The sequence below is a fragment of the Bidens hawaiensis genome, unplaced genomic scaffold, assembly GCF_021521415.1.
Source record: "Bidens hawaiensis isolate Kalapana, Puna unplaced genomic scaffold, B.hawaiensis_p1.1 tig00002343_1, whole genome shotgun sequence".
Lineage (NCBI taxonomy): Eukaryota > Viridiplantae > Streptophyta > Magnoliopsida > Asterales > Asteraceae > Bidens > Bidens hawaiensis.
The window spans coordinates 3,012,952-3,085,040 of record NW_027491127.1 but is presented as its reverse complement, the minus strand read 5'-3'; the positions used below and the strand labels follow the sequence as shown (position 1 = coordinate 3,085,040).

General features: G+C 42.0%; 3 protein-coding genes and 1 pseudogene across 3 annotated transcripts; 1 reads left to right on the top strand and 3 right to left on the bottom strand.

The window, feature by feature from the left end:
- The first annotated feature begins 736 nt into the window (after positions 1-736).
- On the top strand, positions 737-5,219 carry LOC143618837 (uncharacterized). Its single transcript, XM_077090918.1, has 10 exons — positions 737-901; positions 2,556-2,861; positions 3,580-3,688; positions 3,772-3,953; positions 4,037-4,120; positions 4,228-4,321; positions 4,400-4,487; positions 4,577-4,682; positions 4,749-4,841; positions 4,911-5,219. The coding sequence occupies exons 1-10, from the start codon at positions 737-739 to the stop codon at positions 5,217-5,219; spliced, it is 1,536 nt and encodes a 511-aa protein (XP_076947033.1).
- Positions 5,220-5,860: 641 nt separating this feature from the next.
- Positions 5,861-9,602, bottom strand: LOC143618968 (putative E3 ubiquitin-protein ligase LOG2). Its single transcript, XM_077091022.1, has 3 exons — positions 9,116-9,602; positions 7,322-7,817; positions 5,861-6,280 (listed from the first exon to the last, which is right to left on the bottom strand). Exons 1-3 carry the CDS (start codon positions 9,556-9,558, stop codon positions 6,164-6,166), a joined length of 1,056 nt encoding a protein of 351 aa, XP_076947137.1. The 5' UTR covers positions 9,559-9,602; the 3' UTR covers positions 5,861-6,163.
- An 18,158-nt stretch (positions 9,603-27,760) lies between these two features.
- Positions 27,761-30,655, bottom strand: LOC143618967 (serine/threonine-protein kinase-like protein CCR1 pseudogene; annotated as a pseudogene).
- A 3,215-nt stretch (positions 30,656-33,870) lies between these two features.
- Positions 33,871-35,272, bottom strand: LOC143618836 (uncharacterized). Its single transcript, XM_077090917.1, has 2 exons — positions 33,961-35,272; positions 33,871-33,896 (listed from the first exon to the last, which is right to left on the bottom strand). The coding sequence occupies exons 1-2, from the start codon at positions 35,270-35,272 to the stop codon at positions 33,871-33,873; spliced, it is 1,338 nt and encodes a 445-aa protein (XP_076947032.1).
- Positions 35,273-72,089: the final 36,817 nt, after the last annotated feature.

The following is a 72,089-nucleotide window of genomic DNA, read 5'->3' as shown; positions in this document are numbered from 1 at the left end:
ACGAACTTATCAAACAAACGAACACACGATATTGGGGTGACAACCCACGACTCTTTTCATATATCAAACGAACTTAACAAACGAACTTCACGAACTTGTCAAACGTACATGGAGATGAGACTCCTTGACTCTCTCTTAACTCTCTCTCAACTCACTCTTAAAACTAATAATCTATACCCTATTTATAGACTGATTAAACTTGCTCACCAAGACATACATTTCCTAAACCTACTACAATTCAAATAAGTAAAATAACATAATAAACCCTCAACTTTATTAATATTCAAGATTAATTCATCACATTTTAGGTTTTTGAAATGCAACCCTATTGGTAAACACATAGCTAAAACACAATTTTAGGGTCTCGTTCTTTCACTCGTCTTATGCCTCAAAATTTTAAGAGATTCTCAAAGACGTATCTGGTTATAAAATATAAGCAACACACAGATTCGAACTTGAATAAGACGAGTCGTATGCGATGATGAAAACTGAAGCCTGTATTAAGATATTTTATGAAATGATATACATCGTGGTCTAAAAAAATTCTATAACACCGCCCAACACAATGACATGACGAGTTATCGACTGTTATCATTTCTATATAATAATATTATTTCAAACCCATCCATCATTTTCAATTCCACTTTCTATTCTATGTCAACGCCTTCTTTGAACACTTCCACACAAAAACACCCATTCATTTCAATGCTGCTGATTCACAACTAATTCAACAATAATGACGTCATCAACCACCACCACCATTGGACAACAACCACCACCACCACCACCACCGGGTCTGAAAACACATTTCAAAACACCAGAAGGAGGTTATAAACTTAAGTGCGAGAAGACTCATCCTCCAGGTTTCCTTCATTACGCTCACGCCAAATCCACCACTCAGGTCATTACTACTTTCGTGTTTCCATTAACCTCTTTTATGATAGTTTATAAAGTTATATTGATCATGTTTTGTTTAAATTAGCTGTCCAGATTAGATGAATTCGTTTTTTTGATGCATTATTTTATCATACATTGCTTTTACTTTAGCCTGGATGTAAATGAGCTCGTTTATGATTGAGCTCGGCTCATTTAACTTACACATTACTCGAGCTTGGCTCGTTTACTAATTTTTTAATTATTTATAAGTATTTATGTATATATTTTTTCAATTGCAGTTTTATACATAACATAATATATTTTAGGGGTGGAATTTAGTACAAATAAAATTAACATACTAAAAAATACAAATAAATAGAGCAATTATAGTTTTGATCTAAAGTAATTATGTTATAAAATATAATATAGTGTAATAATAATTAATTACTCTAGTTTAAAAGTTATAGTGTAATAATAATTACTCTATTTATTTGTGCACTTCTCAATTTCTCATAAGAATAGTCATTTGTATTTGAACCAAACCCTATATATTATTTAGTTATTTTTCATACCATTATATCATTTTATATGTTAATTCATAATAATTATATATTAAAAAATTATATAAATGACAGGCGACTCATCTAGGCTCACGAGCCGGATCGAGCTCGATAAGTGAAGCTTAGACTTCGGCTTGTTTATTAAACGAGCTTACTTTTAGGCTCGAGCTGGGGCTCGTTTAAACTCAGCTCGATCGAGCTTTTCACGAACCGATGTTGAGTAGCTCGTGAACGGCTCGGCTCGTTTGCACCCCTAGAGGTGTATTTCTAAAGCTCAGCTCATGAGTAGTTTGTCATCCTCGAGCTCGGCTTCGGCTCGACTTGTTTATTATTTATTAATAATAATTTACATATGTATTTATAGTTATAATGTTTATATGTATATAACTAGCTTGAGGCCCTTGTACTAAACATGTACTTGATAAAAAATAAGAATAAATAACTAAGCGAAATACTACAATAGTAAACTCATTAACATTGTTAAGTGACAGGTACACACAGTAGTGTTTAAAACAATTTAAGTATTTATTTAGTTGTTTTCATCTTTCAAATTAGTATTTAATAGTTATCAGTTAACAAAGTTAACAAATAAATGGTAATGAATGATTTCTGGATTTAGTTGATTATAAATTGTGAGGATTAATTTGGGAGTGACAAGCGGCAAAACGTTGTACGTTTTGTTGAGACTGTTGAGTGAGTATAAATAATATATATTATTTAATTATTTATCATGTGTATATGTATAATAATAATAGTTGTTATACAAATATATTAAATAGAAGTTATATACATAAAAAGCTCGTTAATGCTTGCTAACCAGCTCGAGCTTGATATGTGAAGCTCGGGCTCAAGCTCATTTATTAATTGAGTCTTAATAAAATCTCGAGCTCGTTCAAGCTTGGCTAGATTAGAGTTTTTAACGAGCCAAATTCTAGTAGCTCACAAGCGGCTTGGCTTGTATAAGTTCAGCTCGATTCGAGTTTTTAACCTGCCGATCTTGAGTAGCTCACGAGCAGCTTGGCTCGTTTTTAGGACACACATCATATATTATCGCTAATTGAAACTTTTGATAAGTTAACACATAATATACATAACTGTTTTGCATTTGGAAAACATCAGGTGACTCTGGCTCATCTCAAGGATAAGCCTGCATCATCTGAACCATCATCAGTAACAAGTGTAGGGGTTGGCAGTGGGGTGAGATCAGCAGCTGCAAAGTTTTTAGGTGGAAATGGTGGTAAAACACTCGGTTTTGTTGGCGGTAATGGCGGAAGCAAGTCGAGTGGGACAACTAAACTCGGATTATCAAGTACTTCAAATTCTTATAATTATAAGAACAATTTAAACTTTGATGCAAAGGGCACTTATTTAGTATTCAATGTTGGTGATGCTATTTTTATCAGTAATTTGAGTTCACAAGATAAGGTACTTTTATCAGTAGGGGTGTGCATAAAACCGAATCGAAACCGATAAAACCAAAAAAACCAAACCGATTTAGAAACCGACGGTTCGGTTTTGAACTTTAGCAAAAACCGAAATATTGGTTTTGGTTCGGTTTTGTATTTTGTTAAGAACCGAAAAAACCGAGCCGAAATAACCAAAAATTGTAATAACCATAATATCTTAACCGTAACCATTAAAACAAAATCTACCGACGACCATTTGTTTAGTTTTAACTTATGGTAGTTTTAACTTATGGTTAATAACAAATATATTTGGTTACTACATATGGTTAATAACTAATAATACTAGTACTTTTAGTTTTGATTTTAAATGTATCTTTTATTAGCTTTTAATATTTGAAACCCAAATATTCAATATTCTATTAATCATTAGTTTAAAGAAAAAAAAATATCATGCCCAATTTCAATATCTTGGGTCAAGTGTTTTTTTTTTGCCCAAAATGTTTTGGCTCGATTAGCAAAACCGAAAAAACCGCATCCAAAACCGAACCGAACCCGAAAACCAAAAACCGAAAAAACCGAGACCGAACGATTTTAAAAATCTTAAAACCGAAAGTTTGGGTTTTGGTTCGGTTTTAGTTAATAACCGCACCATGCACACCCCTATTTATCAGTTTATTGTCAATCTGGTTGCATATATTTTTGTGTTTGAAATTGTAATAATTAGATATCCTATACAGGATCCTATAAAATTTATGCACTTTAGTACCTCCAATCCTGTTTCTCATGCATTTGATCCGGATGCTAAAGATGGACATGATTTACTCATTGGGTTGAATTGTGGTGACGGTATGTTTCTTCCTCTGGTAATAATATTTTATATGTTTCCTTAAGAAACGCGTTAATGGTTATGTACATTTTGAAATTTGTAGTTTATTCCGCCTCATTAAGACTGCAATTACAAGATCCTGGAAAAAAGCATGTTGGAGCCCATCATTATAACAAAGATGGATGTGTAAATAATAGTCGGTGTACTAGTATTGCATGGGTTCCTAATGGTTACGGCACTTTCGTGGTTGCACATGCGGATGGAAATATGTATGTTTATGAAAAGGCAAGTAATTTAATAAAATGATAAATTGTACTTTTCTTGTTTATAAATGTATACACGTATAATCATATCCGTTCCGTTTTTAGAACAAAGATGGTTCAAGCGATCATGCGTTCTCTGTCATCAAGGATCCAACTCAATTTTCTGTTTCACATACACGCCATAGTAAGGTACTGATTTATATATCTATATACTCATACACACATTACACAAGCTAACTTATAATATGTAATTGTATTTGTAAATATATAATAAAGTTGTAATTTTTATCATGCAGAATCCGATTGCTCGATGGCATATATGTGAAGGCTCAATAAACAACATTGCATTTTCGAGTGACGGGACGTATTTGGCAACTGTTGGAAGAGATGGTATTTTTATATAAGATTTTTAAAATTAATATATCTTGTTATATTTTATCAGGTTTTTATCATTTTTATGTGTTGCAGGTTATCTTCGAGTATTCAACTTCAAAACCGAACAACTTGTGTGTGGAGGAAAAAGCTATTATGGTGCATTATTATGTTGCTCTTGGAGGTTAACATTTTTTCAGAAAGAATAAATATTGCTTTAATTTTCTTTTGATGATTACATTCTGATGTTTTAAATAAATATATCATTGACAGTATGGATGGAAAACACATATTAACCGGAGGCGAGGATGACCTGGTTCAGATTTGGAGTATGGAAGAACGCAAGATTGTTGCGTGGGGCGAAGGTCATAGCTCATGGGTAAGTGTTTTGATAACTTACCTTTTTCGGGTCAGTTTTTTATCATGATATGTTGATATTTTTCAGGTCAGTGGGGTTGCGTTTGACCCATATTGGTCAACCCCGAATAATGGCGACACTAGTGAACATGTGGTCTATCGATTTGGTTCGGTGGGTCAGGTAAGCTATGATTAAAATCTTTAGTGAAATATTGGTTGCAACATTTACGAACAAACGCATTATGTGCAGGACACACAGTTGCTATTATGGGATTTGGAAATGGACGAGCTGGTTGTGCCATTGCGTCGAGCCGCAGCGTTCAGTAGTGGGACCCAGTCGGCTCATTGGGATAGCACCGGTTGTCTGGTTGGTGAGTTGCAACCTGCACCAAGCATGAAGGATGTCCCAGTGATATCTCCATTGGTGGTTCATCGTGTGGATACCGAGCCTCTTTCTGGTTTGATATTTACTCCTGAGTCGATACTGGCTGTGTGTAAAGAAGGGCGTATTAAGGTCTGGACGAGACCGACCTTGTCCGAAACTGAATCTGCCATCTGAGATTCGGTTGGGCACGGTTTTGGCAATTTTGGATGGAAATAAATAGGTGTTTTGTGCAGTGATGCTGATGCTATTGGCAATAGAGGGATTAATTAGTAAATGAAGAGTGGTTATTTTTTCCTTGTAAGCAGTGTTGTAATAATCGCTAATCGCTAGTCGGGCGGTGGGGTGGGGACTAGCGATTAATCGGATCGAACTTTATTGATATATTTTTGTTATACACACACACACACGCGCGTTTTTATTTGTAATTTTTAGTTGTGTACATACACAAACACATTTTGGCCGGAAATTGGTTGGAATCTCGCTGGAAACCGCTGATTTTTGCTGGAATCTCGCCGGAAACCGTCAGATTTTGGCCATAAACTTGTCAGAAAAGGCAACTATGTCCGATTAATCATGATTTTGGCCGGATTTGACCATTGACCGGCCGGTGCAAAATTAATCAGTGAAGTGGGAACGATTAATCGGGGATTAATCAGCGCCTAGTCGGGATTTTTTGCAACACTGCAGTTATTAACCAGTAGCTTTATTATGAATAGAATGTTAGTGTATGCAATGCTGAACGATAACAAGTTCTATGATCGGTCTACTTCGGTTGATACCGAATAAGAAAATTCTTAATTTTGCATATACTTTAATTAATAAAAATACATCTCTATTACAAATGACATGTTCAACCATCCAAGTAAACATCCTTGTTTTACTTAACCAAGGATTAATGGGAACATCATTCGCCAAGATATCAAACCAAACACTCTAAAAATCATTGTACCATTAAACACCAAACACAATCATATAAAACCTGTCGGATTCCGATTCCGCTTAACCAACGAATCTCGACGATCATCACACTCACATTATTCCAAACCCAACATTCCGTGGGTGCCCCGATTCACTCATTTCGGTGTGCTTTCACAAACACCAACGTTGCTGTCACAACCTCATTCTTCGGCCCGGTTGTTAACCTTAATCTCCAAAAGCCTCTCAACCGCCTGCCTGCATATCGGGCACCGGTTCGTTTGAAACCTCATAACTTTAGCACACCCGCTACACATACACTGAAACCAAACCCGAATAACCGTCATATCGTTTATAGGGGTGCAAACGAGCCGAGCTACTCGAAATCGGCTCGTTAAAAAGCTCGAACGAGCCGAGCTTAATCGAGCCCGATCTCGAGCCTAAAAGTAAGCTCGTTTAATAAACGAGCCCGAGCTTCACTTATCGAGCTCGAGCTGGTTTGCGAACCTAAACGAGCCTGCCATTTGTATAATTTTTTAAAATATATATTTAATAATTACTAATATATATATATACTAGTTTTTATCCCCCGTATTACGGGGACTGTTTTATATTATTTGTTTATAATATTTTTTTATTTTTTGAATTTTTATTTTTTTTTGTTGTATGAAAGTTAATAATATATTTATGATTAGATGATAAATTGTTTCATAAATAAATGAGATGTTATAATCCGCTTTAAAAGCTATATGGTTTTGATGAGATCCAAAACCTATTTATTTTTTTACTATTAAATTGGTTTTTTAATTATAAATAATACATAACTTTTTTTAAATAAATTAGATATTATTTTTGAGTATATTCCTACTTTATATGATTTTTTTAAATCCAATATTTGGTGAGATTATTTTATAATTTAATGAGATGTTATAACTCGTTTAATAAATATTTGGGTTTGATAAGACCCATACCCATTAATTTGGGTCAATTGCATGAGAAGCCTCCATTTAAAAATCAAACAAATATAGTGACTCCATAAAAGGGGGAAGCGGCCACATCGCGACACCTATGATTTTTAGGTTTGCGTTTATATATATTTATGATATATATCATGTTATAAAAAATAAATAAAAATAACTAAATAATATATATTTTTTAATACAGAAAATTATAATAGAAAAAATATATAAAAATAATTATATTATTTAAAAAATAACTTATAAATGGTAATCGAGCCGAGCTCGAGTTTGAAAAATCTACTCACGAGCCGAGCTCGAGGTCGTTTGCACCCCTAATCGTTTATTGATTAATATAAAAATCAAATCTTTTTTAAAAATGTAAAGATATTAACAAATTCATACCATATGTCGACATGGAAGAACCGTGGTGTCACAAGGCTCCGATAAACAAATAACACACTCTTTACTCGAATCATTCCCGTCAAAATCCTTACCACCGTCAACCGTATTCCCGATCCCATAAATCTCCTGCAACTCGTATCGAACCCCGTTCACCCACAAGATTTGTTTCACTACTCTAACCTTAAACTCACCCTTAACTTTCTCAAAAACCGCATCGGTTATTTGAGAATTTGTAACACTCGGGTATTGTTTCCCGTCTTCGGGTGAAGTTTGAATTGCTTCGGCTTTCACTGCTAGCGGGTACACACTCGTTTCGTCCCCTTTTGATAACTCGGATTCGTCATACGCTGAAAGATCGATTCCTGTCCCGGGTGTTTGTTTGAACTTCTGACCCAAACCTTGTTGGAAGGTTAGCGTTATTGGCGGGATCGGGTTTTCTTTAACTGTGGTTAGGTTGCAGTTGTCACCTTCTTTTGCAAAGAAATAGAGGGTTATGCTGCATGGTGAACAAACATATTATTATTATTATTATTATTATTATTATTATTATTATTATTATTATTATTATGTGTTAGTGGGTGTGTTTTGTATTTGCATTTAGAAACTAATTATCTAAAAGAACGTGACTTTTAGAACTTTTTTTTTTCGTAATCATGAGACCCCGTTACCAGAAAACTCACTGGTCCCCACTAACGGGATCACGCAAAATGCAACTAGGGGTGTAAACGAGCTGAGATGTCCACGAGCTGCTTGAGCTCGAAACAAGTCAAGCTTTTATAGAGCTCAAGCCGAGCCCGAGCCTTAAAATAAAGTTTGTTTGGTTACCGAGCTTGAGCCTTGTATGGAAGCTCGTTTAGGCTCGTTGAGCTTGAAAAGGTCTATGTATTTTTAAGTTTTACCTCTTTTGAACTTATATGTATTAATTTCACACTGCACAATCAAGCTCGAGCCGACCTTTGGCTCGTTTAAGGTAATACGTGTCTACGTGAACTCGAGTCAAGCTTAGGTTTGTATAAGGTTTTCCTCAAAATATATTAAAAATAATTAAAAACGCATATATAATAACTAATATATAATAAACAAGTTGAGCCCGAGCTTTAAAAAACAACTCACGGGCAGAAAAAGAGCTTGAAATGAGCTCGAGCTCGAGCTCTCGTAAGTCAAAACGAGTCAAGCTAAAATCAGTACTCGTTTAAGGTTTTCCTCAAAATATATAAAAATAATTAAAATTGTACATATATTAATTAAAATTGTACATAAACCAGCTAAGCCCGAACTTAAAAAAAAAAAAAACTCACGAGCTGAGGTTAAACACTAGAAAAAGAGCTTGAACGAGCGCAAAATCGAGCTCTCGTAAGTCAAAACGAGCCGAGCTCGGATCATTTACACCCCTACTCATTTAAGGTTTTCCTCAAAATATATAAAAATAATTAAAATTGTACATATATTAATTAATATATAATAAACAAGCTAAGCCCGAACTTAAAAAAAAAAAGAAAACAAACTCACGAGCCAAGCTCAAGCATTAGAAAAAGAGCTCGAAACGAGCGCAAGCTCGAGCTCTCGTAAGTCAAAACGAGTTGAACTCGGATCATTTACACCCCTAAACGCAGCTTGCGCTGGCCGTCCACGTGGCTAAAGACAGAAACCAAACCGACGTCCCACCCGAACCAATTCAAACCTAATAACATCTTTTCAGTAAAGAACATTAAACCAACATGACAAACACTAAAAGATTATAAATTGTTCAATGGGTATGAATCTTTAAGCACATACAAAAAACAAAAACTTTACCTGCAAGCAACCGTGGCATCAAACGTAAACGAAACAACAAATTTCCCGGGGTTTTCATCATCAGTTTCAATCATTAAACTCTCTTTCTTAATATTAACATCATTCCTAATAGTCACAGCCTTTTGATGATCAACATAAGGTGCAGGTATATGCATAACCGGAGCACACGGGTACCTCCCACCACCCACCCACGGGACACGTTGATCGTGCAATGGGACTGCGGGAAGTGGCGGTGGTGGGTAGTATGCACCTGTGGGGTACTGGTAATATGGTGCAGGGTTGGGGTTAGTGTATTGTGATGGGTATGGTGTGGCCGCAGCGAATATTATATCCGGCTGCGGCGGTGGCAGTGGTGGTTGTGGGTGGTGGGTATGGTGGTTGCTCCGCCGCCCGCCGCGGTGACGCCGCCGGCCGGTGGAATTGTTGCTTCCAACATTACCCATGATTCAAAATCAAGAAAATCAAGAAAATTGAAACCCTAATTTCACAAATTTTAATTATTATTATATATATATATATATATTTTTTTTGCAAATTTGGGATAATTATGGGAAATTGAAGATCAAAAAAACCCAATTTTTGAATTGGTGAAATTTGGCGCAAAAATATTATTTCTTGAATTTTTGAAATAATCAAGAAAATCAAACCCTAATTTCAAAAATTTTCATAAAAAATCACAAAATTGGGGATAAATTTGTGAAATTAAAGATGAAGAAAACTCAATTTCAAATGGGTATTTAGAATTTAGCTCAAAAAGTTTATTTCTTGAATTTTTGGAATAATCAAGAAAATCAAGAAAATGAAACCCTAATTTCAAGAAAATTGGGGCTAATTTTGGGTAATTAAAGATGAAGAAAACCCAATTTCAAATGGGTATTTACTATTTAGAATTCGGTGCAAAAAAGTTTATTGCTTTGTAGTGTTTGGAATAATAATCAAGAAAACTTGTGATTATAAATAAGATTTTTAAGGGTTTGATAAAATATTTAATATATGATCAAACTGAGGAATGTGTGTGTGTGTGTGTGTGTGTGTGTGTGTGTGTGAAAGAGCGTCTGTGGGAGATGAATAATATGATCATTGGTGGCGTAAAGAAACCACCTCCACTCCCAAAAGAAACAACAAACAACAACCCATGATTTGATTAAGATTGTTTTTTAACTATTTTATTGATTTTTAATATTAAAGTGAACTGTGAATTTCGTCCCTGTTTTTTGTTTGAATATACGATTTAGTTCAATAGTTTTAAATTTCTGATTTTAGTTCCTGTGGTTTCGTTTCACTTGCAATTAAACCCGATCTCACTAACTTCGTTAAGTCTGGTCGTTAACTTCATCAGTGTGCCCTCTCGTGAGGGACAATTTTGTTCTTTTTCTTCCCAAATAAGCCCACAACCCTAATTTGCATGCCCGTTTCACGTGAGGGGCTGGGGTGTATTTGGGGAACAAGGAGAAAACGACACCTCACGTGAGAGGCACACTGATGAGTTTAACGACCAGACTTAACGATGTTAGTGGTATCGGCTTTAATTGCAAGTGAAATGAAACATAGTGGTAAAAATCATAAATTTAAAACTATTGGACTAAAACCATATATTTAAATAAACTACATGGACAAAACCCATAATTTACTCTTTATATTCAGTGAGTTTGGGCCTACCATTTAAACTACTTTAGGTGAGATAAGAATTAGAATATTATTTGTGTCCAAAAAAGCATGAGAAATAAAGGCTCTTAACTTGAACAAAAAGACATGGACTTGGGAGGACATGGGGCTGAAAGAGAGGCATAAAGTGTGAATTGACACTAGAAGTCATTAAAAATATGTCACTATCTCGATTCGTGTCGTGTTTGGATTCATATGTTTGATATAATTTTCGGGTTTGTGTAACGTTCGGGTTCGATCTGTGAACATGACTCGTTACCACTATTCCGATTATAATAATATAAAAGTTTATTAATTAATTTGAAAGTGATGATTAAAAAGTAACTGGCTTTGGATTAGTCACTTATTAATCCAACTGTCTCCCTATTTGATTGACTTCACTTTTCACCTAAAGTGAGCACCCATGGTTTATCCATTGATTCCTTTTTGATTTAGTTGGAAATTTGAGTAGGCTTAAGATATTGTCTTAAATCTCAATCAAATAATCTCACTAGTGGCTTGAGATATAAAGATGTTTATGGTAGGATAACCTATAACTAAAAGATAAGCATAAAGTAAAATGCATATATTTTTGGTTTTTATGATATTCATTTGGGTCAAAAGTAGTATAGCCCTTTATTTATTTTTTCTTTCTTTTATAGTCGATTTTAAAAAGATATATTGGTCGACATGACACCTATTGTTTTTGAGAAACTAAACATAACCAACCGAAATGAGTGGGCGACTAGGCCGGCCAAAACGACTAGGTCGAATTGAGTTGGCTTTTACTAAACATAACCAACCGATTTGGAATCATACTATTAGATTTTCAATCAATCAATCAATCAATCATACCCAGTAAAATCCCACCGACAGCAAAGCTATAGGTAGGGTCTGGGGAGGGTGGGATGTAGGCACACCGTACCTCTATCCAAAGGAATAAAGAGGTGGCTTCCAGAGAGACCCTCGGCTCTAAGTACATGTGTATGAAGCAAAATAAAGGAAATCAAAGTTTAACAGTTATATAAAAACTACTACTAATTATAATAATATTAATAATAAGGTCACAGTTTAACAGCAATATAAAAGCTAATAATAATAATAATAATAATAATAATATATGTAAGGGAAATACCATTATGGTATGTGACCTAAATAAGTTAAGTCTAAGCCCTAAGTTATTCAATTCTCTCTAAAAATCCTTAACTTTAATTCTACTTCTCCACGAATTCCTATCCTCAACCATGTCCTCGGAGAGGTTTAGGTCTATCAAATCATGCCTAATCCTCTCATCCCAAGTCAATTTAGGTCGTCCTCTACCCCTTCTCCCCTCTATAGTAATGATTTCTACGGATCTAACAGGATTCGTCGTCTGTCTTCTCTTTACATGTCCAAACCATCTCAATCTCCACTCTCTTATCTTGTCTGCTATGTTCGCCACCCCTAATCTCTCGCGAAACACAACGTTTCTTATTCGGTCTAGCCTTGTGTGCCCACACATCCAACGTAGCATTCTCATTTCTGCTACCTCCATCTTCCGCACTTGTGCCTTCTTGATGGCCCAACAATCTGTTCCATATAGCATTGCAGGTCTAACTGCCACCCTATAGAATTTTCCCTTTAGTTTAGTCGGGAAACTCTTGTCGCACAATATACCTGTGGCTGCCTTCCATCTACACCATCCTACCTGAACTTGGTGGGTCACATCACTGTCTAATAGATTTTCACAATTTAATAAAACGATAAGCTTAGAAATATCTCAACATTTTACCATCCTAAGCATTTAAAAACTTTCGGGAAAAAAAAAATTGAAAGGTAAAATTTGTAGAACATGAAATTGGTTAGATTAAGTGATTGATAATCTATATGTATTATAATTAAAATTTAAAATGTAGATTAATATTCATAGAGAATAGTTATTTTATTTTTTAAATTAATACATACATATATCGGTTTGTTCGGTTTAATTGGTTAGTTTCAAATCATAAACTGAATCGTGAACCCCCTTTTTAAAAGTGTAAATCATAAACCGATGCGTGAAACAATATTACTCCTAATATGTCAATTTAATCTGATTTATTAAACATCCATTGCTTAGAGCACTCATATTGTCCGAGGTGAACCTATATATGTTGGTCTTATGGGTCACTCGCCCCCACGGAATAACTTTTATTTTGAGTACTATATTTACGTTAAAATTTCGATCGACACTCATGAAATTTTGACACTGGCCTCATTAAATTTTGACCGACCCTCAAGGAAAACAAAGTTAAAAATGTATTAGTTACATGCTTCATATGATAAATTTATTATGCATACTTTCTATATCATGATGTAACTCGTCTACTACTTCCATTTGTGTACACCAAGTTCGCATTGAATTTACTCTTGATCTAAGTCAAGTTTCTACATTAACCAAAGGCTTAACCAATAATAAGGATTATTGGGAAATTTAAGTATTAATTTATATATTAATCTCGTTAATAGGGTTCCTCGTTACTTAGGAAGCAACAACTAAATCTAGAGCAACGAATATACTTGTAATATGAGGTGAGTCTTTCATGATAAATCTTTTTTTATATGAATCGTTTTTGACATACCTATTTACCACATAGCATGGTTTTATTTTTGGCGCATTTCGAAATGAAAAGGCCACCATAAATATAGTTATTATTGACGTGAAAATCTAAACATGTTGATTTTATGTGATTTACCTTATAAGGATGTTAGGGGTGCACTGAGATTTATGAAGAATGAAACGGACCAATGAAGGATTACTACATCATTGTTAAGGAGTTTATGAAGATTTATAAAGATGGAGTATGGATAATTATTTATTCTGTTTAATGTAAAACATAAATTCCAACTGATCACAACACACGTGGCCACCCACTTTCTCAGTTTCCCACGAGGTTCTTGAAACCGAAATGGTCTTGGAGAATGGCCGAATGGCCAACTCGATTTGATAGGGGGGCTTGGAGATCAGTACCGAGCTTACCGAATGGGGCACTCGATGGTGCCCCGAACACCCTAAAAGAGAATAAAATTAACAAAAAACACAAAAGGAAGGTTGATCTTGCAGCCCTGGATCATTGGGCCCATTGCAAATATTTCATGGCCCTGTAATGGCCTCTCATAACATGAAAATAGCAAAAGTTAGGTTCATTTTAATTTGGGCCAGTTGCTCCATGTATTTTTTATGACCCAACTTGAATCCGCTCTAACGCGAAACCCGTTCTGACGCGGGCCCTTTCGACCCGATCCCGTCCTGTCATGACCCAGCAAAACCCTTTTTTAATTGACCCATTCTGACCCTAATCCGTCAGATGCGACCGTTTGCCAGTCCAACTTGTGTCACTTCCTCGTTATACGACCAACAAATATTTTACCTAAGAAAACAATAGCGATTCTCTCTGCCTGTTTTGCGACAAATTGTGTATTTCACCAACTGTGAATGTTGAAACCAAAATGTAGTATGGATTCAACCATAAACAATTCACACCTGAAGAGGTAGGTCCCAGCAGAGCCCAGTTGGACCCGCAAGACTCACCTTGAAGAGGGACGTCTGCGCGAAGACCAACTGGTTCCGCAGGACCAACCATGCTCAGAGAGATGAAGACCTTACGCGCATACGCCAGCTGTTCCCGCAGGAAAAGCCTCCCAATGGTGAAGTACCCCGCCTGTTCCCGCAGCTGCGGATACAAGCCATCAGCGGAGGCTACCCGCACTAATAGCAAGGCTACACGCACAAGGCACTAACTCTCAATAATTCAGTAATGTCACCTGAAGAAGGAATGAGCAAGCCGGGAATACTCCCGCCCAAATGAGCCAGTCCGTACGCTTCTGGAGGATCTTTTGTACTATACCTGCCAAGGTATGGACAAAATAGACAAGATCTGACCAAAGCAGCGACAGCTCACTGACAACAGTACGACGAGGAGCACGCTCTAGTACTTAATGTCACTATCAGCCGCTGCCTATTCACCAACCCTTGTCGTGGCACGTACATAGCCTGCAGTTGGTGGAAAAGGAATAGTACACGGCCGGCCATGTCACTATCAGCCGCTGCCTACCCACCAACCACCAGCATGGCACGTGCGTAGCCCACAGTTGGTAGAAAATGAATATTATACAACTGGCTGTACCTGCTTGGAAACCTACCTTCGGCTATAAATACTCCAACACCTTGGAACGGTATGATCATCTTATATCTTATATCTTATATCATATCTTATACCATCATATATCTGCTCTAGCTATTTCTCTTAATATACACATATTCAGAGCAATCTAGTCTGATTCTCACGCCGGAGGGTGGTCACAAGGAGGTACCCCCCCTTCTCAGTGACGAGCTCACGGTGTCTGTTTTGCAGGTCATCAGAAGAATAACCATCTTTGCCGGACCTAACCCTCGTGGGAAACATCTACTTAACCCCCAGATTATCCGTAATCTGCCGAGGTCACTTAGTGTTTCTTCATTGGCGCCATCCATGCATAAAAGCTAGAACTAATTTTCTCAGTTTTTTCAAAACCTCTGGAAAGATGGTTAAGGTTACTCCGGTGCCAAGGCCAGCGAGTGACCAAGAAACTCCGGTAACCACAACCCCAGCTACTGGGGGGAACACCGGCGAGTACACAATATTTACGAACACTACCCCGGTTACCCAAGCCGGGGCAAGTGCAGTAAATAATCCTCCCCTGGGATTCACCGATACCCAGTTGGAGAGACAACAGACGAGGCTCCCCCACCAAACACTTGATCAAGTTAAAGCGTGGGCGGAAGCACGTCAGAAGGAATTCCAAGCTGAGTTGGATGAACGCTTACGTTCACTCCAACAGGCTGACGAATTCGGAAGCACTCAACAGCTCAACATGAGTAATGAGTGCGAGTATGATAAAGATTGGGAAGAATCTGACAGTGACGCAAACCCGCGCCATAGGGCGAAAGGGAAGCGTAAACAAGCAGACTTCCAACCAAGAAGGAATTTTGGAGAAACCTTCAAACCAAGGAACGCGGGGGGAAACCCACGGGACTTCTCCAAAACCTTTAGACCAACTGTTGCAAATGCGGGAACGTCCAAATTTCCAAGGGACATTGCGGAAGCAATTGCCCCGAAAAGTGCCAAACAAATGTCCAACATAGGCACATATGATGGTATATCTGACCCAGACGATCATTTGAACAGATTCATAGCGGGGGCAACCGTCAGCAATTGGACGGAACCTACGTGGTGTTACATGTTCCAAATGACACTTGTTGGGGCAGCCAGAGCGTGGTTTGACCGTCTACCGGTCCACCACATCTACGATTGGGCAGACTTCCAACAGAAGTTCAGCCAACACTTCAGTCAACAAAGAAAGTATACCGAAGAGCAATGGACGATCCTTAACTGCATCCGAGAGGAAGATGAGTCTTTACTAGACTTCATCACTCGCTTCAACTCAAAGAAGCTGAGTCTGGGTACCATAAGCGAGGATCTTGTTCGCGCAGCTTTCATCCAAGGCGCCGAATACCCAGAGCTTATCCGCACATTGACGGGTAAAGACGGCATGCCATCCACATGGGATGCCATCATGACCGCAGCTAAACGCTTCGCGGAAACGGAAAAGCAACTGGGTAGAGATCTTCCCCAGAGCACAAACCTCTACACTCAAAAAACAAGAGAAAACAACGTCCTTACCGCCCGACAAAACAAAAAGAGGAAGCTTGGTATTTGGCAGTCAAGGGTAAACTTTGGCACCTCATCCGGCTCGCACCAGCGGTTAGGCGGAAAGGATAACATGCAGTTGTCGAACCGGAACTCCAGATGGACGCCACTCACCAAATGCGTCACCGAGATATTCGCCACCGAGAGGCTCCCATGGCCAGAGGCTCCAATAATCCGACAGCGTCCAAACGCTGATCAAAGCAAATCCTGTGACTTCCACAGGACAAAAGGCCACACCACGGAGGAATGCGTAGCCTTGAAGGACGTCGTCGAATCATTTGTCAGAGATGGGAAACTCAAACACCTCGTGGCGTAATGAACGCTAAGCAGGCTAATGCGTGTAGAACCCCAGTTGGGGAAAGCACGAATGAAACTGCAGCTTCAATGTTGGAGACTACATACTGCGTAAACAACGAGATTCCGAACCAGGTGCATATCGGCTCGAAAGGCTCGATGACACCCCCATCCCAAGAACATGGAAGGGAGCTCAATTACACAGGCTGCATGTAGATCAATTCCAAACTTGTAAAGAAAAGGCCTAGAGCCACTTCTAATGGAAATGATTCTCCTTATCACATTGACGCTGATGGTCTTACATTTATACTTATGATCTGACCACACTGATATGCCGGTATTCACCGCATAAATAAGTGGGGAAGGAAGTCGTTGCGTGTGGACGGCGGCAAAACCCGCATAAACACAAAAAACGGCAGAAATTTCTAAGGAAAAGATGAGGAAAACCTTCACGCAGGTCAGTTATAGGTAAAGTTTGGTCATCCCACTAAATGAAAGTGACGGTCCTACCCGCACAATCATGAGAGGAAACTGAACATTAACCTATTGACAACCGCGCGTCGAAAGGTTATTCAAAACACTGATGCCGGTATTCACCGCATAAATAAGTGGGGAAGTCGTTGCGTGTGGACGGCGGCAAAACCCGCATAAACACAAGAAACGGCAAAAATTTCTAAGGAAAACATGAGGAAAACCTTCACGCAGGTCAGTTATAGGTGAAGTTTGGTCATCCCACTGAATGAAAGTGACGGTCCTACCCGCACAATCATGATAGAGGAAACTGAACACTAACCTATTGACAACCACGCGTTGAAAGGTTAACTTATTCAAAACACTTGGAAAATGGCTAAGTTAAACTAAAGTATGCACGAGCGAATCATATATTGTTTGAGGCAAAACAAGTGCCAAATTAAACTATAATATGCATGAGCAAGTCATATAACGTTTATAAAGCAAGTCATTAAGTGAAAGTGACGGTCATACCCGCACAAACATTTCAAACATTACAAGAATGGCCAGGTATCTACCCGCCTACAGAAATGTAAATCTATCCTAACGGTGGGAAGGGATCTCAAGGTTCAAACTTCAGGACCACTCCCTCCAAACCCACTCGAACCCGCACCATCAGTTGGCTGTGGCGGTTCAAGGAAAGCCTTGAGAATAGTTAACCCATCATCAGCAGCAGCAATTTCGTTCACCTTCTCCACCACCGGATGCGGGAAGGCAGCATACTGGTTCACTACTTGGTCGTAAGTAGCTTCAGTGTCCACATCATAAAGAGGGAAGTTGGAAGGCGGGATGCCCTTCTCAACAAACCCCAGACCAAGCAAGAAACCAGCCTTTTCCCCATCCTCATGGGAAGCGTTGAGGGCTGCGCTCATGGCATCGTCATAACATGTGTTCGTGAAGATCCGATGCACAACCTACAAAAAAAAAATATATATATGTATCAAAAACTTTTCTAAGTATAAAGAAAAGCGTAAAGATATTATGAAGCTACGCATACCTGCGACAACGCTTCCCGTAGAAACCATTCCTTGGTGATCGGAGCTTCCTGGAGGGCAGCTTGAGCTTGGTCACGAGCGCGTTCGGCTTCATTTTTGTTAAGGTTGGCAAGCAACACTTCCTTAGCAGCAGCCTCTTCAACGCCCTTCAGCTTACGCTTAGTGTGGTCAAGCATACCCCTCTGGTCCAAGATCTCTTGGAGCTTTTTGGCATCTTCTAAAGCCAAAGCATCATGAGCCTGCTGAAGCCTCTCTAGTTTGGCTTTAAGCTCCTCATTCTCAGCGCGCAAAGGCTCAGCAATGGCTTCAGCTCTGGTGGCCCTCTCGGTCGCGTTCCGCGCAGTTTCCTTAGCCAACCTAAGCTGTTCGTTAACAGCTTGGGTAGCCTTGGAACGAGCCTCGAGCCGGGCCTGAACTTCAACCTCGAGGGCCTTGAAGGCCTTTTCCTTCTCCGCAGCAATGGCGGCAAGTCTCCTGTTCTCCTCCCGGATAGCCCGCGCTTGAGCCACTTCCTGGCTACGCGCCGCCTTTAACTTGTCGTTTTCACGACAAAGCAACTCGACGCGCGGCTGCATCCGGGCAAGGAGAATCCGAAGCTCATTCGTCAGCCTACCCTCCTGGTAGCTAGACATGGCTTCCCCCAACGCACCACTTGGGGCTGCGTGACGCACCCACTCGACGCAGTCCACAGCCGTTCGAAGGGTTCTTCCACGGTAGATGTTCCACCGTGGAACATACACCTCATTGGAATCCGAAACTGCAAAAACAAAAAGCGGTTAGGAAAAGATGATATAAAAAAAAGATAATAGGCCAAAATAACCCTACGCACCTGTAGGGTCGACAACAGGCCGGTAGCCGCCAAACCCATCACCCGAACCTAAGGGATATCCATCCAAGAGGTCAGGCAGATGGGAAGGAGGCAGAGATTGGCTAGAAGCCCCAACCCTGAACATACCTGATGAACCGGCCGGGGACGAGGTAGTCGCCGGTGCCGGAGGCACGGTTGAAGCCGCCGCGGTAGAGACCATCGGAGGTGAACTCACTGGAGGTGAACTCACAACCGAGGCCACCGCTGCGGAGGAGCCCGCAGAAAAAATCACCGCCGGCTCAGTGAAGGACGCAGTAAAGATGGCACTGACAGCCGGCGGAGATGACGTCACAATTGGAACAGTTGCCTCAACGGGATGAGCAACTGAACCAACACTGCACACAGGCGCAGCCGCCTGGGTCATCGCCTCGGGTAGATTGACCAAACCTACCGTCATGGGTCCAGAGATGCTCCTTCCCGCTCCACTCTGGAATGCGGTTGCATCCACGCCTGCACGAAGACAAAATATTAATGGCGGAAAGAATTGCGGGTAAGATTAATTTATACTTACGAGTTTTCTTGAGCTTGAAGGTTCTGACAGGCGGGGACGAACCCGATGGAGCCGGCCTCTTCACGCTGGTCACCGTCGTCGTACTGGGCTGCCCGGAGGTGACAGCTGTCTCAACCTCCGGAACAGTGGTCTCACCATCACCAGGGTTCCCCACTGCCTCCTCGCTTTCGGTCTCCGAGTCGGACCGATTTCCCTGATCGGCGGTGGAGGCGACCTTCGCCTTGCCCTTCACGCCGGCAGCTTTCTTCTTCCTCACGAAGAAAGGCCCATCTGCGGATCCCTCATCAGAAGATGATAAAATTAGGGAAACTCCAGCAGAGGTTTGAGCATGAAGAGGGCGAGGGTTAAAGAATCCCTTACCTGGCCGCGTGGCGCTCAAAATCTCGTGGCCCGGCGGGTAGACCTCCACGAACCTATCCGCCGTTTGCTCCAGGATGGGCAACTCGTTCTCATCAAGAGCACGAGTACCCAGCCGAGCGGGACCACCGCTCTCACGCGGTTGCAGAAGATATTGCAAGTTGTTTCCCTCTGAAAATAAACAAACAGTTAAACCCTAAATCAGCAAAAAGAGATGGAGCATACCGTAGGGAATAGAATTCGAACCGTATTCAAGGATGATAGGTACTTGCGGCGTCCCAGAACCGGCATCCTTCCATACCAGGCTCATCCCGAGCATCACCATCCCAGACTCCGCAAAGCGGTAAACCGGAGTCTGGATCCGGGAGATCTTGGTAAACCATTCAGTCTCCTGGTAGTTGGAGGCGTGAAGGTTGGGGAGTGCTTTCCCGTTCTTGAACGTCATCGCTATGGGGACGACGCGAGCGGAGATATAGAAAAACTCCCGCTTCCAAGACCGAAGACTGCGCTCGGTAGCACAGATCTTCAAACCCTTGATCCGAGTGACCAAGGTATACCAGCCCTGGATGCACCTCCAGGAATAGAAGGTCATCAGGCGGTCGACGCGGGGCTCAACGCCCAGAATGTGGCACACCCATTCAAAGTGGCGAACCTTTGCGATCGCCATCGGGTGCACCTCCGTTAAGTGTACACCGTGTTTCTCCAAAACACGGTACACAAACTTCGTCAATGGGAACCTGAGATTCCCATAGATGAAGAATGCAGCATACACCCCTATCTTGCCCTTGGGGGCATCGTACACCGTCTTGTGAGGCTCAGGAAACTCAGGCTCGAAAAGCTCGAGCATGAACTTCTTGACGATGTACTGATAAAGGTCGACGGAAAGAGCACACTGGCACTCGCCAGCAGTACTCTTATCGTCCTTGTCAGACGCGGACATCGGATTCTCAGGGTATACGTCGGACTCTTCGGCAGTAACCTCAGGATCATGAGTAGAAGACATTTTGGAGGTATGAAAGAGAACGATTTCAGGAGAATGCTCGACGGAAAAGTTAGAGTATTCGCCGGAAATCGCTTAGAAGAAGGAGGTGGTGTAAGTTGAGATGCATCCTCTTCCCCCTTTATATACCCATCGCAATAAATGCGATGAATTTAATGCGGAGGAGAGGGAAAAGCGCAGGCACAATGAGACAACGACACGTGGAAAGCAAGCTGGCAACAGCTGTCGACAGGACGCGTGCCGTAAAATTCGCACCCACGCGCCCGAAAACTAGCGCCCACGCGCCTGAAAAAGCGTCTGGAATGACTATATACTGTCACGTCGCCATAACTGCCTGCAAGTCCTAAAACTGTCAGAAGAAACCGTCGGACGACGCTAACGTCCCTTCAACAGTTTGGACTGTTCTTATCCTTTCACCAACTCTTCGAATTTCAAAAACATTCAAAAAGATTCAAAAAGATTCAAAAATAAGAGGGACTACACCCCCTTACATTGGTAACCAAGAAACCGTAAGACAAGTGCGGGTACAGTGTCAAGGCGAAACCCTTCACATACTTAGCACCTGCAGGGAATTGAAGCCAAGAATACCTTGGGAGTCAAGTAACTATAAGACGAGTGCGGGTACAGTGTCAAGGCGAAACCCTTCACATACTTAGCACTCGCAGGGAATTAAAACCAAGAAGGATTTTCTGGGCCATGCTTGTGGAAAGGGAAATAACATCCCCGCATAGCGGGAACGTTGAGAACTAGATTGTTTGAAGCTCCAAGATGGAATTGGTTGTTTAACATAATTGATCACTATGTCTAAAACTACCAAAACCTCGTGGAGAATCTACACAAGTGAAACTCAACGCTCCTGACTTGCGAGGAGGTTACACACCTACCCGCATCATACCCAAAGATCAAGCAGAAAAGTCAGGAATTTCTGCACGTGACATTAGGGAAACCGCAGGAAGAATCCCCACGGACAAACTTAAAATTAAAAACCCTTTTCAAATCCCCTTGCTTAAGTCCAAAAGTTCACCTCACTTATTAACAATTCATGAGAAGTACATTGGACTGTGGGGACTTGAAGAGGTAGGTCCCAGCAGAGCCCAGTTGGACCCGCAAAACTCACCTTGAAGAGGGACGTCTGCGCGAAGACCAACTGGTTCCGCAAAAACCACCATGCTCAGAGAGATGAAGACCTTACGCGCATACGCCAGCTGTTCCCGCAGGAAAAGCCTCCCAATGGTGAAGTACCCCGCCTGTTCCCGCAGCTACGGATACAAGCCATCAGCGGAGGCTACCCGCACTAATAGCAAGGCTACACGCACAAGGCACTAACTCTCAATAATTCAGTAATGTCACCTGAAGAAGGAATGAGCAAGCCTGGAATACTCCCGCCCAAATGAGCCAGTCCGTACGCTTCTGGAGGATCTTTTGTACTATACCTGCCAAGGTATGGACAAAATAGACAAGATCTGACCAAAGCATCGACAGCTCACTGACAACAGTACGACGAGGAGCACGCTCTAGTACTTAATGTCACTATCAGCCGCTGCCTACTCACCAACCCTTGTCGTGGCACGTACATAGCCTGCAGTTGGTGGAAAAGGAATAGTACACGGCCGGCCATGTCACTATCAGCCGCTGCCTACCCACCAACCACCAGCATGGCACGTGCGTAGCCCACAGTTGGTAGAAAAGGAATATTATACAGCTGGATTTACCTGCTTGGAAATCTACCTTCGGCTATAAATACTCCAACACCTTGGAACGGTATGATCATCTTATATCTTATATCTTATATCATATCTTATACCATCATATATCTGCTCTAGCTATTTCTCTTAATATACACATATTCAGAGCAATCTAGTCTGATTCTCACGCCGGAGGGTGGTCACAAGGAGGTACCCCCCCTTCTCAATGACGAGCTCACGGTGTCTGTTTTGCAGGTCATCAGAAGAATAACCATCTTTGCCGGACCTAACCCTCGTGGGAAACATCTACTTAACCCCCAGATTATCCGTAATCTGCCGGGGTCACTTAGTGTTTCTTCAACACCATAATTAACAAAGTGACAAACCATTAATGAAACAAGAATCTACAAACTGAACAGGATAAAGAGATTCTATGTAATTTCTGAGTTGAACAAATTGAATCTATAAATTAAAAAACAATAATTAACAAAAAAAATTGGAACCACTTGTCCACTTGATCTCCTTAATCAGTTGATTCAACAACTGTTTCTTGACTAGAACGACACCACCATTTTCTACCATTTATTCTATGTGACTGGCATGGTAACCGATACGGACTTGAAGAGGTAGGTCCCAGCAGAGCCCAGTTGGACCATCAAGACTCACCTTGAACAGGGACGTCTGCGCGGTTGGACCCGCAAGACTCACCTTAAACAGGGACTCTTGCGCAGTTGAACTCGCAAGACTCCTGAGGGACGTCTGCGCAAAGACCAACTGGATCCGCAGGACCAACCATGCTCAGAGACGCGACGTTCTTACGCGCAGTACGCAAGCTGTTCCCGCAGGAAAAGCCTCCCAATGGTGACGTACTCCGCCTGTTCCCGCAGCTACGGATACTAGCCATCAGGGAAGGCTACCCGCGCAGCAAGGCTACACGCACAAGGCACTAACTCTCAAATAATTCAGTAATGTCACCTGAAGAGGGAATGAGCAAGCCGGGAATACTCCCGCCCAAAGCCAGGAATTCTCCCGCCCAAATGAGCCAGTCCGTACGATACTGGATGATCTTTTGTACTGTACCTGCCAAGGTATGGACAAAAGAACTGACCAAAGCTGCGACAGCTCACTGACAACAGTACGACGGGCAGCACGCTCTAGTACTTAAAGTCACTATCAGCCGCTGCCTACTCACCAACCCCTGTCGGGGCACGTCCATAGCCTGCAGTTGGTGGAAAAGGAATAGTACACAGCCGGCCTGGTCATTATCAGCCGCTGCCTACCCACCAACCATCAGCATGGCACGTGCGTAGCCCACAGTTGGTAGAACAGGAATACTATTCAGCCGGCAGTACCTGCTTGGAAACCTACATTCGGCTATAAATACTCCAACACCTTGGAATGGTATCATCATCTTCTCTCTAGCTATTTCTCTTAATATACACTTATATTCAAGAGCAATCTAGTCTGATCTTCACGCCGGAGGGTGGTCACAAGGAGGTACCCCCCCTTCTCAGTGACGAGCTCACGGTGTCTGTTTTGCAGGTCATCAGAACAACCATCTTTGCCGGAACTAACCCTCGTGGGAAACATCTATTTAACCCCCAGATAATCCGTAATCTGCCCGGGGTCACTTAGTGTTTCTTCATTGGCGCACCCACAGGGTAATGGTGAGGTGGAAAGAGCAAATAGGAGCATCGTCGACGGCATAAAGAAAAGACTATTGGAACACAGATCCGGCTGGGTAGACGAACTTCCACACGTCCTTTGGGCACACAGAACGATGAAAAAGGCAAGTACGGGAGAAACCCCGTTCAGCCTCACTTATGGCACTGAAGCCATGGTCCCGGTCGAAATTGGTCTACCCTCACCAAGGGTCTTGATTCATCCAGAGGACAATGATGCGGAAAGACGGTTAGACCTTATGCTAACCGAAGAACGCAGAGACTTAGCCGCAGTGCGTGAAGAGAACTACAAACGACAAATGCAAAAGTACTACAACACGCGGGTAAAACTCTGCAACTTCAATGTCGGAGACTACATACTGCGTAACAACGAGGCTTCGAACCAAGAACGCCCAGGAAAGCTGGCCCCCGTCTGGGAAGGGCCATACATTATCAAAGAAGTTTTGGGAAAGGGCGCATACCGGCTCGAAAGGCTCGATGGCACCCCCATCCCAATAACATGGAATGGAGCTCAATTACGCAAATGTTACATGTAGATCAATTCCAAGCTTATAAAGAAACGGCCTGGGGCCACTTCTAATGGAAATGATTCTCCTTTATCACATTGTGTTGATCGCTTTACATTTGTAAACTTTCCGGACGGTATGCCGGTATTCACCGCATAAATATGGAAAGAAGTCGTTGCGTGTGGACGGCGGCAAAACCCGCATAAACACAAAAAACGACAAACCTCCACGCAGGTCAGTTATAGGTGAAGATTGGTCATCCCACTAAATGAAAGTGACGGTCCTACCCGCACAATCATGATAGAGGAAACTGAACACTAACCTATTGACAACCGCTCGTCGAACGGTTAACTTATTCAAAACACTGGGAAAATTGCTAAAATAAACTAAAATATGCATGCGCAAGTCATGTAACGTTTATAACGCAAGTCACAAAGATTCAAAAGTAAGCGGGACTATACCCCTTACCTTGGCAACCGAGTAACTATAAGACATGTGCGGGTACAGTGTCAAGGCAAAACCCTTCACATACTTAGCACCTGCAGGGAATTGAAGCCAAGAATACATCGGCAACCAAGTAACTATAAGACGGGTGCGGGTACAGTGTCAAGGCAAAACCCTTCACATACTTAGCACTCCGCAGGGAATTAAAACCAAGAAGGATCTTATGAGCCATGCTTCCGGAAACGGAAATAACATCCCCGCATAGCGGGAACGTTGAGAACTAGATTGTTTGAAGCTCCAAGATGGAATTGGTTGTTTAACATAATTGATCACTATGTTCAAAACTACCAAAACCTCATGGAGAATCTACACAAGTGGAACTCAACGCTCCTGACTTGCGAGGAGGTTACAGGCCTACCCGCATCATACCCAAAGATCAAGCAGAAAAGTCGGGAATTTCTGCACGTGACATTAGGACTTCCGCGGAAAGAATCCCCATGGAAAACCTTAAAACTAAACCCTTTTCAAAACCCCTTGCTTAAGTCCAAAAGTTCACCTCACTTATTAACAATTCATGAGAAGAACATTGGACTGGGGGGACTTGAAGAGGTAGGTCCCAGCAGAGCCCAGTTGGACCCGCAAGACTCACCTTGAACAGGGACGTCTGCGCGGTTGGACCCGCAAGACTCACCTTAAACAGGGACGTCTGCGCAGTTGAACTCGCAAGACTCCTGAGGGACGTCTGCGCAAAGACCAACTGGATCCGCAGGACCAACCATGCTCAGAGACGCGACGTCCTTATGCGCAGTACGCAAGCTGTTCCCGCAGGAAAAGCCTCCCAATGGTGACGTACTCCGCCTGTTCCCGCAGCTACGGATACTAGCCATCAGGGAAGGCTACCCGCGCAGCAAGGCTACACGCACAAGGCACTAACTCTCAAATAATTCAGTAATGTCACCTGAAGAGGGAATGAGCAAGCCGGGAATACTCCCGCCCAAAGCCGGGAATTCTCCCGCCCAAATGAGCCAGTCCGTACGATACTGGATGATCTTTTGTACTGTACCTGCCAAGGTATGGACAAAAGAACTGACCAAAGCTGCGACAGCTCACTGACAACAGTACGACGGGCAGCACGCTCTAGTACTTAAAGTCACTATCAGCCGCTGCCTACTCACCAACCCCTGTCGGGGCACGTCCATAGCCTGCAGTTGGTGGAAAAGGAATAGTACACAGCCGGCCTGGTCACTATCAGCCGCTGCCTACCCACCAACCATCAGCATGGCACGTGCGTAGCCCACAGTTGGTAGAACAGGAATACTATTCAGCCGGCTGTACCTGCTTGGAAACCTACATTCGGCTATAAATACTCCAACACCTTGGAATGGTATCATCATCTTCTCTCTAGCTATTTCTCTTAATATACACTTATATTCAAGATCAATCTAGTCTGATCCTCACGCCGGAGGGTGGTCACAAGGAGGTACCCCCCTTCTCAGTGACGAGCTCACGGTGTCTGTTTTGCAGGTCATCAGAACAACCATCTTTGCCGGAACTAACCCTCGTGGGAAACATCTATTTAACCCCCAGATTATCCGTAATCTGCCTGGGGTCACTTAGTGTTTCTTCAGGACTCGAGGATTAAAACGACACGACGATGGCGCATGTGTTTTACCGATCATTATGTATTTTGTCGGGTTGAATCGATATCATGAACACGAAAGAAATAAACAAACACACACAACTTAAGAAAATCCGCGTTATTATAATGGTATATTGGTTTTTATTAGTCCAAACCATCTCATTTTGGTCGGTGTCGGTCCAAACTAACGAATTGACTGCTGACGGTTACAACTTTTAACGTATTTGTTCCCAATGGTCTGCGACTAACGAAATCCTAACACCGTTAGTTTCAGGTCGCCGGAAAAACGTTTTTGGTCGGAAAAGTCATATTTTTTCCAGAAAACACCACCCGAACACCGCCAAATCAACCACCACCACTTGAGCACCACCAACCGTTTCCGATGATGGTTCTAGGTTCCTGCGACCTCAATAATTGAGACTTTTACTAGAAAAAAAGTCCCTAAAGGTCCGATACAAAGTTACAAAGATGCTAGAGACAAAAATGCTGAGTTTTCCGGAAAAAGATGTGAGTTTTCCGGCCAAAAACGTTTTTTCCGGCGACCTGCAACTAATGGCGATAAGTTTTCCATTAGTCGCGGACCGTTTGGAACATAAACGTTAAAAGTTGGGACCGTAGCAGCCCATTTGTTAGTTGGGACTGACAGCGACCAAAATGCGATAGTTAGAATTAATAAAACCCAATATACCTATTATAATTAGGAAAATACTCCGTAACTCAAAACTCGGTTACAATAACTCTCTGTGATCAAATCCTTAACCGGCTCGCTAAAAAATTATCGAGTCCGGCTTTCATATGTTAATTAGGCTTATGTTGTTATCCAACTAGCCTAAATCATGAACTCATCTCCAAAAACTGTATACAAATTGCAACTGAATTTATTAATAAAAATTTGTAAAAGAATTATAAAAATCAATCTTTATTACAATTTCAAAAGAAGGTGAGTGTTAATAATTAACAAAAGCTCATAACAAATATACAGTTGCAGAAGAGCAGCAAGTAACTCACAAAAATAAAACCAAGAATAACAAAACCTTCCCAATCACAATATCAAACCTTCCTTCACAAGTTGTTCCAAGAACAATGCGACTTCGCTCATCGACGGTCTCTCACACGCGTTCTCCCTAACCGTCACCTCCGCCAAGTCAGCCAGTTTCAGCAACGGGACCACTACCCGTGGCAGCACCACACCCCGGTCTATAATCGCAGCCGCCCTCCCTTGTTTAATCAAAGGCACTGCCCACTCAACAATATCTTCAGGCGCGCAATCACGGTCTAACGCTTTCCTCCCACTAAGTAATTCTAACAACACAATACCAAAATTATAAACATCATCTCTCATGTCGAGTATCACATCACCCTCATTTCTTAATAGTCCAAAATCTGATATTCTAGCACACCAGTCTGCGTCTAGTAATATATTCGAACTCTTAACGTCACGATGCGCGATGGGTGGATTGTTTTCCGTGTGGAGAAACTCTAGCCCCTTTGCAGCCTGCATCGCGATCCTTAACCGCAAATGCCAGTTTAACGGCGATAACCCGCCGTGTAAATGATCATGAAGTGTCCCATGAGGCATTAACTCATAAACCAACAATCTCTCACCCATTTCAGCACAATAACCCAATAAGTTCACCACATTAGTATGCCTCACACTGCATAATATCTCAAGCTCCATTTCAAACTCTCTACTATTCGTGTGAATAATCGTCGCCGCGTTCGCACGTTTCACCGCCACGTGGCGACCGTCCGCCAACACGGCTTTGTAAACGAACCCGTAACTCCCTCGACCGAGCTCGTTAAACTCCTTAAACCCGTTCGTCGCGTCTTTTAGCTCCGAGAGACGGAACACTTGAGCTAGCCCGGGACACGGTGCGACCGAGACCGCAGACGTTATAACGTCCGGTGCGTCGGTTTCTTTCTCCCCGGGCTTACCGATACAAGACGGTATAACCGAAAACTGCTTCTTTTGTTTACCTTTCGACGGGAAGAAACGAAGCGAAAGGCATAATAATATTAATATCAACAAGAACCCGAGAATCGATGATCCGATTATTATTATCAGTCTATGCAACTGACTTAACCTGTGATCTTGATGATTATGAGAAGCTTTCATATTGCAGATATCCCAACAAGAACTGTTTTGACAAAGCGAGCATTCGGTGCATACCCGATCCGCATTCTCAGTACACGAGCTCGATGGGAAGAACCCGGCCGAGCAATTAAACCCGCAAGGCAAACAAATGCTCAGATCTTTCCTAACACACAAACTAGTCAAGTCCGCCTCGTGCAGCATACTCGCGTTAAACGCAAACATCCCGGGCCCACAAGATCCCGGAGTGCATAAACCCGGGCTGCATAGCTGCAATGGTGGATCTATATTTATATCATTTAATGATGTAGCATTAGCCACCCAACAGTCAAGTACCAAATCATCTTCTCTTATCCCACACATTATCGAATCGGACGACGCAATCGCTAAAAACCCCGAATCTCTCGGGATTGACGACGAATTAACCCGCCCCCAGCACTCGATACCGTGATCATCTGTTCGGATCCCACAATAATGTTGGTCACCTGTTGCTAAAGACACAAATGATGTCCCATCAGGAGGATTTAAATAACCTGTACCAGTATCTAAATCCCCCCAACATTTAACCTCACCAGAGGACTCCAAAACCCCGCAAACCGAGTTTCTACCCGATGCAAGAGCAAGAAACCGATCCGATGAATTAAAAACAAGACCGGATAAACCCGAGGCATTCGGGCCCCAGCATTTAATGATCCCAGTATCATAAACGGTCCCACAACTAAACCCATCACCAGAGACAACTCTTTTAAACATAACCGAGCTAGTTTCTTGATTATAATACAACCCGCTTTGTTTCGAACTTAACCCGCTTGGTGTCGAAACAATCTCCCAACAATCAACCAAACCCGAATCAGTAATTAAATAATACGATCCTCTGATACCACAAACATGATCTTTACCACAACCAATGTACGAATAAGAAGTGGTTTGGTACACTTCAGGTACAAGATTTGAACTATCACCATACGAGTTCCAGCAAGACACGTATGATGTGTTGACTAATATCCCACACATGAAATCATAGCCTCCATTGAGTGCAGCCAATGGAGGCACATCAATGGCAAAAACCGAGGAACTCGAACTACTACCGGAAGAAGAGGAGTAGTTCGAGTTACTCGTGTTTTTGCTTCCCCAGCAAATGACTTCTTGTTTGCCACTTGCGTCAATGGCACAGAAGAAGTCATTTGGGCCGAATACGGCCGATATGGGGCCCATGGATCCGAACCCATATGTGAAAGTGAATGATGAGATGAAGAGCAAAAGAGAGAATGTGTTGTGGGTATTCATGGGATTGTTATGGAAAGATGAAAGCTTCAACTTTCATGAAGAAGAAGAAGATGATGATAATGATGGTGATGGTGATGGTGATGGTGATGCAGGATGGAACATGGGTGTTGGCATGTTGTGTGAGTTATAAATATATGGGATATATACAAGGTAAAAGGTTTTAAGAATTTGTATACAAGTAGAAGTTGTTGTTACTGTTTTGAGATAATGAGATGAGATGCAATGAACTCATGGCTACTTGCTACTTGAGTAGTTGCTACTAGCCTGCTATTGCCTATTGCCATGTGCTAAGCTTCTTATTTGTTTTACATTTATTTACTTTTTTTTATTTTTAAGGCTTAGGTTTTAAATTTTTAATGTAAATCTAGCAAGTGGGACCCGAGCGTTACGATGGGGCGGCGGAACCATAAATATAAAAAAAATTGGAACACGTACAATATTGAAACGTAAATAAGTAATGTAAACCTTTTTTTAAGAAAAAGAGGGTACCTTTAATGCTCCGAGACCTAAACTTTGCGATGGGGCAGCGTAACCATAAACATAAAAAGGTTGAAACAAGCACAATATCGAAACATAGATAAAGTAACGTTATAAACTTTTTTTTAAGAAAATGAGGGTACCTTTAATGCTTTAAGATCTGAGCATTACGATGAGGCAGCGTAAAAAGATTTATAACCGGGTAAAAAAACACAATCCTTTTTGTGACCCACAAGAAATACCCTTAGCCTCCCTATATCCTTCATTTTTTTTCCAGCGAATTATAGACAGCATGGGCCATTATTATCTACACCCAGATAAATCAAAATTTAGGAGTATTAGAATAAATCATCCTCATCTTTTCATTAACAATTCCCATCCGTATAAATAATACAAAGTATCCCGTATAAATGGCAATAATAATCAACTAATAATTACAAGAATAATCAACTATATATAAATATTCTATTACACCCCCGCAGTCGAAGCGGGAGGCGACCGGATGCTGAGACTGGATCTGAAGTCTTCAAACAGAATGCGCGGTAACCCTTTTGTGAAAATGTCAGCAACTTGATAACGAGACGGAACGTGGAGAATTCGAACTTGACCACGCTGGACTTGTTCACGGACAAAGTGGATGTCAAGTTCAATGTGTTTAGTGCGCTGGTGTTGAACCGGGTTACCGGAGAGATAGATTGCACTCACATTGTCACAGTAAACGATGGCGGCTTTAGACAGTGGACAATGAAGTTCCAGAAGTAGATTGCGAAGCCAACAGATTTCAGCAACTACGTTTGCAACCCCTCTATATTCAGCCTCGGCACTAGAACGAGAGATGGTAGGCTGCCTCTTGGAAGACCAGGAAATGATGTTGTCGCCTAAGTACACACAGTAACCACTTGTGGATCGACGAGTGTCTGGACAACCAGCCCAGTCGGCATCGGTGTAAGCAAGAAGTGTGGGATCACGGTGAGAAGTTAGGGTGAGGCCGTATGAGACTGTGCCTTGGACATATCGAATAATGCGCTTTAGAGCATTCCAGTGATCAGTTTTGGGCGCGTGCATATGCATGCACACTTGCTGTACAGCATAACAAATGTCGGGCCGTGTGAAGGTGAGATATTGTAGCGCCCCAGCCAAGCTCCGGTAGAGTGTTGGGTTGTCAAAGGCGGTACCCGAGGTTGCACTGAGTTTGGAGTTCGTGTCGACCGGAGTGACAGCTGGCTTACAAGACGACATGCCGGCTCGTTCAATAATTTCAGTCGCATAGGTTTGTTGAGATAGAAACATGGTGTCTTGGCGTCGGGTGACCGAAATCCCGAGAAAAAAACTTAAGTCACCGAGATCCTTCATGGCGAATTCAGTGGAGAGATACTGCATAAGATGCTGGCGGAGAGAGGTAGAAGAAGTAACCAAGAGAATATCATCAACATAAAGGAGAAGATATGCAGTGTCACCATTTTGATGCAGGATGAACAAGGACGCATCGCAGCCACTTTGAGTGAATCCCAAGGTAAGAACATAGTCTGTGAACCGTTGATACCAGGCTCGAGGTGCTTGTTTTAAACCATATAAAGACTTTTTCAATCGACAAACATGATCCGGGAACTGCTTATCCCGAAAACCCATGGGCTGGTGCATGTACACAGTTTCATGGAGATGGCCGTGAAGGAAGGCATTGGTGACGTCGAGTTGATGAACCGGCCAAGATTTTGATAGAGCAATGGTTAGGACGGTGCGAATAGTAGCAGGTTTAACCACCGGACTAAAGGTTTCGCCACAATCAATACCCACCTGTTGAGATCGACCGTCACAAACTAATCGGGCTTTATACCGTTCAAGGGTACCATCAGACCTGAATTTGTGTTTAAGTAACCACATGCTTCTAATAATGTTCATATGTGGTTCACGTGGCACCAAGTCCCAAGTATCATTATTAATAAGGGCGTGAAACTCATTGGTCATGGCAGTGTGCCATTCCGGTATGGACAAGGCTAGGGATGGGTTTTTGGGTACAGGGATGATGTTTGTGGAGTGAAAGGTGAACGGTTGTTTGGGTTTAATGATGCCATCCATAGCCCGTGTACGCATTGTGCGTGTGGTGGTTGGCTGCATAGGTGGGGGGGAAGATGGGGTAGTGTGGGATGCGGGTTGAGTGGCGGGTGCCGGGGGTGGGGCCAGGCGGCGCCTGGAGTAGGTGAGTATAGGTCGGGTGGAGGGTGGGGAATGGGAGGTAGTGGGTTGGGCCGACGGTGAGGGCGGGGAAGGAGATCGAACTGGTGTATGAGGGGGTGAAGAGGGTGAGGAGGTGGGGTTATGAGGAAAGGAATATGAGTCCCATAGGAACGAGGAAGGAGGATCAGTGAGAAACTGGTATGATTTTTGTGGAGAGGTTTGAATAAGGTTGGCAAAGGGAAAAGTGGATTCGTCAAAGAGGACATGGCGGGAAATAGTAATGTGATGGGTTTGTAGGTTGTAACATTTATAACCGCGGTGGGAAGGAGGATAGCCAAGAAAAACGCATGGGTAGGACCGCGGTTCGAGCTTGTTAATGGTGGTGGAGGGTTTAAGTGGGTAGCAAAGGCAACCGAATACGCGTAAGTGGTCGTATGTCGGTATTTGGGAGTAAAGCAGTTGGGTAGGTGTGCGGAAGTGATGGGTTTTAGAGGGGGTTATGTTGATGAGGTGGGTGGAAGTTTCAAGGGCATGATGCCAGAAGTTTGTGGGTAAGGAAGATTGGGCAAGTAAGGTGCGGAGGATGTTATTAATGGAGCGGATTTTGCGTTCCGCCTTGCCATTTTGTGGCGAAGTATATGGGCATGATAGACGGTAGAGGATACCATGTTTATCAAATAAGTGTTTGAATGACGTGTTAACATATTCTTTACCGTTATCACATTGAAAAGTTTTAATGGTGCGGTTGAATTGGGTGCGAACAAGGTTGGTGAAAATTTCAAATACGGTAAAAACGTGTGATTTGTTTGAGATTGGATATGTCCACAAGTAATTTGTATAATCATCTAAAAATAACACATAATAGCGGTGCCCGGCGGAGCTTATGACCGGTGAGGTCCAAACATCACTATGCACAATATCAAATGGTTGCAATGTATTATTATTAGACAAATGAAAGGGGAGTCTAGTACTCTTGCCAAACACACAAGGTTCACATACAGCTTTATTGAAATTGGAAAAGACAATGGAATTAGAATTCTTCAAAGACTGTAGAAGAGCCGGGCCAGGGTGACCAAGGCGTTGATGCCATAGACTGGAGGACTGAGCAGCAGTGGTGGAGGTGGAGAAACAGTGGGCATCCTTGGAGAAGGTGTAGAGATCACCGCTGCTGTCGCACCGGATTATAGGTTTCCGGGTCTTGAAGTCCTTCACAAGAAAACCAAAGGGATCAAATTCCACAGAAACAGAATTATCTATAGTGAATTGACGAACAGAGATGAGTTTTCTAATAAGGTTGGGTGCATAGAGGACACGGTTTAAGACAAATGGTGGGTAGGGTTTTGGGAAGGTTTGTGGTCCATGTCCATATACCGGAATGGAGGTGCCATTACCAACAATAATATTTTCATTCACACGATTATTAAGAATGGTACGAAAGTTACCTGAGTTAGGGTCCATGCTGATGGTTGCACCGGTGTCCATGACGCCATGCTGATAGTCCGGTGGGTTGAGAGACATGGTGTAAAGTGCCTGTTGAATGTCAGTGGGAGTATAGGTTGCTTGGTGGCCTTGGTGAGGTCGTGGGCCGAGGATCCCTTGGCTGTGGGAGGTGTTCTGTGGTGGGGGGACAGTGGGGTACGGGCATGGGGGTGGTGGAGGAGACCAAGGGAGCCAAGGTGGTGGGGAGGAGGAGGTGGGGTGGGGGGTCGGCATGGTCCAAGCGTAGGTTGTGGGTGAGGTCCAATGACCGTATGGTTGTCCACGCCCAAGGTTGGGATTGCCCCGCGACCAGGAGTATCTACCGCGACCACGGCCCCGGGTGCGTCCGCGACCGCGGGCTGAAGGTGGATTCGGGTCAGGTTGGGCGGCCGAGGGGGGGGTGGGTTGGTTTGTGGTTTTAGAGGTGGTAGTGTGTAAGGCCTGACCGGCTATGGTGGCTGCATACTGGGCTTTCTCGGCTTTTTGACTTTCGATCATACAAAGTTGGGAGCGGGCTTCATGAAAGGATGGGATGGGGTCTTTGTGTTGTAGGATGGTTGAGATGCCTTCATATGCATCGGTGAGGCCAGCAAGTAGGTGTAAGACTAGGAGTTTATTATCAAGGGGAGTACCTACGTTGGCAAGTTGATCGGCGATGGATTTGATGGCTTGACAATAAGCAGACATGTTGGGAAAACCATTAAGCCGAGTGGTTGCAAATTTCTGAAGAAGGTATGTAGCTCGAGTGTTCTTATTGTCTTGGAAAAGGCCTTCAAGAGCCGACCAAGCATCATAGGCCGACATCTTGGGTTTGACAATAGTATTAAGAAGATCATTAGAGATAGTCCCATAGATCCATTGTTTGACAATGGCATCTAGACGTGACCATTGATCATCCAGGGACTGCTGAGTTGTATCTTTTGCAGCATCCGATGAGGAGGATGTTGCGGTTGTGATTGTAACACCCCGACCAAAGGCGGATTATACATCGGGGCGCCACATATTGTTTCATTACTCGTGACACTATTGGGTGTCAATATTTAATAAATATATTCATTCACGCATGCGCAACGTATACATAAGATATAAATAAACCAACATAAATCAATATATTATAAATCAAAATATTTGAACAGAAATAACTTGTCTTGATACATTTTAATCTAGGTCCAAAAGTAAAAACGTCCTATGTGTCCACAAGCTCCAAAACAGCTACTGCAAACCTGAACATGTGTTAAAATAAACGTCAAACACTTGCGTGTTGGTGAGAAATCAAGTTTAATACAATACATAGATAACAATAAATCTGCGCGCAACACGTGTATGTCTAGAGTTTAACAAGGGTGTAATCAGATTGTGATCAAGCCTAAGATAGTTCATAGATCATAGTTCAATCCATGCTCCCAATTGAGCATAAAAACGAGAAAACATCTGTGCAAGTGTAAACAAAGAAAACCGTAAACGATAGGTCTCCCGTGTTCAACTAATGGTACCAACGGAACTGCGGAATAGGCCGAACAAAGCGGTTAATGATACACACATACAAATAAACAGCCAAGTAAACGTCCTCAACACATGGGATACTGCGCGACTAAAGTTCATAAACAAGTTTAAGACTCTAAGTTTGTATGAACACATGAACATCCCAAAACATTAAAAGCAAAAAGGGATTAGGTACGAGATTACTCACTTGATAAACGATGCGGTGTAAGATAAAGCAAGAACCAACTTTAAACAAGCACAGGTTAACCTATAATTAAAGATTATTGTTTTAACGATCTGTTTTAAGTCTTGATTATAAGTTAGCATAATTAATAAGTAAACTATTATATATAATATATATACCGGAAAAGCAGGAAGAACAAGGAGGAAGACGGAGGCAGAGAGGGAGGCGGCAGGAGGACAACGGCAGAGAGCAAAAAAAGGAGGAAGAGATAATAAGTGTAGTGTGTGTAGTGTTAAGAAAATAATACTATTATTTATAGGAAAACCCTAGGAGACATAAATCCAGAAAAAGGGGAAAAGGTTCCAAGACAAACAGAACAAGACAAAACAAAAGATAACAAAAGATATCAAAAGATATGGCAGCTGCAGGGGGCAAGATAAAGCTGTCAGCGAACAGTAAAAAGGCATGGGCAGTTCAGAAAAAGGTACTGGTCAAGCATGGCAAAAGCAGATCTCAAAAGATAATGTCAGTCACTTTTTCTACCAACCAATGGGGTTGGTACGCATGCTGCGCCGAAAGTAACTTTTCAGACATTAGATAGGTTAGGTCAACAGCTCCAAAAGATAAGACAACACAAAAGCAAACGGCTAGATTTAAACTCAAAGGGTACAGCGCGAGAAGGCTAAGGCGCGAAGGCAGACACAGAAGGTCAAGAGAGCGCGAGCGCGAAGGCAGACAAAAACAACCTTAACGCGTCGCGGAAAGAACTTCATTTCCATGCGCACTGCGGGAAGAACCACATTTCTTAGCGCGCCGCGGGAGGAACTAATATTCCTAGCGCGCCGCGGGAAGAACTATAATTCTTCGCGCGTCGAGGGAACTACAAATCCTTAGCGCGTCGCGGGAAGCGTTCGTCTCGCGTATCGCAGGAACAGATGGTCTTCACGCAGGATTCCTTGTAAGGGGTCTGGCGCGTGGAGCTGCGCAGACAACCTTAGGCGGGAAGGAACAAAGGACAAGCAAAGAGTTAAACAAGGCTTAAGGGCGGGACGGCGACAAGAGGGAAAAGAAGGCGGAAAGAGAGGAGAGGGACGGGACAGCGGGAAGGAAACGAAAGGCGGGAAGGAAAATACATAATAAAAATAAAGTATAAATACTAAATCATAAAAGAAAGAGATCGGGTCAGAGAAACGGGTACCTGGGTCGGGTCGGATCGGGGCAGATGTCACAGTCTCCCCTACTTTAAGAAATTTCGTCCCGAAATTTATCTCGAAGTAGGTTGCGCAGAGAACAGGTGCGGGTACTTGATCTTCATTTGATCTTCCCTTTCCCATGTAAACTCGGCTCCGCGCTTGGACTCCCAACGAACTTTAACAATAGGGATACGACTGCGCTTGGTTTGCTTAACCTCGCGATCCATAATCTCAACAGGCTTCTCAATGAAATGCATGGATTCATCAACTTGAACTTCATCAAGTGGAATGTGAAGGTTCTCGTCGGCTAAACACTTCTTGAGATTGGATACATGGAACGTTGGATGCACATTACTGAGCGCGGGCGGCAGGTCAAGTCTGTAGGCAACTTTTCCTACACGCGCGATGATCTTAAATGGACCAACATAACGAGGAGCAAGCTTACCTTTCTTCCCAAAGCGGACAACACCTTTCCAAGGCGACACTTTGAGGAGAACAAGATCACCAACTTGAAATTCGAGAGGCTTTCGCCTGCGATCAGCGTAACTCTTCTGTCGGCTTCTGGCAGTCAGCAGATGATCACGGATCTTGGCGATTTTATCGGTTGTCTCTTGAACAAGTTCGGGTCCTGTGATTTGAGTTTCACCCACTTCGCTCCAACAGATCGGGGAGCGGCACTTACGACCGTAAAGTGCTTCAAATGGGGCCATACCGATACTGGAATGATAGCTGTTGTTATAAGAGAACTCGATCAAAGGCAGGTGTGAATCCCAATTTCCTCCAAAATCAAGAACACAAGATCGGAGCATATCCTCAAGAGTTTGAATAGTTCGCTCAGACTGACCGTCAGTCTGAGGATGATATGCCGTACTCATGTCCAAGCGAGTTCCTAGCGCAGATTGGAGAGATTTCCAAAAGCGAGATATAAAACGGCCATCGCGATCGGATATGATGCTCAAAGGAGTACCATGGCGGCAGACAATTTCCTTGACATAAAGCTGCGCGAGTTGCTCAACACGGTAGTTTTCACGAATGGGCAGAAAGTGAGCAGACTTAGTCAAACGATCCACTATTACCCAAATGCTATCATGTTTGCTTGCTGTCAAAGGTAACTTGGTAATAAAGTCCATCGCTACACATTCCCATTTCCACGTAGGAATTTCAGGTTGTTCGAGCAAACCAGATGGGCGTTGGTGTTCAGCTTTCACTTTAGAACAAGTCAGACATTTAGCTACGAACACAGCAATATCCTTTTTCATACCGGGCCACCAATAAGTAATGCGCAAATCCTTGTACATCTTATCAGCGCCAGGATGAATAGAATATCGAGATTTGTGCGCTTCACTCAGGATATCAGCGCGAAGATTCTCATCAAAGGGAATCCAGATGCGATCAAGATAACAGAGAATTCCACTCAGATTAGGGACAAAGTGCGTTTCCGCGCCACACGCTAACTCGGCGCGAAGGTTACCATTACTGATGGATGCGCGCTGCGCGTCACGAATACGCGATTCAAGGTTGCTTTGGATCGGCGCGAAGTGAAGCTGCGTGCGCGGCAAGATACAGTTAAGCTGGCAGGGTTTTCGGCTGAGCGCGTCGGCTACCACATTAGCCTTACCAGGATGATACCGGATCTCACAATCGTAATCGCTGATGAGTTCGTTCCATCGGCGTTGCCTCATGTTGAGTTCCTTTTGATCAAAGATATGCTGAAGGCTTTTATGGTCAGTGTAGAGGATACACTTAGTACCATAAAGGTAGTGTCTCCAGATCTTCAAGGCAAAAACAACTGCACCAAGTTCGAGATCGTGTGTTGTATAATTCTTTTCATGAATCTTGAGTTGCCTTGATGCGTAAGCGATAACCTTGCCTCGTTGCATAAGAACACAACCGAGACCTTGGTTGGAGGCATCGCAATACACGACAAAATCATCATTACCCTCAGGTAGCGCAAGAACAGGAGCTTCACACAACAGACGCTTGAGCGTCAGAAAGGCTTCTTCTTGCTTCGAGCCCCAAATATACGGTTTACCTTTGTGCGTTAGAGCTGTTAAAGGCAAAGCGATCTTCGAGAAGTTCGAAATGAAGCGCCGGTAATAACCAGCTAAGCCCAGAAAGGAACGGATCTCAGAAGGAGATGATGGCGTAATCCAGTTCTTGATTGCTTCAATTTTGGATGGGTCGACATGAATACCCATCTTGTTAACAACATGGCCAAGAAACTGTACTTCATCCGACCAAAATTCACACTTGGAAAGCTTAGCATAGAGTTGCTCAGCTCTAAGCTTTTGCAACACCAATCGGAGATGTTGCTCATGCTCGGCCTTGGTCTTAGAATACACCAGAACATCATCGATAAACACAATCACGAATTTATCCAAGAAAGGCCTACACACCCGATTCATTAGATCCATGAAAACGGCGGGTGCGTTGGTTAAACCGAAGGACATGACCAAGAATTCAAAATGGCCATAACGAGTTCGAAAAGCAGTCTTCGGGACATCTTCATCGCGGATACGCAACTGGTGATAGCCAGAGCGGAGATCAATCTTGGAAAAACAAGAGGCACCTTGGAGTTGATCAAAGAGGTCGTCAATACGCGGTAAGGGATACCGGTTTTTAATGGTGAGTTTGTTCAACTCGCGGTAATCAATACACATGCGAAACCATCCATCTTTCTTTTTAACGAACAACACCGGAGCACCCCAGGGCGAAGAGCTAGGGCGAATGAATCCTTTAGCAGTCAACTCTTGAAGTTGGCTTGCCAATTCTTGCATCTCAGCGGGCGCAAGACGGTAAGGAGATTTAGCTACGGGGGAAGCACCAGGGACAAGATCAATACGGAACTCGACTTCACGAGCGGGAGGGATACCAGGAAGATCATCAGGAAAAACTTCAGGAAAATCACGCACGACAGGGATATCGCGAAGCTTCTCTTCAGCAGGTTTGACCACGTGAGCTAGAAATGCAATACACTTCTTCCGCATGAGTCTTTGGGCTTCGGCGCAAGACATAAGCTTAAGACCACTGGAGGGTTTTTCGCCGTAAATATGAAGATCACCATTTTCTCGAGGTATGCGAATCAATTTCTTGGCGCAAATAACTTCGGCGCGATTCTTCGAGAGCCAGTCCATACCAATGATAACATCAAAGCTTCCAAGAGGCATGGGGATGAGGTCGATCAGAAAATCGTTTTCGTTAAGGTTAAGCGTGCAATCCTTAATCACTGAGTTTATTAAAATAATTTCACCATTAGCCAATTCAACTGAAAAATCTTCTTTTAAATCGTTGCGCGGTCGCGCAAGCTTCTGCTCGAACGCGCGAGAGATAAAACTTCGATCGGCGCCAGTATCAAAAAGTACAGAAGCATAAAATCCGTTAAGCAAAAATGTACCATTAACTACGTCATTATTCGCTTGCGCTTGGTGCGCGGTTATGTTAAAAGCTCGTCCACGCGTCACTTGGTTTGAAATCTGGTTCACCGGATTCGCTTGTGTAATCTGAACTTGTAGTCTCGGGCACGCGTTCCGGAAATGACTGGGATCACCGCAGTTATAGCACGACCTGGGTCATGGGTTTTGGTAGGTTGGTTGTGGGTTCTGCGGGTAGACTGGTGGTGTTGGCGCAATTGGATTGGAGGGAGGGGTTCTACAGTACTCAACGGAGTGACCTACGCGGCCACATCGGTTACATTGCCGACACGGGACTTGAGGTGGGTGATGAAGTCTACAGGTTGGGCAAAAGGGTTGGTTTCCTGTGTAAGGTTTCTTAGTGGGCGGGGCAGGAAGTGCTGGATTGGTTAAGGCATAGTTGTGGACTACAGGAGGTGCTGGGTAGGTTGACAGTGGGTTAGGCGTGTAAACTGGAGGTTGATATGCGGGTTGCTGGACAACGGGTGGGTTGGTAAGCGCGTAAGCTTGTCTGCGCCTACGTTTCTGGTTATGGTTTGAGGGTTCAGGTTTGGTTTCTGCGGGTTCAGGGACAGTCTTGGTGGGTTTGGTCTTTTCTGTTCCCCGCAGGAACAGGGTTCCTGCTCTGACATGGTTGTCGCTGAGTACAGCGGCCAACTCGATGGCGTCAGAGAGGGTTACTGGGTTTCGGGCCCATACAGAATCTTGAATTTCCATGGGGAGACCTCCAAGGAATTTCTCTATGGCTCGGCGGGAAGGGGTAACAAGATGAGGGACCAGTAAGCTTAGCTCGTGGAAGCGCGTCGCGTACTCGCGCGCTTCACCGCTGTATTGCTTCAAGTTCCAGAATTCTTCCTCCAGGCGCTTAACTTCGTTGGGAGGGCAGAATTCTCGCGTAAGAATTTCCTTGAATTCCTCCCATGTCATGCTAGAAGCAGCCTCTGCGCCACGCGCATGAGCTACTCCATTCCACCATGTAAGCGCTCTGGATTCCAGGACACTGGAAGCATATAGGGTTCGTCTTTCTGAGGGGCATTGGGTGTGGAGGAAAGTGTTTTCTATTTTTTCAAGCCACTGGAGCATCACGGTGGCTCCTTCAAGGCCTGTGAACTTTGGAGGGTTACCCGTATTGAAGGATTTAATGTTGTATCAGGAGGTGTTGGAATTGTTTTGGTTTAAGGCTTGGGCTATTGCGGCGGTCATTTCCTGGGAACGTTGCTGTCTACGCATGCGCGAGGCTTCTCTTCTCTGAAATCGGCGAGATAGCGGAGGCATTCTATAAAAATTTTAATTTTAGTTAATATCTTGGTTTTAGCGCAAAGTTTTAATCTTATAAAGCTTGGTTTCACGGAGTTAGATACTATCAAAAGTTAAAGTAAAATAAATGATCCTAAATGCAGACTTAATAAAGGTAACAAATTCGAATCAAGAATCGACAATCCATGTATCACCATGACTTTCCGAATTCCCAATTTAAAATATACGAGCAAACAAGTATTGGAGATTGACGATTCCTGTATCACCATGACTTTCCAATCTTCAATATAAAATATACAAGAAAATGAGTATTGGAGGTTGACAATTCATGTATCACCATGACTTTTCAAGTCTCCAACCTCAGAACATAATCGTAAATGGAAATTGAAAATCAACTATTCATGTATCACCATGACTTTTCGGATCTTCAAATCCCCAACAAACGAATATGTAAGTAAAATCAATAAAAATCGAAATTCAACAAAAATCGAAATATCGCGAAATAGAACATAAAATCATATACTGCGCAAGTGCGAGCATATTCATAAATAACGAGTAATTAACAATAAGCGCACAAACATGAGATTTCTCTCATGCGCGAGAAGGGACTCTTAGGCATTCTAGGCCGTTACGTCTAACCACCTATCCTAAAGTCAACGAGCTCTGATACCAATCTGTAACACCCCGACCAAAGGCGGATTATACATCGGGGCGCCACATATTGTTTCATTACTCGTGACACTATTGGGTGTCAATATTTAATAAATATATTCATTCACGCATGCGCAACGTATACATAAGATATAAATAAACCAACATAAATCAATATATTATAAATCAAAATATTTGAACAGAAATAACTTGTCTTGATACATTTTAATCTAGGTCCAAAAGTAAAAACGTCCTATGTGTCCACAAGCTCCAAAACAGCTACTGCAAACCTGAACATGTGTTAAAATAAACGTCAAACACTTGCGTGTTGGTGAGAAATCAAGTTTAATACAATACATAGATAACAATAAATCTGCGCGCAACACGTGTATGTCTAGAGTTTAACAAGGGTGTAATCAGATTGTGATCAAGCCTAAGATAGTTCATAGATCATAGTTCAATCCATGCTCCCAATTGAGCATAAAAACGAGAAAACATCTGTGCAAGTGTAAACAAAGAAAACCGTAAACGATAGGTCTCCCGTGTTCAACTAATGGTACCAACGGAACTGCGGAATAGGCCGAACAAAGCGGTTAATGATACACACATACAAATAAACAGCCAAGTAAACGTCCTCAACACATGGGATACTGCGCGACTAAAGTTCATAAACAAGTTTAAGACTCTAAGTTTGTATGAACACATGAACATCCCAAAACATTAAAAGCAAAAAGGGATTAGGTACGAGATTACTCACTTGATAAACGATGCGGTGTAAGATAAAGCAAGAACCAACTTTAAACAAGCACAGGTTAACCTATAATTAAAGATTATTGTTTTAACGATCTGTTTTAAGTCTTGATTATAAGTTAGCATAATTAATAAGTAAACTTGAAGAGGTATGTACCCGCCTCAACACCAAGCAAGGCGGGTCAACCCACAAGATAAAGACATTATGAAGGCACAAAGCCAAAACCTAGGCGCATGGCGCATACAAAACATGCTCAGGCATCATATGCTCGCGCATCACATATGCGCGCGGCGCATCAACGCGCGGCGCATATCACATGCTCTTGCACATCACATATGCTCGCGCGTCGCATATGCGCGCGGCGCACTATCGCGCGGCGCATATCACACGCTCGTGCATATCACACCTGCGCATGAAATATCTGCGCGTGAGAATAAAAAGAAGACTTCGCGCATCCTCAGGATGGGCGCATATCACACGTGCACATAATCAACCTCGTCCTTATTCAAGTCAGGATTAGGGCAACCTTGATTGTGCACGTCAGACAATCTTCTAGAAGGCATCTTTTTAAGGAGTAAGAATATGCTGATATTGACAGCTGCCAAATGAAAGGTCGACAACTCAGCATGACACATGTGCTACCACATGATTACAACCAACGAGAAAGCGCCAGGTGTCCCAGAGGACACATGGCGCAGTGCGATTGGAGGAGGCCAACGAGGCTGAGCCCAACCAGTGGAAACCCTAGCACTATAAATACAGCATCAACTCCACTTTGATGACACATTCATTCACACTCAATCATTGACAGTTACAAGCAGTGATATCACATTCAATCATATTGAATTATATTCACTCACAGTCAGTTACAGAGAAAACATACAGTCACACAAATCAAGAGTACTCAGCGATTCAGCAATACTCTTGAGATTCACTTACATACAACATTATTATCTTCTCCAAAAGATACTGATTCTCACGCCGGAGGGTTACCCCAAAGAGGACCCCTCTGTCCCTTTCTGAGGGGTAAGTAACGGCGCTGTTCATTTTGTAGGTGGAAGAACTCGGATCCAGAAGAACCATCGGTGAAATAGTTTAATCACACCCGAGGAAAGTAGATCTGCTACCAGTGAGTAGATCCACGTTTCTTCATTGGCGCCATCCACTGTTACAAACGGCAATCAGATCTCATCCAGATCTAAAAAATTCAATCACCATGGTTTCTGGAGTTCGTAACGTTGATCAAGCTCTGGAGGATATTGAACGTGAGGGTGTTAACGACGGACAGCAGGTTCTGAGGGTTCCGCGTGATTCTACGCGTACCACCAGCAACCGTCCCTTCGTCACAACCCCTCACGGCCAGACTGAAACTCCTCCAGACGATCACACGTTACAAAATATGGCCGGCGCGAAGCTGAAGGGACCAATGGGTCCAGAAGATGAAGCAGACGATCCGAATGAATGGCTCATAAATGAGCAGCGGCGTCTGATGGAAAAGTACACTGAAATGATCAAACAGAAGAAGCTAGCCGACCAAACACAAAGGCAAGCGATGGAGAAGCAGCCCACAAAAAGGCCGCGCGCGCCGGAAGAAGGGCATTCTGTTCACACTGCACACACAGAGTTCAGTGATGAAGAGGTGCATAGCATGAGAAAGACAAGGGATACTCATGCAGGAGGCTCGCAGCTCCGCGCGCCTGTGAACATGGCGCCAGGAGCCAGAGCAGATCCGGATCTGCACATGCCATACAGCCCACCGGTCAGAGGGCAAGTGGACGTAACCACACCCTACAGACCAGCCATCCTGGTAAAACACTCAAAGTTTACTGCGCGCATCGCGCAGGCTCCCATCCAGCACAAGACCAAGATGCCAAGTGGTCTGGGGAAATATGATGGCACGACAGATCCAGATGACTTTTTGCAAGGTTTCTATAACACGGGAAACCTAGAGAGCTGGACGATGCCAACATGGTGTCATATGTTTGCCCGCTGCCTCACAGGCGCAGCGCGAGTATGGTTCGAGAGCTTGCCGACAGGGCAAATTGATGGGTTCGAGGAACTATTAGAAAAGTTCCAGGCCCACTTCGTACAGCAGCGCAGGCACACGCGCGATCCTGATGACATCATGCACTGCATCCGCAGGAATGATGAAACGATTGAAGATTACATCACTCGTTTCAATCAGGAGTCCCTGGCAATCGGGGGCATAACTGAGCAGCTCCTGCGCGTGGCCTTTATACAAGGCGCACGCAGTGATCAGTTACGACGAGCTCTCGTAAGCAAAGATGGTATGCCCACCACGTGGGCCAAGTTAATGGAGGCATCGCGAGTTTTCGCGAGAAATGAGAAACAGATTGCCCAAGATAGGGCAAGAGAAAGAGCGCATCAGGCTGAATCACCGCGCAGCAAAGAGAAGAGGGCCAAACAGAACTCTGTATGGTCCAGGTTGCAGCCAACAAGTTTTTCTTCCGCGGAAAAACAAGCGCAACCAAGCTCACCCCAGCCCCAAAAGGATGCTCGTAAACACGGGGAGGGTGACAAGAGGGAGGGCGGCAGAGATCCTAGCAGACCTCTGCCAAGAATATGGACTCCCCTCACTAAAACACCTTCACAGGTGTTAAGTACTGAGAATGTCCAATTCAAGCCTCCCAAGCAACTACACTACAAGGGGCCGCAAAACAGTGGTAAATATTGTGAATTTCACAGGTCCCCGGGCCACAACACCGACGCATGCCATCATTTAAAGGATGCGATCGAGAAGGATGTAAAGTCTGGCAGGCTGGCTCACTTGGTGAAAAACCAAAGAATAGAAGATGAGCAACCGGAGGGAGCCTCTGCCAGCAAGAAGTACAAAAGAATCTGTGTGGCTGAGGGGGGACGACAAGGGCAGACGTCAAGAAAGAGAAGCGCGCAAATTCACGGAGATTGGCGCGAGCAGCAAGTCATCTTCCCAAGAATCAGGGGAGGCCCTTCAATAAGCAGTCCTCTCGTCATTACCACACACATTGCTCATTACGAAGTGTCAAAGGTCCTGGTGGACACTGGAAGCGAATCTGACATTATGTATGAGCAGTGTTTCAGAAAGTTAGACCCGGCAGACCAAGCTCGGCTCGAAATTGTGAACGCACCAATCTGTGGTGTCTCAAATGAAATCATACATCCCCTAGGCCAGATTCAGTTTGAACTAACTATGGGGGATGATGAGCACAAGCGAGCCGAAGTTGTCAACTTCTTGGTCTTGCCCACCACGTCATGCCACAATATGATCCTGGGTAGGGGAACAATTGCCCAATTTAATGCTGTACCATCGCCAGCGCACGGCGCATTGGGGATCCCTACACCAACAGGCGTAGCATTTGTTTACCGCGATCATTTGTGCGCAGTGACAACCACGCCGCGGGAAGGGAGAATGAAACTTCCAACGGCGGACAATGCGCCAGAGAAGTGGATTTTAAACCCAAAATTCCCCGACCAAACGGTCACAATTGGCGCTACCATTTCAGACGACACGAGATTGAGAGTGAAAAGGTTGCTCACAAAATACATGTCGGTCTTCGCGTGGCAACACTCCGATATGACTGGGGTCCCGCGAGACTTGGCGCAACACTCTCTTAACACGTTCAAGTCGGTGGAGCCAATTGCTCAGAAGAAGAGAATCATGGGGGATGAAAAGGCGAAGGCCATGAATGAGCAAGTTGAGGACTTGTTGCGCGCAAACATTATCCGCCCGATCCGATACCAGACGTGGGTAGCCAATCCTGTGATGGTAAAGAAAAGCAACGGGTCATGGAGGATGTGTATTGACTTCAAGGACCTCAACAAAGCATGTCCGAAAGACTGTTACCCACTACCAAACATCGACGCAAAGGTGGACTCCGTGGCGCCATTCAAGCTCAAATGTTTCCTGGATGCCTACAAAGGCTATCACCAGATTCAAATGGCACCACAGGATGAAGACAAGACGGCCTTCAGAACCGACAAGGGTGTTTTTTGTTACACAAAAATGCCCTTTGGTTTAAAGAATGCGGGCGCAACCTATCAGAGACTTATGGATTCGGTTTTCAGTGAACAAATCGGAAGAAATCTAGAAGTCTACGTCGATGATTTGGTGATCAAGAGCAGGGAGGAGAGACAAATGCTCAACGACATCGAGGAAACTCTTCAGCGCCTAACGGAAGTTAACATGAAGCTCAACCCGAGCAAATGTACTTTTGGCGCGGAAGAGGGGAAATTTCTTGGTGTAATGGTCACTAAGGAGGGTTTCAAGGTGAATCCTGAGAAGGTGGAAGCCATCCTTGACATGCCTTCACCATCCACCATGAAAGAGGTTCAGAAGCTGAATGGTAGATTGGTGTCAATCAACAGGTTCCTAGCGAACCACGCCAGCAAATCTACTCCATTCGTTAACACCTTGAGGAACTGTTTGAAGAAGAGCCAATTCAAGTGGACGCCTGAGGCTGAGCAAGCTTTCAATGAGATAAAAGAATGTCTCATAAAGCTGCCCGCGCTCACAGCCCCACTTCCTGGCGAAACCCTTACATTGTACTTGTCAGCTGGAGATCGCGCCATTGGCGCAGTATTATTGGTGGATCGCAAGGGGATCCAAACGCCAATATACTATGTGAGTCGAGTGCTCACAGACCCTGAGACGCGCTATTCCATCATGGAAAAATTAGTTTTGTCACTAACACACGCGTCGCGCAAGCTACATAGATATTTCAATGGTCATCCTATTGAAGTTCTGACCGATTACAACATCCAGCAAGTCTTGCGGCGTCCCGCGCTCTCCGGAAGGCTGACAAAGTGGGCGCTGGAATTAGGTGAACACACGATCACCTATAAGCCCCGTCCAGCAATAAAGGGTCAAGTTTTAGCGGATTTCATCACGGAAATCCCAGAGGGAAAGGTGGAAGAAGCTCAGCGCGAGGTAGATCCTCCGCGAGCAAATGATGAAGAAGATGTTTGGCGGCTATTCACGGATGGAGCCTCAAACAACGAGGGGTCCGGCGCAGGCCTCAAACTGGTGGACCCTGATAATCATGAATATACTTATGCTATTAGGTTGGACTTCAAGAGTACCAACAATGAGGCTGAGTATGAAGCCCTGCTGGCTGGTCTGCGCATTGCGCGCAAGTTTGGAGTTAAAAGGCTAGAGGCTCATGTTGATTCTTACTTGGTAGCGGCTCAGGTCAACGGCCTATATGACGCCAGGGAGAACACAATGCCTCTATATCTAGAGCAGGCAAAAAAGCTCGTTGAGCAGTTTGACTTCTTCAGAATCATACACATCTCGCGCAGCGAAAACAAGTCTGCTGACGCGTTGAGTAAAATGGCATCAACTAATTTTGATCACTTTGGCAAAGATGTCAGGGTGGAAATAATGAGTAGCCCGTCAGTGCAAAACGCAATCAGTCCTTGTAATTCATACAACCCCCTCATCCTGGATAACTCCAATAATGGAATTCCTGAAGGAGGGAAAGTTACCGGACGATCGCGCTCAGGCGAGAAAGATAAGACACAAGGCGCAGAACTATGAATTACTTGATGGTACAATGTATCGGCGCTCTTATCTTGGACCGCTCATGAAATGCCTGGATGCTGAAGAAGCAAGCTATGTGATTAGGGAGATTCATGAAGGAATCTGTGGAATTCACGCTGGTCCGCGCATGGTGGTTGCCAAGGCGATGAGCTCAGGCTACTATTGGCCAGGCATGTACTTGGATGCGCTAAAAGAAATCCAAAAATGCAAGGCATGTCAGAGCTACGCGCCAAACACCATGCGTCCAAAAAACAACTTGATTCCAGTCACCTCAGCATGGCCTTTTCACAAATGGGCCATTGATATTGTGGGGCCCCTGCCGCAAGCGCAAGGGCGAGTGAAATTTTTGGTCGTGGCGATAGACTATTTCACAAAATGGGTTGAAGCCAAGCCACTAGCAAAAATCACAGCTGAGGGATGAAGCAATTTATCTGGAGCCACATCATTTGCCGTTTTGGCCTTCCTATGGAAATTGTGAGCGATAATGGCAAACAATTCACTGACAGGAAGATGTCAAGCTGGCTCAAAGAATTGCACATCAACCAAATCTTCACGTCCGTTTACCATCCTCAAGGGAATGGCCAAGTGGAGCGCGCGAATCAAAGTTTACTAAATGGGCTGAAGAAAAGATTGGAGGGAGAATCCCATTCTTGGGTCGAAGAGTTACCTAATGTCTTGTGGGCGCACAGGACATTAAGCAAAACTAGCAATGGCGAATCCCCGTTCAGCCTAACCTATGGGACAGAGGCTATGATCCCAGCGGAAATTGGATGCCCATCCCATAGGGTACTCATGATGAGCAAAACTGATAACGACCGCGAAAGAAGATTGGACCTTAACTTGCTTGAAGGGCGCAGAGAAGCGGCTATCATTACTGAGGCCAGATACAAGAAAAAGCTGGAAAAATATTATAATCAGCGCGTTAAAGAGTGCCACTTCAAGAAAAATGATTTTGTCCTTCGAAACAATGAAGCTAGTCGCGCAATACCCCCAGGAAAAATGTCCCCCAATTGGGAGGGACCTTATCAAATTTCAGAAGATCTGGGGAAAGGCGCGTACGCTTTAAAAGATTTGAACGGAAAAAAGATACCGCGCGCGTGGAACGCGGCACAACTTAGAAAATGCTTCATGTAAAAAGTTCAGATTTGTAATCAAGGCTTTTAAGCCATCATGAATGCTGATTCGCGCTATCTTTCAATATTGGTTCTATTACCTTTGCATACATGTTTCACACTTCCTTTATTAAATTGGAACAATATGACAACATTATATTGACTTCAAAACAAAATAAAGCGAAGTAAAACATACATGCGCGAGCCTTAGCTCAAACGCGTTAAAGAGTCTTAACTCTAAAACGTCAGGGCCTTAGCCCAAAATTACGAGCCTTAGCTCAAACACGTTAATGAGTCTTAACTCTAAAATCGTCAGGGCCTTAGCCCAAAACAAAGAGCCTTAGCTCAAAACACTCACATACATCCATCTTACACCCCGCCCAGCCTGATCATAAAAATCCTTAAACAAAACTAAGGCAAACTACATGCCATATCATGTTAAGGTCTCAGGTCGAGGCCGCGCGCGGAACCATAGTGGATATCTGAGTAACACAAGCTGACATGTAATGGCTAAACTCATACTTCCATACCGCGTGACACCAACGCGCGAAAAAGAAATAACGAAAAATTAGCGCGCATGTCAGCATGAGCAAGATACTGCGAGAGCCACAAACAAAATAGAACAGAGGTTAAGTGAATAATTTCCTTACAACCTTGTTCTTATTTTAACGTTCAAGCATATCTTATATCTATACAACCAAACATGAAGAGATGAATGGAAATGCGCAAGATACGAAAAGGAGATAACAAGTTTCATTTCATTGGATCGAAATTTACAAGTATGATGAGTTACAAACTACAAGTATAAAAGATAAATATACAAAATTTGATGAAGGGCTTCTCAAGTCTCCACGTCGACGTCAGCCGCTTCATCATCCTCATCATCTCGCGCAGCATCTGGCGCGGTCTGCTCTTCATCTCCGAACTGACCATAGTCAAGTTCTTCCTCCTCATTGGAGTCTTCGATCACAACGGTGTCACGAGCAGATTCTTTCGCCGCGCCAGAACCGCTGGCAGGGGCAACATCCCCCGCGCCACCATCATCGCCACCAGCCCTCTCGCAATCATCAAGCAACTTCTTTAGTGCGCCGAGGTCGGGCTGGTCAGCAAGCGCAGCTATCTGTAAATCATTAGAAAAATAATGAGTACAAAACACTTAGAAAAGTTAGTAAAGTAAAACTCATTAGGATCAAGGTACCTGCATAAGGATGGGGATGGGAGTATTCATATACTTTTCCCCCACCGTGGCCATGTCCGCGCAGGCCGCATCGCTCTTGTAAGGGTACTCGGATGGGTTCTTCCTCAACATGCCATACTCATACCCATCCGTAAACCCTTCAGCTCGGCCAACCAAGCGCGCGGCGGCATTGCAGTCCATCACAAGGGCTTGAAACTCGGCGGAATATTTCATCGCCAAAGCGCAGCGAGCCATGCCCTGTGACACCAGCCATTGGCGATCCTGCGCGAGGCCAGCAACAGACGTCTCGAGGGCAGGAACCTGAGAGTTTAATAACTCAACAGTTTCCTTAGCCTTTTTTAGTTCCTCCTTGTCAGACGCTGCTGCCGCCAAAATTTTTTCTTTCTCCGCCTGCGCAGCACCAAGTGCTTCCTGGCTGGACGCCGCCGTGGCCAAGGCCTCATCTCTATCGGCCTGCGCGGCCGCCAAATCCCTTTTAAGGCGCGCAACCTCGCTCTCCAACGATGATTTCTCAGTAATACTCTGGATGATAGCTTGGTCACGCGCCTCGGCCTGCTGTTCCAAGACACGAACTCTGCGCGCGTACTTGGCAACTTCGGCCTCCGCCAACTGCTGCTTCTCCCGCGCAGCCTGGAGCTCATGCCCGCGCTTGATGTATGCGGTGTTGGCACTTGCTCGGTTTTCACTGAGCTCCGCCTGGAGTTTCTCAGCTCGCGCGCGAGCATCAGACAAGTTCCAGGCGGCCACCTTAGCCTCTCGCTGGGCTTCCACAAGAGCGTCGCGTACTTTAATATAATCACGACGAAGCTCTTGGGAAGCAGCGAAAAAAGCCGACCCAGCGAAAACATGGTCGTTCAGCAAGTCCGCGCGAGTGCGCTCCTCTTGATACCTCCTTTCAGTAGGAGGCACGGCATGAGCCCAGAAGTCCTCGCATACGCCCATGGATTGAAAGGAACTTTCTTCATTAATATTCCATCTCGGGCGGTAAACGTGGTCACCTTCCTGCAAAATACTTATAGGGAGATACGCGCAGCGGACCAACAAATCAATACATACCTGCGGGGATGAAGCAGGAAAGTCAGCGCCAGCCCCACCAGAGGTCTGCGCTGCGAACACTTGCGGCATCGCAGGGCTGGCGCGATCTCCTAAGGAGTCTTCACCTTGAATCCCCTCGTCCTCCTCGTCTTCTTCAACAGGCCTCTTCTGCTGCGACCTGGAAGGCTCCAAACCAGCCTCGCGGGGAGGGCTACGTGCAGGAGGAGGCGAAGGAGGTCGCGACGCCGCCAGTTCGGCGCGCAACACCGTCTCCTGCTCCTTGGTAATCCCAATAAGGGGAGACTCAGCACTAGCAGGAGCAGGACCAGAACCAGCGGCGCCGGAAGCGGCGCCAGGAGTATCACCAGCAACTGTTGTGCCAGCTACAACTCCTATGAACAAATAAACAAGGAAAAATGGTTTATGACTAAGTTCAAAAGGAAAAATTCAGAGGACAAATGTGCAAAACTTACCTTGGCGCAACTCTGTTCGCAGCGTCGAACATCGCCATAAAATTCATTCTACCCTTTTCAGAGGGTAGAACAGGGGACTTCGATGGAGTCCCCGGCGCAGCCGTAGCACCTTGTGGCGCCTGCGGCTGATCTGTTACCGTCGCCGGCTCTGCAAACATTCAAATAACCAACGGTTTAATAACAACTCAATCAGATGAAGATAGGCAAAGTATACCTGTTGCAGGCGCGGCGCGGCTTCTCTCTTCAGCAGCGCGAACGGAGGAGGCGACGGCACCATACCTCAAGTGGACAGGAGGTCTGCCCACTCTCACAGGCAGAGAACTTAAAGAAACCTTTGTGGTTTCCTTAGGTCTCTTCGTTTGAGCATGGGGATGAGCGACAGGGGTGTCCTCTTTCTTCTGTTTCTTACTGGCCCCTGCGCCAGATTTCCCCTTAGCTTTGCGCTTTAGTAGAGGCGCCTCCTCTTCCTCCTCCTCCTCCTCTTCCGCGAGCTCTAGCTCGTAGTTTTCAAGCGCATCTACAAAAACAAGCGACAGAACTGTTAATAAGCTTGGGTCTTCTAAAGGAATGAGCAAGAGTGCGAAGGCTTACCAGGCGCGTCACCGTCAAAGTCAAAATCCAGATCCACTGGGATGAACATGTCATCGAAGCGATCCGGGAAACCAACCTCCCCAATGCCAAGTTCGACGGAGCCGCCCTCCACATGTTCATCATAAGCGGCAAGGATGTAATCCTTGGTGACTGCGCAAAGACGAGTTAAATGATATCAGCAAAAGAAGGATGTTAGCGCAATACAAAAAAAAAAAAAAAAAAAAAAAAAAAAAAAAAAAAAAAACTTACACAACCCGTCGACTTGGATAACGGGCTCAAGCGCGCTGTCGGCCCAGAGCCTGCTCATGCCGACCCCAACCAGCGCCTCCTCGCAAATTTTCTTCGCGGGGGATGGTTCGGCGGTCAGTTTCTTAACCCATGCGCCAGTTGGGTTCTTGAGGACACCCTCATCCGCAGGCGCAGAAGTGATAGAGCGCATAGTCATACGGATGGGGATCACACCGGCCTTAATGTAAAAAAACCTCTCTGACCAGTCATGAAGGCTCTTGAATGAAACAGTGGAGCACTTCACCTTCTGACTGCGAGGAATAAAAGAGATCCAATTGTCTTGGATCTTGGCCTTATAAAAATATTGAAAGCGCCGAGGAGTGGGTTCCTCGCGCTGGGATTTGCACATGAACTCAAAGTGAGTCACGCGCACGAGTCCAAACGGATGGACTTGGGATATGTGAATCCCATAGAACTTCAACAGTGCACCCACGAACCTTGTCATCGGGAGACGAAGGTTGCAGTGGGTGAAAAAGTGGCTATATAGGGATATATAGCCGGCAGGCGGGTTCGCCGCCGTTTGCCCGGACCTAGGCAACATGCAGCCAAACAGGGTGGGAAACCCCTGAGAGGTGATGAGGTTGTCGAGATCCGCCTGCTTCATTTTGCAGGGGATTTCATTCCACCTTTTGGTGGCCTTGGTCCTCCCTACTTCCTCCGATGTGGTTTCAACAACCTTCTTCCCCTTCCCTTTTTGCTTCAATGTCGACATCACCACAGATTTCACACGGCGTCTTCGAGAGGCAACGGAGGTGATTGAAGGGCTAGACGATTATGAACTATCAGACATACAACTGTAATAGCCGATAATCGAGGATTCGAATCGATGTAAACACTCAAATCAGAATGTGAAAGCAGGAATTCGAATTTGAACAACAATAAAGATGAGCATAAAAATTTTCTAAGGGCCTGCTTTTATAGGACCAGGAGAGAGAAAAATGGCAGCTGATCGTATTCCACGCGCCCCCACTCGCAGGTGCAAGCCAACGAAGGAGTGACACGTGTCCCTAACAGCTGTGTGAGGGGACATAAAATTGTAACCGACCTGCCACGGCACAGTGACGCGCCCCCACTCGCAGGTACTAACCAATGCGAGTGCAACACGTGTTCAGGACAGCTGTGAGGGGACGCGAAAGGCAACTGTAGCACCTCGAGCACACGAAACCTCTGACACGTTTACGGCGCACGTCACCACCAACCAACCACGTGTTTGGACCTTTGGTTTTCGACAAAGGGGATAGAACTTCACGCGATGATGGAAACAACCAAGAAAACGACAAAACCCCCTATAAATGGACAATTCAGTGAGTCTAATATCTATCTTACCACGCTCGCGCGAGATAAGACACACATTAGACTGGGGGGGCTTGAAGAGGTATGTACCCGCCTCAACACCAAGCAAGGCGGGTCAACCCACAAGATAAAGACATTATGAAGGCACAAAGCCAAAACCTAGGCGCATGGCGCATACAAAACATGCTCAGGCATCATATGCTCGCGCATCACATATGCGCGCGGCGCATCAACGCGCGGCGCATATCACATGCTCTTGCACATCACATATGCTCGCGCGTCGCATATGCGCGCGGCGCACTATCGCGCGGCGCATATCACACGCTCGTGCATATCACACCTGCGCATGAAATATCTGCGCGTGAGAATAAAAAGAAGACTTCGCGCATCCTCAGGATGGGCGCATATCACACGTGCACATAATCAACCTCGTCCTTATTCAAGTCAGGATTAGGGCAACCTTGATTGTGCACGTCAGACAATCTTCTAGAAGGCATCTTTTTAAGGAGTAAGAATATGCTGATATTGACAGCTGCCAAATGAAAGGTCGACAACTCAGCATGACACATGTGCTACCACATGATTACAACCAACGAGAAAGCGCCAGGTGTCCCAGAGGACACATGGCGCAGTGCGATTGGAGGAGGCCAACGAGGCTGAGCCCAACCAGTGGAAACCCTAGCACTATAAATACAGCATCAACTCCACTTTGATGACACATTCATTCACACTCAATCATTGACAGTTACAAGCAGTGATATCACATTCAATCATATTGAATTATATTCACTCACAGTCAGTTACAGAGAAAACATACAGTCACACAAATCAAGAGTACTCAGCGATTCAGCAATACTCTTGAGATTCACTTACATACAACATTATTATCTTCTCCAAAAGATACTGATTCTCACGCCGGAGGGTTACCCCAAAGAGGACCCCTCTGTCCCTTTCTGAGGGGTAAGTAACGGCGCTGTTCATTTTGTAGGTGGAAGAACTCGGATCCAGAAGAACCATCGGTGAAATAGTTTAATCACACCCGAGGAAAGTAGATCTGCTACCAGTGAGTAGATCCACGTTTCTTCAAAACTATTATATATAATATATATACCGGAAAAGCAGGAAGAACAAGGAGGAAGACGGAGGCAGAGAGGGAGGCGGCAGGAGGACAACGGCAGAGAGCAAAAAAAGGAGGAAGAGATAATAAGTGTAGTGTGTGTAGTGTTAAGAAAATAATACTATTATTTATAGGAAAACCCTAGGAGACATAAATCCAGAAAAAGGGGAAAAGGTTCCAAGACAAACAGAACAAGACAAAACAAAAGATAACAAAAGATATCAAAAGATATGGCAGCTGCAGGGGGCAAGATAAAGCTGTCAGCGAACAGTAAAAAGGCATGGGCAGTTCAGAAAAAGGTACTGGTCAAGCATGGCAAAAGCATATCTCAAAAGATAATGTCAGTCACTTTTTCTACCAACCAATGGGGTTGGTACGCATGCTGCGCCGAAAGTAACTTTTCAGACATTAGATAGGTTAGGTCAACAGCTCCAAAAGATAAGACAACACAAAAGCAAACGGCTAGATTTAAACTCAAAGGGTACAGCGCGAGAAGGCTAAGGCGCGAAGGCAGACACAGAAGGTCAAGAGAGCGCGAGCGCGAAGGCAGACAAAAACAACCTTAACGCGTCGCGGAAAGAACTTCATTTCCATGCGCACTGCGGGAAGAACCACATTTCTTAGCGCGCAGCGGGAGGAACTAATATTCCTAGCGCGCCGCGGGAAGAACTATAATTCTTCGCGCGTCGAGGGAACTACAAATCCTTAGCGCGTCGCGGGAAGCGTTCGTCTCGCGTATCGCAGGAACAGATGGTCTTCACGCAGGATTCCTTGTAAGGGGTCTGGCGCGTGGAGCTGCGCAGACAACCTTAGGCGGGAAGGAACAAAGGACAAGCAAAGAGTTAAACAAGGCTTAAGGGCGGGACGGCGACAAGAGGGAAAAGAAGGCGGAAAGAGAGGAGAGGGACGGGACAGCGGGAAGGAAACGAAAGGCGGGAAGGAAAATACATAATAAAAATAAAGTATAAATACTAAATCATAAAAGAAAGAGATCGGGTCAGAGAAACGGGTACCTGGGTCGGGTCGGATCGGGGCAGATGTCACAGTGATACGAGGAGAAAGGTGATCACTTACCTGATAAGCATGGCAGTGATTTTGGAAGAGCTCTGCCCACAGTCCATATTGACTGGATTCGGATTCAAGGAGGACTGGAATGGCGTGTTGGATGTTGTTGACAGTAATGGCAGGGTGGAGTTTCTCGGCCATGGTGGTTTCGGCAGATGAGACTGCGGCAGAAGGAGGGGGCGGCAGGGAAGGGGTGGGGAGATTAGGGTTAGACTCTTGATACCATATTAGAATAAATCATCCTCATCTTTTCATTAACAATTCCCATCCGTATAAATAATACAAAGTATCCCGTATAAAAGGCAATAATAATCAACTAATAATTACAAGAATAATCAACTATATATAAATATTCTATTAAGGAGAAAAAAATTGAGACATATGTTGATGTTTAGCCGCAGTTGTAGACAACTGAAGATAATGAGACAACTATGTGGAGATAGGTTGATGTTCTTATATGTTGTTTTAAACTCGTTCAAAAAGATGTCACGTCTTTAAAAACCCTATACCTCTTCTTTATATGGTTTGACCTTTCGTTAATTAATTTTTTTTAATCAACAAACATCCATAGGCAAAAGGTCACCTCGCTCGCGATTGCAAACAACACTGGTAATCGTCTCCACTACCAAATCCTGAAAAAACCTATTATTCGAAGACCTATTTTGATAAACCTCTAACTTGCATATGAGATTTTGTCACGAATAAAACTCGAACATATGAAGTTGAAGTTACCGTAGTTCCGCTAGTGCTCTTCCTCATATTATTTCAAATAAAAATACATATGTTTAATGAGTATGTAATGATTGTGAGGTAATGTATGATTAAATAATGTAGCATTGGGATGTATGGAAGGTACCATCTTGATTCATTGAAGTACCAACTAGCAATTATTCAAAGCATTGATGCCAATTGGCATATCATCCTGAATCTTTAATAAGTGATATCTTTCTTTTTAGCGACGGTCGGTTGCGTCGTATAAAAAGAACTTAATAAATTACATGTGTTTTACCTTGTATTTTGGTGCCCACATGCTGCTTGTCTTGCCTTCACATTACTTCAAGGATACCACATTTACAACTCTGTAAATTGTAATATGACATTTAAGTTTTTTTTATTCTTTTTAGCTTTTGAACTATTACTAAAAAATGTAATAGATTTCATTTATTTAACTTTAATACATATGTTGTATATAAATTCCTATAGGCGTTTATTTTATTCGTATTTTGGTGTAAATGTTCTAAAAAGTTGATATATGTTCAATAAAATTCACATAAACCGACTACGAGTTAGTTTATTATAAAGTGTAGATGCAATAAAGCGTAACGTCGTATTTAAATTTAGAGCAAATATTATAAAAAAATTTAACTTACTTTATCTTTAACAATGTTTTTACACATAAAAAGTCAACATGCTTTTTTTTAGATGTTCGTAAACAACTTTGTACATATTAAAGTCCATTCAAATGTTAAATTTGAACAAAATTATCAGTTTTTACTCACCAATACTAAAAATTATAACAAACAGATATTTTACGAGAAATAATATATCTAAGTTTACTATTTACGGCATGAAGTTAGTCACTGAAAATTAATTATTATAACTCATTTAGAAATATACGTAAGATAAATATTATGCATTTTATATCGCTGATGGTATTCCAAACACACGGAGCTCTTCATAATCAAAAGATTGATGGTATGCACTGGCTCGTAAATGTGATGTTCGTCCAACCCTTTATTTATGACTTAGCAACTAAGCACAGAGTTCGTGGGGACCAACGAACATTGTCGTCAAATTGTATTTGTCAACATGGAGACAACACTCTAGCTCAACCAACATATCGTAAAAACTTGTACATTTTCAAGATTACGTTGAAGATGTTGGTGTTCACACTTGACACATTCTCGTCTTTTACTATGTTGAGAAGTTAGGATCTGTTTTTTAGCCATCGATGTTAACAATAATACAATATTGGTAACGACATGCTTGATTATAACATGTTTCACAATAGATATACACGATAGTGAAGGACAGGAAATAATCACCTCATAGATTGGTACAAACGCCTATTAAGGTGCTTAGTTCGGATATTTCCGCACCCAACCTTTTTTTCCGGTAAATATACAATACATTAAATCTTGTTTGTGTTTCTAAAGTTGTATTATTTTGTTAAGATATGTAGCCAAATTATTAAAGCTAGCTAGAACAACTTGCAGACATTCTTAACATAACATAGTGTTTGTTACTGGATTGTTTTCATATCCCAACAATGCATAGATAATCTAAGAAAATAATCGAAAGTAATTATGATGAAATATCATCTTAATTTTACTAATTAATATTTAGTTATGAGTTTAGATCAAATACAAATTGTATTAACATGTTAACTATGACAAGTAGTGTAATTATATATACAACATAGTGTAATTATAATGTAGTATAATTACAACATATTGTATTGTAATTACACTACGATGTAATATATAGTTATAGTTATTATGGATTTGAATCAAATACAAATGAAATTAACGTGTTAATTGTGAGAATCAAGTAAATTAATTATATATACAAGTACAATAATTATGTAATTACATCATAGAGTAATTATATTAGAGTACATATAATTACGTTTACTTTCCCCTAGTTATTATATCAGCTAAAGATATGATGATTTTCAGTATAAATTAATCGGTCTATCTCTATTGTCTACTTATATGTTAAATATCAAATATCACCATTCAAAATACAATTGAATACATAGTTGTATACTTATTGTGTATTGTGTTGGGTTGTACAAGTGTAACATCATATACATTGGAGTTTGGATTCACGAAAAAACTTTCTTTTATATATAATAGAGATAAAGTTTGTTATGAAAATATATATTTTTATAACTAAATGCATGATTTATTTCTAGAACAATTTTGACACCCAAGAAAATGTATTTTCTCTACATGGTTGGCCCTTATTAGAATTACCAATTTATGATGTAGCACGTGCTTTTTTTGTCAGCCTGTCTCTTGCTATGGCAGCCCACCCTATCAAGATGGTTTTTGTGTTTTGTCCCACTAAAATAGTCAAATATGCCCAAATCCTTTTAATATTGTTATTATGCTATCTTTTTAAAGTAACGTATTTAATACATGATTAGATATGTTTCTTATATGCCCTATCGAACCAAACCAATTTACATGATATCTAATATTACCAATCAGAATCCTAAGCCAATTACATGTATGTACAAAGCCTTAATACATAGAGAATAAAGATTATTATTATTATTATTATTATTGTTATTATTAGTATTATTGTTGTTATTATTATTATTGTAATCCTACCATCTTCATAATTTTTGTTTGGTTTGAACACTTTTTTCATACAGTAATGATTCAACTTACCAAAAATTTCTACTCCCCTTGTGTATGTGGAAAGTTATGGAACAAAGAAGATCCAACTACAAAATATGTAGGCATATAAATATAGAGATAGAGATGGTGGTCAAATTGTTTAAAATCCAGGCAAGTGATTGGTGGATTGTGGGCAATACCATGTGGTTTTATGGTTGGTTTGTGATATAAAAAATTAAGCCAATAATATACTTCATATCTAATCAATGTATTTTATACTACAAACAAGAAAATGATTCAATGCATTAATTCCATTTATCACATCATGCATGCATATATATTACATACAACTTTCTAGATAAAACACTTGATTTTTGATTGTAGTTAGTGAAATATATGTATGTAACTTGTAAGCTACATTCACGTATCCCTTATGAAATACATATATGTAATTTTATAAGCTACATGTATTTTTATTTTATCCTACAATATTAACTTATATTTAAAAAATAAAATATTTTTTGATAATAGTTTTCACGTAAATTTGTGATTTTTTCATTGCCCATTCCAGGTATAAAAAGTATATAACGTATTATTGGTCGTAAATTAGAGGAGCCCGCCACATTTCCTTATTATTAAGTTTTGAATTCTTGAAGTTCACAATCATAAAGGAAACACCCGTCAGACGGGTCCTCCAACGGGGCTTTTGGATTTCATGTTTGCTACCTAAGCATCCATACCCATCGGCTTGAGATCATTGGAGATACTCTCAATGGTATTGAAAACCAAACTCCTTATCGACATAATAATACTACAAGTTCATTATCAGACCGGTTGAACAAGATACAAATCTAAATTCTTTAAAAACTATATTTTAATGCAGTCTAATTATTAAGTCGTTTCATTGGTTCAATTGCCACTTGTCCAAATTCGATCAGTTTAACTCATTCTAATCAAACAAATTACGAGTCCGGTTCCCGTTCCAAACCGATCCAAACGAAGTCTAGATCGGGTATATAGTTTTATCAACACTGTTCCCAATTAATCTTTTTAAAATGCCATATAAAATTGTAATAAGGATCCGCCGTTGGTGTGGGACAGGGGGGTGAGTGTAGTTATATGAAAGAATAGGGTAGGTAACTGGAATCTAACTGAAAATAGTCTGTATTTAAAATTGATTATGCATGTGGTATGTCTGGATTAAGAATAGAAAATTGATGATTATTAATAAAAAAATTTAATAAATAAGATTTTCTATAGTTGGAGGTTGCATTGAGATGTCTCCTGGCCCCATTTATATTGCCAACATCTACTCCTTTGGTTTTATTTTAGATTGACTCAATCCTTTAAATATATCTAAGTAGTATTTTACTTTGAAATAATTTATTAAATACTAGTTTCTATATTATATGTCTTAAAAAAACAAGAAAATTACATGTCTTAAAAATGAACTTTGATGTAACAATTATATATTATGTTAAGTTGAATTTTAAATTTCTATTTTCCAGTCACTCATAAAGAACAAATATTATCACTATTTTTTCTAGTATTTTAACGAACATAATTATGAACTTGATGATCTCTGAAGATTAAAATAGAATCTATTAAGTAAAAAACAAACAATTTAGAAAATTCTTATAATAAAATGTAAAACTTTATCAATTATGTTGGTGTCTACTTGATAACTTAATTATTATTCAATGGTTAAATTGCATGTTTTATTATGAGATTTAAAAGTTTTGAATTTTGAATTTTTTTTAATTAAGAAAAAGTTTGAAATTATTGAATTTTCAATAATATTTAAGAAAAATGAGTTTTGAAATTGTAATTTAAATTTAAAAGTTTGATGTACTTGTTATATAGAAATTAATGAATGTAAATTTCATTGTGTTTTACAAAGCCACGAGACCTTGCTAAAATAGTTGATTTATTTTCTTGGATATCATACAACCAGTTTCAAAAGAGAAATATTGAAACTTTTTTTATTAACGTTTAACATCAACCAAACTACATCTGGATAATGGATAAGCGAGCAACAAGCTGCGCCGCTATCCCCTTTTGGATCGCAAAGCCTATTCTACTAAATATAAATCCTTGATTCCTCGGGCTCTGCGAGTCACTGTGGACCACCTTCTGCACTCGTTCCAAGAAGCGAACCGCCTCGGGAGCTAGAGATTCAAATGTGTCGAAGGCAAATGGAATGAACACGTGCTGATTCTCCAAACACGCTGCCTCATGCTTAGCAACCTTCCTAAATTCCGCCCTCAAAACCGACTATCTCGGAACGAAACCACTGTCTCTCAGCTCCACCAATGGGGACACCCCAGTGAGGTCGACACATGCATGCTTACCCCCTGCCCATCCAAACACAAGAACGTTTGCAGGACGCAGTGTAAATCTTCCCTCTCTCGGATCAGTCAGAAAGTTAACAAAGTTAACAGGTGCCTCTTTTTTGGCTGAGATCCCGGCACGCCTAAGCACATCCCATAAGACATCTCTAACCCAGTCGTGACGATACTTGAACCCCGACAATTCCTTACAGTGGAGGGCATGCTCACCAAATTTATCCAAACAGTTTTTTTTTACAAATTGGGCATGATTCGTCTGGAGAGAAAATAGGAATCATGAGCCGGTATTTAAGGATGTCTCTGTATTCAATTGCCGACATCCGTTGCCCAAGACCTTCAATGGGCACAACAGTCAAAAAATCTTGGGCATGAGCCCCCTTGAGACAAGCAAAAACTGCCTTTTGTCTCGGTGTCATATCGAATCGCTCCTCCAAATCATGTACGTGTTTACCATAAAGAGCACTCGCTAAGGTTTGTTGAGGTTTCTTGGAGGCGGTCTCCTTGTCAGTAAAACCGCCTAGATCAAGGTCCGGAAGAGTTGTTCCAATATTACCAAGTGTATCATGTGAATGATTGTGGTTGGCCTTACCTTATCAGTAAAACCGCCAAGATAAAATTTGTAGTTTTTAAAGAGAAAAAAGCAATAAATTTATTGTAAATAAAAAAATTAAAATTAACCAAGTATCGAGATTCGAGAATGAGTATTTACCCTTATATATGTTACTTTTTTATTGTGTCGTAATATTCAAATGTCAAATATTGTTATTGGTATTTTTTATTTTCTAGGAAGGAAAAGAAAGAGGCCAACCACAATCATTCACATGATAAAAGTCGAATATCCATGAAATTGAAGCCAATGATAATTCATTGGATATGTGAAGCTAATAACATCTATTTCATCTTGGTGAGCATTGTTGCAAATGTAGATTAAAGTGATATAATGAACTAGTAGAAGTGTTTATCGGTTTCCTCAATTAAAACTTTTTTATGGCTGAAATAAGAAATTGAATCGAATCAAATTCAACACATTACACTTAACCAAATTCGGTTCGGTTTTTTGTTTCGATTAATAAACCTGAAATCATAAGAAAAAAAAATAAATGCTAGGGAATATGGTTGTTTGATGGGACTAAGAGTTTTTCATTAAAGACAAGATGTTAAGTTGATCCAAAGAGGATGAGGTTTTTGTATCTCAATAACTTGTTAACTTGTAGAGCCAGATCATTAAACAATTTTTTAAAAATAACTGGGAATTAGTAGTTTTTAAAAATAAATTTATTTTATACATAGTTTTGTTTAAAAAAACAAAGCCTATAACTAGATTAAAAGCAAAGTAAATTAAAAAAACAAAAGGCAAACTGTTTATTCATTAAACAATTTTTTTAAAGCCCGATTGTTTATTTATTAACACATTTATTAAAAGCCTAGTTGATTAAACGGTTAGTTATACTTTAAACCCAGTTTAAAAGAGGCCAGTTGTTAAATTCATTAACCTACTTGTTTAAAAGTCCATTCCATTACTGTTTTTTTTACGTGTACTAGTTTATATTAAAGGCCCATTTTTAATAACTCGCATAGAGTCTCCCTCTGAGGGGGGCTACACGTTCTCAGGGATGACCTTGTTGGCATGGCGAGATTCATTTGTAGATCTACATGTGACGTTTTGGGATGTGTAGAAGTTGTTCACATACCGCAACACGCTAATGGAACGGTGATGAAGCACTGAAAGGGTAAGCCTTTTATAAAAGCTGGTTTCACATTTTAAACTCATTCTAAACAAGGTTTTAAGTATAAAAAGAGGTGCTAATGCTATGAAATCACTTAGCTTCCACTAATTATATATATATATATATATATAGATAAAAAGCAAATCTTGGTGTCACAAAGCTTATTTTAAGACATTTTTTTGATCTTTTAAGTAAACTATTTCAAGAATTAAACAATCTAGTGGCTTAGTCTGATGGTTATATTTGATTTCTTAAAGCTGTAGACCGTTAGTGTCCCCTGTTCGAGTCTCCCTTAACAGCATATACATTTTCTGTGTTAATTTTCTTCTTCGTGAGTTAGTTGTCAAGTGGATTTCTGTTATGTGTTCTATGTTTTTTTTTTACATTTTGAACATGACTAATTGCCACCTAACTTTTAGATTGATGAAGTTAGATTAAATAGTTCTTCTCTTTTTGTATGCTTTAAATGTTTTTATTATTATTAGTATTTTTAATATATTATTATTATTACTAAATTTTATGGAGTTAGTATTAATTTTTATAAACAATTAAGCATGTCACTTTTAATTGTCATTACTGAAGAAGACTGGTCTTCTTCTTCTATAAGTTAAATTTATTTAAGTTAATGTAGAAATTTGTGGGATTCTGGGGGCCAAGAATCTTTCTGCATGTAAGTAATTTATATATTTTCAAAGCTTAAAACAATAAAATGAAATATTAAAATAAGATTTTTTAAAAGTTTATAATTATTTAGTTATGTTTGAGTAAATCTATATTTCATGTTTTAACTACAATAATAAATACATTAATATAATATCAAATATACATTTTACAAGGAAGGTCAATTTAGAGGTAGTAAATTTTGAATCATTTATTTTGTTATACTTGATATATTAAAAAAAAGGTTAGTTAAACAACAGACAGGTTAAATAGGTTGAAGTCATTGAGGGCTTTTGTAACTATATTTAATTAGATAGATCCCAGCGCGGTTGATGTTATTGACAGTAATACTCGTACAATTTATCAAATCGTGCGGTGCGACTACGAGTCGGGATGAATTCGAACAGTATCGGGTTATGAAACCAGAAACAAATCTCAAAAAACGTTGCTAACACCCAAATACAACAAAATAACACATCAAACGGCTCATTGCGGTTACGAACCTACGAAAGTTTGGTTGGTATTTGGTTATGGTGCTGAAAGTTAAACAGTGTTTACCTTGATGAAATCATTTTTTAGGTTTAGTTCGGTATCATAACGAACCTAAATTAAATAAAAAAACAATGTTATCTTGTTGTATTTGGACGTTGACGAATTTATTTTTCTGTTTGGTTTCGGTGCGGAATTTAGATACCGACCGAATTGACGTCAATTAGCCACATAAACGCGCATGTTTCTTTGGGTATGTTAATTTTTTATATTTGGGCGTTGACAAACTTATTTTTTGGTTTAGTTCTAGCGTCGTAACCCGATACCGGCCGAATTTGCATCAACTCACAACTGCATTGCGTGGCTTTTTTACTAACCGACTACAAGCGGTTTTAAATATATATTTTTTTAATCCTAAGTTATACGAGTGTTAATAGTATTCCGTGTGTTTACATTTTTGGGCCTATGCCATAAGTTGTTATCATTACGAAGCTAACTGATACGTACCGAATTCGCGCCGCTGTTGCGGCGGGTTAATAACTAGTAATAGATAAATATCTAAATGTCGGTGCCACAATTGAGCTTTTTACTTTTTAGGAATAAGTGTTTGATCATTTATAGAATTAATTTTAGTAAATAAATCAAGTTGGTGCTTTGGCTTGATGGTTTGATCTATGTTTGCTAATGCTAACTACCCTTGTGACACTTGTTGCTGTGTTCGATTCCCCTTGGTAACAACTTTCATTTCTAATTTTTTAGTTTAGTGAGTTCTCTTTCAAGTATTGTTTAATTATTATATTAATGTTTTTTTTTCTTTTTTTTTTCCCCTTAATCGATCAAGTTTTTTTATTTTTAATTATTTTTTTATGTTTATATGTGTTGTTTGATTATCTATTTATGTATAAAAGTATGCCTTTTATTTTGTTTAAATATGATAATTATTTTTAAGTTTAGTTCCATCATATTTGTAATGAACCTAACTGATATCAAACAAATTCATGATAACTCGCCGCCGCAACGCCCATATTTTTTTTTCTAAATATGTTAACTTGACGAAATTAGTTTTTCGGTTTAGTTTTGGTACCGTAACAAACGTAGCGGATACGACCCGAATTCGGGTCGACTCGCCACTACAATGCCCGTATTTTATCGATCGAATAAATGCCTTTTTAAATATGTTGTTTTTTGTGTCAAATGCTATACGAGTTTTAATACTATTTTGAGCGTCTATTAGTTTATTTTTATTGCATAATGCATATACCGGCACGAACCTAATCGATGGCAACCGAATTCATGTCACTTTGATTATGAGGTTTGTACGTGTCTGTATACTCTATTAGGCGTTTAGAAACTTAATTTTTATTTAGTCTTGATTCTGTAACGAACTTAATAAATACCAACTTATTACCTAGTATATATTAAATGAATACTTTTCTAGTAAGGTAATTTGTATGGACCGCTAAAGTGATTTGGGAATAATCTTTCTTATGTAATAGATTATTCAACTTTACTTAACTTGTGTTACAAACACTTTATAAACTCCACTCTTGATCAAACTTTAGTGTGTATTCTAAAGTTAACTTTTTTTGTTTTGTTTGCTAGTCTTGTTTTAAAAGTGAAAAATATGAGGATCCTTTTGTATATTTAATTACTATGGTATAACGAATATAGTTTAATAATGGTTTTTAAGAAATATTATATGGTCAACCAACCATGCCCACTCAACAATAGAGATAAGAGTCTTGTTGTGGTAGCTTGTATGCATAAGGACATGTGTGGTGGGGTGTTACTTTATCTTATTGAGCCCTTATAGCGTCGGGAACACCACCTCGGGGGGGGGGGGGGGGGGGGGGCTTCCCATATAGCGTCGATAGGTTGAAAGGGGTGGAAGGTGATTGGTGACTTGTTATTTATTTATTTTGATACAATATAATAATAAAATAATAATAAGGTAATGATTTGAATAGACTTCATCCACTACACTAATTTTAGCCATAAATCCTCTATGATAACGTGACGACACATTGCGCATAACGTCTTTATAGGGGCTCCATATACTACACATGGTCTACGTAGGGCACAATTAAGTTAATTAACAAAAAAAAAGTATGTGTCTGTGTATCAAGCATAACTTTCAGTAAACGATAGTATAAAATTAAAATTAAACCTTTAACTAAAAGTGATTACATGCTTTTAATTTTTTACTAACTTAAGCCCGTATAAATGATTTTCAATTCAAGCTCAAATTTCCCAACCGAAATCAGCGCCCAATGAATTTGGGTTGATAATAATTTACATTTCTCTTAATTGGACTTTCGATCTTAATTAGTCTTCGATTGGTGACAATTAAGTAGTTGTTGGTAGACTTGGAGGCCAATGGTTGTATTTAGGGTGTGCGAGACACTCACTCAACTCGTGGTCCTAACGAGTTGCGCGAGTGTACCCCTAACACATCACTTCGTCCAATTTAAGTAGTGATTCTTAGCTTGGTTTCCGAGTTGTGGAACTTGAAGCAAGTTGATGAAATTAGACCATTGGGAACTGTCATTTGACCGTTGTATTAAATAAAAAAAATAAATTCCATTTTTTTCGGTCTATAAATTTAACAATTTCCAATCAATTTATACACAACAAAACTAAACAACTGTGTTCATATTTTTTTTCAATCTCATGTATTTCTATTGAAATGGGCCAATCTGATTCAAGTGGTGTTGGCTTTATGTCCAAGGTGGAGTACAATATCAATATCACTAGAGTACGTGATAGACCATTCGAGCGATGGAGTGGTTGCCAACGATATCATTTTGGAGTTGCTGATCAAGAAAACCACTAAAGAATACGATCAAATCTCAAGGAAATATTCAATAAGTAATAAACAAGTTGGGCGTGAGTGAAACTTAAAAGTTAGTCAGAAATTTCAAACGTTAGACAAACATGGAGGCAAAAATGAGATGAGTTGGCGCTATATATGGAATAAAAAGCTGAACCCCAAACTCTAATAAATTAAACAAGTCAAGCCCGAGCTTGTATAAAGCCGAGTTTCAAGTTCTACGAACTTATGTTGGACTCATTTACACCCTTAGATGCATGCCATGGTTAAGTAACGCCCTCTTCTAGGTCAATATCACTATCGTCGACCAGGATCGTATCTAGGGACAACGAAATGAAGTTGGGGCTTTAGGCCCCCACTTTCTAAGACTTTCAATTTCCAAAACGAAATTAATTATTATACATTTGTAATTTGGGATTTGGATTTATGTGTGTGACTTGAGTTGCGTTTAAAATGAGTTAGGTTTGGGAAAATTTCAGAAACTGCATTACTTATGTATTTACAAAAAATGACGAGAACATCTTGATTTATTTAGAGTGAAAACAAAATATTTTTTTTACAAGAAGACTTCGTTTTTAAACGCTGTTTTAGGTCATCAAAGAGGTTGACCCGCCCTACCATCGACTTTGTATTTCGCTCTCTATTTTTTTTAAGAAATAATTAGTGAAGAAATTAAATTAAAGAGAAGGTAAATAGGCCATGGATTAAGACTAATTCAATTTTTTATATGAAGTCCCTTTTCTATCGGCATATTCTCTTAGTATTCTACAATAAACCTTTGAATATTTTATACATTAGTATTAACATACAATAATCTATATGATCACATGCATAATAATAGACAAAAGATGAAACAAGGCCCATAAATTTTGGAGTCCTAAGAAATTTCTAATCTTACTATATTCTAACCATTGTAGCAAATTTATTAACTGAAAAAAAAACAGTTTATTGGTGGTGGGATGCAAAATTTAAATCAATTTCCAAATGGGTAAATTTTCAATCAAAGACTATTACACTTTCAACCACAAAGATAAAAACTAATTATGGTAATCTGATATGTAAAATAAATGTTGTTAGTTTTAGTTTTCCAAAATTGAAAAGACATTGAAAGTTGAAACCCAAAATGATCACTGGGCCCAATTTATTATGCATAGTCTCTCTTTTTTTAATGGTTCATTGGGCTATATTCCGAAGTTCTGATCAACAGTAAACCCAATGCTGTAGAGGTAAGGTACCAAAAAGACCCAAACACCCTTAAATACCACCTGCGGGTCACAGAGAATTCTCTTATAAGCCACCCGCGGGACACATGGATCACCCGTATATTACGGGTGAGGAGGAACGTCCTCATAGCAAACGCGGAAGCATCCTGACATCCTCAAAAGTCATCCGCAGGGCAGGACATCTGTCCGCCTAAACAATCGGAAAGTACCCGTGGGACAGCTGTCACCACTCAAGTACTCTCTAGAAGGAGGTTCATGATTCTTACTTGGGGAATACGTGACATACTAACCAATGAACAAAGGACACCTGACCAGGTTGTTATAACCGTGCACATGGCCAGGGCGCGATCCATCCTATCAGCTGGTGACACGTGTCCAGGTTGTTATACTCATGCACATGAGACGTATAGCCCAACTTATCACAAGAGGACACGTGTCCAGGCGGTTACCAAAGATCTTCTAGAAGAGGACAGCTGACCCAACCATCTTCCATCATCATTCGGCTATAAATACCTTGTCAAACGGTATGAGGTATTCGTTCACTCACCTATATTCTGACTACACTTAGTCTTTATACTTCAATACTTTCTCCATTACGAACGTTACTGATTCTCACGCCGGAGGGTGGTTACAGGAAGACCCCCCCCCCCTCTTGTCCTTCCTGTAACGAGACTCACGATGTCTGTTTTGCAGGTTTCGGTCACTGGACTTCGGGAAGTCTTGCTCATATCGTGTTGGTAGTTACCGTACTATACCCTGTGGACTCATTGGACCCAGACCCGGGGAATGGATCCGTGTTTCTTCATTGGCGCCATCCGTGTTTTGTGTTAGACAGCAATAGTTTTCGTTGGTTTTTTGGTTCGTTTGATATGAGTAAACTTCCTGAAGGGCCGACGGGAAACCCTGCACCTGATTCACGTATAACTAACACAGAAGCACCTCCGGGTCTTAGTGTTTTTGCACGTATTACGACTCCAAGTGGCCGTACTCTTGAGCATGTCACAACTCCGGGGTCACGAATCACCAATGTAACACCTGGGGATTTTACCTTAGAAAATGTTACAACACCAACCGGTCCCACTCCCACAGACGGGGGACGTGGCTCGACACCGGAAGGTTCAAATTTGGGTAATCTCAGACGGATTACGGATGAGACTCGCTGAAACCAGTCAGAATTTGATCTGGAAAATGATTCAGGCAAATCTGACATGGCGAGATCCCATCAATCAAGAGAAAAGCTAACTCCCGATGAGTGGCTTCATGTGCAACAACAAAGTTTGGTGGCTGAATATGAGCGCAGAAAACGTGATGAACGATTTCGTGCCCGCACTTTAGATTATGAGGAATCTCCCAGGAGATCTCCCTCTCCTCCACCAACAGTAAGAGGAAGTCAACTCCGTTACAACCAATCGACGGAACCAGAGTTTGGTGAATTACCGAGGTTACGTCCTCGTCCTCGCATAAATATGCGGATGCTATCTTACTTGGAGAATTTGATAGTTACGACTCAACTTACCAACCGGGAGAATACAGTTGTACACTGGTGATAGTAGGATGAGCTCACGGGCAAGAAGTAGTCGTCCGCAGGACATAGTCCGCCAAACTGAATATCACAGCAATGCTGAACGGGACTTCACCAAACCATATCGTTCGGCAGCTTTTGCCAAAAAATCGAAATTCATAGCAAGTATTGCTATTGCACTCTTCCCTGTTAATGCCAAAATACCTACATCAGTAGGCAAATACAATGGTATGACTGATCCAAGTGATCATCTCCAGAATTTCGTGGCGGTAGGGGGTGTTAGTGGTTGGACGCTCCCTTATTGGTGTCATATGTTCGCATTGAAATTAACAGGGCAACGAGAGAATGGTTTGAAAAGTTACCTAATGGTCAAGTTTCCAACTGGGATGACCTTGTAAAAAAGTTTTCTCAACAGTTCAGCCAGCAAAAGAAACATACGCGAGACCAGTCAGAAATTTTGGATGTTGTCTGCCGTGATAACGAGTCCATAGAAGATTTTATCACCAGCTTCAACGATGAAATCCTGAACATCGGCGGGATAAGTACGAACATGCTTTGTGGTGTCTTCCGCAAAAATGTTAAATGTGATGATTTAGTCCGCACACTCACTGGCAGAGATGGAATGCCAAAAGAGTGGGACGATCTTATGACTGCGGCGAAAGTATATGCCAACACAGAAAAAACTTTGCGGAATGGTAATTTGAGGCAAAAACTTAAAGTCGGATTTCAAACTCCGAGACCTAATAGACAGGCGAAATGCCCTATTTGGTCGAGACTTCAACCAAGTTCGGACGTATCAAAACCATTTGATGCACGGTCCCTCATAGGCAACAAGA

Excerpts from the sequence above, each read along its gene's own strand:
- LOC143618837 (XM_077090918.1), top strand. The coding sequence starts at position 737 with ATGACGTCATCAACCACCACCACCATTGGACAACAACCACCACCACCA. Across the intron at positions 902-2,555 it reads ACGCCAAATCCACCACTCAG|GTGACTCTGGCTCATCTCAA; the intron begins GTCATTACTACT and ends GGAAAACATCAG. Across the intron at positions 3,689-3,771 it reads TGGGTTGAATTGTGGTGACG|TTTATTCCGCCTCATTAAGA; the intron begins GTATGTTTCTTC and ends TGAAATTTGTAG.
- LOC143618968 (XM_077091022.1), bottom strand. The coding sequence starts at position 9,558 with ATGGGTAATGTTGGAAGCAACAATTCCACCGGCCGGCGGCGTCACCGC. Across the intron at positions 7,818-9,115 it reads GATGCCACGGTTGCTTGCAG|CATAACCCTCTATTTCTTTG; the intron begins GTAAAGTTTTTG and ends TTCACCATGCAG. Across the intron at positions 6,281-7,321 it reads TTCTTCCATGTCGACATATG|TGTATGTGTAGCGGGTGTGC; the intron begins GTATGAATTTGT and ends GTTTGGTTTCAG.
- LOC143618836 (XM_077090917.1), bottom strand. The coding sequence starts at position 35,272 with ATGTCGGCCTATGATGCTTGGTCGGCTCTTGAAGGCCTTTTCCAAGAC. Across the intron at positions 33,897-33,960 it reads ACCTTGTGTGTTTGGCAAGA|TGATGTTTGGACCTCACCGG; the intron begins GTACTAGACTCC and ends TATTGTGCATAG.